Source organism: Aptenodytes patagonicus, chromosome 2 (genome assembly GCF_965638725.1).
Source record: "Aptenodytes patagonicus chromosome 2, bAptPat1.pri.cur, whole genome shotgun sequence".
Taxonomy (NCBI): domain Eukaryota; kingdom Metazoa; phylum Chordata; class Aves; order Sphenisciformes; family Spheniscidae; genus Aptenodytes; species Aptenodytes patagonicus.
This window is the reverse complement of record NC_134950.1, coordinates 35,316,414-35,388,502: the sequence shown is the minus strand read 5'-3', so window position 1 is coordinate 35,388,502 and position 72,089 is coordinate 35,316,414. Positions and strand designations below refer to the sequence as shown.

The window sequence follows — 72,089 nt, the reverse complement described above, 5'->3', positions numbered from 1 at the left end:
TGGGATTACTGGATGCAGAACAGCAGGGTATGGAAGACTGATGAAATGGGAGATTCCTAGGAAAAAGGGGTTCTCTAATAAACAACCCTTTATGTTTTTCAGCCACCTGTATACCCATGCCCATACCGCTGCCAAATGTAGGATTTTTTAATGCATAACCCACACTACACAAATAAAAAGGTGGTAAATAAATGGTATATCTACTTAGAAATATGTGCCCAGTTATTCTGAGAGGTGGGGTAGGAAGTTAGGGAATTGTAAAGAGATTGCTCCTGAGGAGGAGTCAGAGGTCCCGATATGAGGCAGGTAAGTACATGCAATAACAAAGTTGAAGAGGCAGAAAATAAAGGGCTGGTTCTTGCTGTGAGAGAGAGGGAGTATGGGGTCTGGTTGCTTGTTGGTGGAAGGACACAGCAGAAGTGCGGAGGAAGGCGGGGAAGCGTGGGACTGGGACAGAAGGAAGTAGAGAGGAGAATGGCTGATCTCATTCAATCAACATTTGACACCATTAAGTTTAAAGAAGAAATGAGGGAAGAACGGTTCTTCCCGCACCCCTGCACTGCAGGCCCAGGGCTGGAAGCTGCTGCTGCTGGTGAGGGTGGCAGCCCATCCGTATCACGGTGTCCTTGCGACGGTCTTACTCGTCTACGATCATATCCGTCTCTCGTTGATACAACCAAATGTGCCACATGGATGGATTTCCAAAGCCATCATTGCCTCAGAAAAAGATACTGCATCACAGACCTTTTCCTGATACTGGAAAATAATTTACCCAGTGTGAGGAATGAGTATTTAGAGGTGCTAACAGTCAAGGCTGTGCACTGAATTGTAAATGACTGGCAAATAAGCTATTAATTAAAATAGAAATTGATTCCATCTTGTGGGATTTAAGGAGAAATAAGATTCTCACAAGGTCTCTTCTGAGTGCTCTTTTAGTACAGCTAAAGGCAGTATTTTAATTTTCAAATAATCCAACCCTATAATTAAAGTTACATTTTTGCCACAAATTTTAAAATATTAATGAAACTTGAATAAGTCTGGCCAAAGTGCTCCCGGGCAAAATATAGAAATATGCTAATGAGCACCTTCTTCAAAGATCTACTTATGAAAGAGACATATTCCAACTGACAAAGTTCATTGCTTTCGTTGTCCTTTGTAATTCTAATTAAATCCTCCTTTATGAATCCATTTTTAAACCATTCCTTCCTTTCATGTGCTTGTGGAATCATATATTTAATTACATTTATCTGGAAATTTACAGGAAATATAATAATAATAAAAATTAATAATCTTAACATCTTCATTTTAAACATTGTGTTGATTTTTGCCATCTAGAACGAGTTGCTATTGAAAACTGAGGTTATATGTAGGATGACATAAATTAATTCTTAATAAGTGGATCATAACTGTCCATGCTGGTATAATTTATAAAGACCCTGTTTTGCACAGCAGGGTATGAGTAATTTATATAGAAGAAAAAAGAATTACTAACAACCTATAATAGAAGAATTAGCATGCTTAGTCATGCCAACATAAAATCAGAATTAAATACTCTTACTGATCCTTGAACAGTCCTGTTTCAGAGTGTTCCCATTGCACTATCAGGATGTGGATAAAGGTAATTTCACCAGACCTTTAGGCTGTGGTATCATGAGATACTAAAGGACTCCCAGCACCAACTCAGAATTGTAATAGCTAGATAATACAATTTTCCTGTCTGATCTATACACCTGTACTAGTTCAGATTTGTTCAGGAGAAAAGAAAAAAAAAAGTGGATTAACTGTGCAAGAAGTTATTCTGTGTTATCTAAAACTATCCTGTGCTCTAGATGTACTAGCTGTACCACAGGCATGATCTCCAGTACCTCCTTCGTTCCTTTGGCTTCTGGTGCTCCTGGGGGCTTCTGCCCCCCAAATCCTTTAAAAACTTCAATCCTTTCTCTAGGGAGATGCTACCTATGATCAGTGGAATTGTGATGCCTCTGTCTGGTTTTGTCCACATTAAAAAGACATGTGATTCAGCCCAAGCAAGACCCGAGAGTTGTACATCATTCTGTATTTCACTGCAGGATCTGATATTGAACATCTGTACCTAGGCAGAAGTGCTGGATGTACCAGATCTCTAGGAGAAAGGTTGCTGCCAAGGAGCCACTTACCAGGGTGGCACGGATGGTGTGCGATGTTACAGATACTGATGCAGATGGTTCTGTATCGGCACTCCCTGTTGTTGTTCTCTTCTGGTCATAAGAAGCTTAGCCTAAGTAAGTAGACCTGTTCTCCTCCACCTCTCATCCTCAGCATGGCACATAGCTTAAGACCCAGGATGATGTGGGAAGCTGTCCTGGTTTCGGCAGGGATAGAGTTAATTTCCTTCCTAGTAGCTGGTACAGTGCTGTGTTTTGGATTTAGGGTGAGAACAATGTCGATAACACACCGATGTTTTAGTTGTTGCTAGGTAGTGTTTACACTAGTCAAGGACTTTTCAGCTTCCCATGCTCTACTGACTGAGAAGGCTGGAGGTGCACAAGAAGCTGGGAGGGGGCACAGCCAGGACAGCTGACCCAAACTGGCCAAAGGGATATTCCATACCATGTGACGTCATGCTCAGCATATAAAGCTGGGGGAAGAAGAAGGAAGGGGGGGACGTTTGGAGTGATGGCGTTTGTCTTCCCAAGTAACCGTTACGCGTGATGGAGCCCTGCTTTCCTGGAGATGGCTGAACACCTGCCTGCCCATGGGAAGTAGTGAATGAATTCCTTGTTTTGCTTTGCTTGCGTGTGTGGCTTTTGCTTTACCTATTAAACTGCCTTTATCTCAACCCATGAGTTTTCTCACTTTTACCCTTCCGATTCTCTCCCCCATCCCACTGGGGGGGAGTGAGCGAGCGGCTGCGTGGTGCTTAGTTGCCGGCTGGGGTTAAACCACGACAGTCCTTTTTGGCGCCCAACGTGGGGCTCGAAGGGTTCGAGATAATGACAGGTTTGATTGGAATGTGCTAGATCGAATTTATTTATAGCTGTTTAGCTATTAATTGGCAGGCTCCTGTGCTTGCCATGGGGCTTGCTTGCCTTACTGTATATTAGAGTCCAATGCTCGTTAGTGGCTGTTTTTTGCTTTCACTGCTTGCTGTACTGCTGTACTGCTTATCATCGTATTCTGCTGTGCCTGGGAACATTTTGATAACGCAATGGTGATGTGCCTGGGCTGGCAGATGGCCAGGGCATCGCTGCTGTTTCTGTGCTGCTGTACTGGACAGGCTGGAACTCCAGTGTGAACTCGAGTCGAAGGGACTGTGACCTGTGGATGAGTCCATGCGGGAGCAGGACACCCCAAAGCGTCTGTGGCCGTGGATAAGCCCATGCCAGAGCAGGTACATCTCGAAGCGTCTGTGGCCGCGGTTACGTTTGTGCTACAGCAGGTTTACTTCTGAAGGGACTGTGGCTGCGAGTAAGGCCACGCTGGAGCAGGTATATCTCTGAAGACATTGTGGCCCATGGAGAAGGCCGTGCTGGAACAGGTGCATCTCAAAGTGACTGTGGATAAGTCTATGCCGCAGCAGGTGTACCCCTGGAGAGACTGTGGCTCATAGATAAGGCTCCACTTGGAGCAGGTACTACCCTAAGGGACTGCAGTCTGTGGATAAGTGCAAGCCGGAGCAGGGGCAAGGGGAGGAGTTCATTGCAATGTTAAACCCGATGGTTTGATCCGAAGGGACCAGGGGTGGAGATTGTAATGGAAACACCTTTAAATTGTTGTAACCCGGGATTTGAGTTGCATGTTATAGGAATTACTATAGCAGAAACCCCTTGTTGCTAGCCAGGCTAGGAACAAGGGGAGGAGTTCATTGCAATGTTAAACCCTATAACCTGGCCCAAAGGGACCAGGGGTGGAGATTGTAATGGAAATACCTTTAAATTGTTGTAACCCATGATTTGAGTTGCGTGTTATAGGAATTACTATAGCAGGAACCACCCGAACAAGTGGAGGACAAGCCTTACAAGAAGCAGTGTAAGTGCAGCAGTGACCCAACCTGAGCTGGCTTTGGTACCCAGTAACTCCACGCAACACACCACCTCTCCTGGCCTGAGTGACCACCATCACAGATGGAGCCCAAAGTCACGGACTAAATGAACTCAATGGATATTTCATGGACATTTCTGGACATTTTACAGACATTCCACAAGGGTGGTCCATAGACTAAGGGAATGATATCTGTGTGTTATATCAAAGGATGGAAAGTGGGGTGGTTGGTTAATGAGGTTGCACTGGAAAATATGGGACTTGAGCATGACGTAGATGGTATAGAATAAGGGGTGGATACTGTCCTGGTTTCGGCAGGGATAGAGTTAATTTCCTTCCTAGTAGCTGGTACAGTGCTGTGTTTTGGATTTAGGGTGAGAACAATGTCGATAACACACCGATGTTTTAGTTGTTGCTAGGTAGTGTTTACACTAGTCAAGGACTTTTCAGCTTCCCATGCTCTACTGACTGAGAAGGCTGGAGGTGCACAAGAAGCTGGGAGGGGGCACAGCCAGGACAGCTGACCCAAACTGGCCAAAGGGATATTCCATACCATGTGACGTCATGCTCAGCATATAAAGCTGGGGGAAGAAGAAGGAAGGGGGGGACGTTTGGAGTGATGGCGTTTGTCTTCCCAAGTAACCGTTACGCGTGATGGAGCCCTGCTTTCCTGGAGATGGCTGAACACCTGCCTGCCCATGGGAAGTAGTGAATGAATTCCTTGTTTTGCTTTGCTTGCGTGTGTGGCTTTTGCTTTACCTATTAAACTGCCTTTATCTCAACCCATGAGTTTTCTCACTTTTACCCTTCCGATTCTCTCCCCCATCCCACTGGGGGGGAGTGAGCGAGCGGCTGCGTGGTGCTTAGTTGCCGGCTGGGGTTAAACCACGACAGAAGCAGAGGCTGAGTCCAAGATAGGGGCACAATCATGGCAGAGGCTGTCCCAGGGTGAAAATGGGTTTCTTAGGGCTAGATTGCTCCAGGCCAGTCAAGACATTTGAAGACCTCTGATTATGCTGCAGGGAACTGTGAGTAAAGAAGAGCAGCCTGTGCAGAAGCAGTTCCATAGGTCCTTTTTCATATGTGTTTGATTTAAAAAACAAACAAATACGTATATAACAGGGACAAACCAGACCCAAGCATTTCTGTCAGCAGGAAAGTCAAACATTTATGCCTTGCACCATTTCTAGCTCTGGGGTCAGGGCAGTGCTACTTCCTATATTTCTCATCCCTGTAACCAGCCATGCATCTCTCCCAGCTCACTTACAAGAGCTCTGAACCTGCAGGATTTGGAGCACTGCATTGTTATTAGTTCAAGGTACCTCACAGCACTGGTCATACCAGTGCTATGTAACTCACAGCGGTTTGTCTGCTTTTCTCAGAGATGGGACCTTCTAGTTTTGCAGGATGATAGTGCTGCTGAAATCTGATGATTTCACTTGAAGCTACAGTCTGTCACCATCTGCCTTACTGCAACTGTGAAGGATGAAGCAGGCAAACATTAATAGTACATCAAGTCTGATAGAATCATAGAATCATAGAACCATTAAGGTTGGAAAAGACCTCTAAGTTCATCGAGTCCAACCGTCGACCCAACACCACCATGCCCACTAAACCATGTCCCTAAGCACCTCATCTACACATCTTTTAAATACGTCCAGGGATGGTGACTCAACCACTTCCCTGGGCAGCCTCTTCCAATGTTTCACCACTCTTTCAGTAAAGACATTTTTCCTCATGTCCAATCTAAACCTCCCCTGGCGCAACTTGAGGCCATTTCCTCTTGTCCTATCGCTAGTTACTTGGGAGAAGAGACCAACACCCACCTCGCTACAACCTCCTTTCAGGGAGTTGTAGAGAGCGATGAGGTCTCCCCTCAGCCTCCTCTTCTCCAGGCTAAACAGTCTCTCAGCCACTCCTCATAAGACTTATTCTCCAGACCCTTCACCAGCTTCGTCGTCCTTCTCTGGACATGCTCCAGCACCTCAACATCCTTCTTATAGTGAGGGGCCCAAAACTGAACACAGTAGTCGAGGTGCGGCCTCACCAGGGCCGAGTACAGGGGCACGATCACTTCCCTACTCCTGCTGGCCACACTATTGCTGATACAGGCCAGGATGCCATTGGCCTTCTTGGCCGCCTGGGCACACTGCCGGCTCATGTTCAGCCGGCTGTCGACCAGCACCCCCAGGTCCTTTTCCGCCAGGCAGCTTTCCAGCCACTCTTCCCCAAGCCTGTAGCGCTGCATGGGGTTGTTGTGGCTGAAGTGCAGGACCCGGCACTTGGCCTTGTTGAACCTCATACAGTTGGCCTGGGCCCATCGATCCAGCCTGTCCAGGTCCCTCTGCAGAGCCTTCCTACCCTCGAGCAGATCAACACTCCCGCCCAACTTGGTGTCATCTGCAAACTTACTGAGGGTGCACTCGATCCCCTCATCCAGATCATTGATAAAGATACCAAACAAGACCAGCCCCCAAACTGAGCCCTGGGGAACACCACTCGTGACCGGCTGCCAACTGCATTTAACTCCAGTTACTGATGGATCTCTGCCTTCCTTCCAGTAAGCAAAATGCACATTTCACATACTGTATCTGGAATTTAAAGTTGGTGCTTTCTAGGTACTCACAGTATGTTTTTCGCTGTCGGTGGGCCTCCTAGTTTGTTCAATGGCCAAAATATCTTAGTAGAGATGCCTGTATCATTTTCCCCACCCACTAATGATTTCTTCATCTTTGTAGAGTGATGTGCTGTTACTAGTCATTGCTCTTCCTATGTATCCAAATACTTTCAATAGGGATTAGAGATGAGGCCCTGCAGACATCATCACTGGTAAAACGTATGAGGCCAATACTTGCAGACTGCATGTGCCCCAAGTGTGCACACTTTAAGCTGCACAGGTCATGCCAGAAACCTACGAAGTCTACAAAACTCTCACCAGCAGATTAATGATTGATCCATCCCTGTGAGCCTGGTGGTATAGCAGGTGACCAGTATGGCCTGGGTAACCTGCAGCATGTAAGCATGTAGGTCTAGAGGGAACAGGATTGCGATCTGCCAGAGATGTCTTCAGGAGGCGGAAGTAGGCTGTGCTCCCCCACTGTGGCTAAGCTTGGCTGTAGATTAGGGGCATGGAAACCTTGGTACCTATGTTGCTAAAACAGCACAGGGGTTGGAGGATTAGGGATAGGGATGGTGGGGCCCCATGCTGGCATCACATCCAGGTACTGTCATGACATCGATGCTCTAGGTGAAGATGGGACAGTGCAAAGATAGAGGCCCACTGGAAAGAGTTGTCTTCCCCCTGTGTCTTTCACAAAGCCCCAGCCTCCCTAAAGAGGCCAAGTCCCTCCCTGTCAGAGAAGAGGAATGCCTGGTAGCTGGTGGGTCAATGCCTCAGTGGTGAGTGGAGGTGCTGATTACACAACAGTGAGGGAACCACCTCTGAGGTCTCCCCAGCTAAGAGCTCCACAACTGGAGGAACAGCAGAGAAGTTGCTCCCGGCAACAGGTCTCTCCGCCTCTGTAGCCAGCTCTACCTCCTGGGCCATCTCTGGGCCATAGCCACAGGCCCACAGGTTACCTTCTCAGGTGTTTCAAGACTTTTCCCACCTTAGTGAGGAATGTGCTAGGCCCATGATTTAAACGTGCTGGTTTTGTCCCTCTCCCCAAGATAACTCGCTAAGGGATCTGGACTGAGGGCCACGTGGCAATGTATAAAAAGAAAGGATCAGAAGGCAGGGGAAGGAAGGAAATGGTCTACCCCCTGGAAATGATCCTCTTCCATGCCAGACACATGGTTTCCTCTAGTTTGCTGTTCAAGGACCCTGTGTGGCTTTGTCATCTCCAGTCTGCTTTACTGGATGTAATGGGAAGGGTGTAGGGAAGGATGTAGGTGGTTGATTCTGCACCTGGGTGGGCTTTTTGGATAGTGTTACAAAGGAAGGGTGACATTCAGCTGAAGTGAGTAAACAGCAATGATGTAGTCAGTGCTATCCACTGTCTGGGGCACCGCAGCTCCTCCTTGCTGCACCAAAGGGCTGTCCCTCCTGAGGTACTCCCACAGGAGTGCTGCAGAAACAGCACCAAGTTGCTCTTGCAGAACAGTTCACTGGGTAGAGGGATCTCTCTTTGACAAAGAAGGGTGACAAAGAACATTTCTATTCCTCCCCATCACACTGCGTGCTGCCACTGGCATTTGGATGATGTTCTGCCAGCAAAAGGAGAGCGTGTGGTAGAAGACAAGGTATTTGCAGCCCAGTGGGAGAAGACTGGGGGAAAAACTGGCCTAGTGAGGCTAGAAAAGGGAAGGAGAAGGGCAGCACGGGCGAGAGAGAAGAGGAAAGGCAGAAGGAGGATGAAGACTACTTATAACCATAGAGACTCAAAGGGGATGGTAATACTGTACACTGAGATTTCCTTCTCCACTGCTGTCAGCTGAGAGCCCCATCCTCTCCACAATGTCTGTGTGGGTCTCAGGTTGGGGCAAGACAACATGATCAATGAGGGCAAAAATTTGCCTTAACCCCCCCCCTACAAACAAAAAAAATTTACCTAGATATTCAGGAGGAGCAAAGGAGAAAGGTAAAGCAAGGTGGGAACAGGACAGAAGCCAACAGGAAGGACTTTTCTCTGTCCCTTCCCTTTCAAGGGGGGATAAACTGAGGAGTCTAGGTGTAGCAGGAGATATCATTCCTTGCAATAGTGACAGTGGTTGCAGCAGTTCAGATGGTAAATGTTTGATTCTTCTCCTCAGCCTCCAGCAAGACAGTAAGGATTTCCATTTCTGTGCTGCTGTGACCAGCAGGCCCTGCCATGAACACAGGCAGCGGGGCAGGGCTTGTCCTTCTGTCCTGGCTGACCTCTGCTGGGCTGCAGCTCAGTCTGCAAGGGGAAAAGACAGCAGAAAGTGGCTGGTTCACCTATGCTCCCTGCGCAGCCTCCTCTATTGCTGGCATTGGAGGCAGGGCACTGGGCTAGATGGACCATTGGTCTGACCCAGCAGGGCGCTCCTTATGTCCTTCATTTATTCTTCCTATTCAAAGATTTCCTGTGCTTAGATTTAGATGTTCAGAAGAAAAAAAATGCTTCTAGCTGCCTAAACTTCATAGCATCTCTGTGATACTGTTTCTGTGCCAGCCAACTCAGATAAGCAATCAGGATGCTTGGGCAGATGGAATTTACTCTCTGGGGGAAAAAATAACCCCAAAACCAAACAAACCAAAAAATCTTGAGCATTTTCATTGGAAAGGTCTTGGTCCAGGGACATACTTCTCCACAGATTGTCATTTTCAAACATTTTTCTCCCTTTTTATTTTGACTCCTTGCTGTAATTGATATGTTGATAAAGATACTACTTTTAATAGTGATACTGAAAAAATACTGATATTCCCACCCAACTCTAGAAAGGTTGATATAGCTAAGTCAAACCATTTATTTTCCAGAGAGTAAACAAGGAATTAATGACTCACACAGGGTCAAAATGGACAGGACTGCACCATTACAATTAAACTGTTAAGCCACTGCAATGTTAAATGCTCTAACTGGCACAAAGGGATTCAAACTTTGGTTTGCTCCCTCATACATGCAGCTCAAGTGATTCATACATATAAGTTTATAAATAAATTGTCAGCCACATTTCATATAAAAAACATAAGAAAAATACATGCAGTTCAGTACTAGGTTTTGTTCAAAACTTATCACGACAAAATCGACCTATCTTGGCGTAAAAGTTGGTTTTGGGCAAAATGCTCCAATCCTGTCTCTACAGCAACACTGAGCACAAAAGCAACATTTAATTCAGTTAAATTATTTAAGGGGCAAATAGCTGGAGACAATAAAAACCACCAACAAAGTTCTCAGTCCTATTCCAAATCAATCAGCAGCAAAGGGACTTAGAACAAAGTGTTTCTGCGCTTAGGGCATGGATTTGTTGGAGCTGTCTGGGTATATCTGTTCAGGCAGAAACAAACAGCATGCTCGTAAGTCCCCTAGCCCCCCAAAACAAAAAAAATGAGACAAGCATATGGTTGTGAGCTTGAGAGAAAGCAGAAACAGGAGGCTAAATCAACAAGAATATATATGGTGCTATATACCTTTACCAATTAGTTCTTTATTTCAAATACATTAAATGTAAATACCAGTTTTCAGTGTGATTTCATCTTACTAGAAGTGCCCTCAACACTGGGTTATGAAAGCATTACTACAAATCTCCCTGGCTCAAAGTATACTTGACTATTTTGTGAAGTAGAAGTGACAGAGAGAATGCCATCCTGACTCACTGTAATGTACAAGTTGGGGGAATTAATCAAGGACAATTAGGCCCAAATCCTTTTAGAGAGGGGTGGAAATGGAAACCTACTCATTCAGATGCTAACTGATTATCTCTTGTGGAACTGTGTAAAAGAAAAGGGAGTAAGTATTTGTCTTTTGTTATATTTTATGAACAGCCATATTGAAACAATGAGTATATGTGCTAATATCTAAATGTCAGAGACTATTTCTGTGAGAGTCCAATTGTTCTTCATTTCAGGAGGTTTTTTGTTTGGTAAACAAAATACTTTTTGATGTTTATATGCTTAAGAGGCAAGGGGAGTGTCATGGTTTAACCCAGCCAGCAACTAAGCACCGCACAGCCGCTCGCTCACTCCCCCCCGGTGGGAGGGGGGAGAGAATCAGAAGGGTAAAAGTGAGAAAACTCGTGGGTTAAGATAAAGACAGTTTAACAGGTAAAGCAAAAGCTGCGCACAAGCAAAGCAAAACAAGGAATTCCTTCACTGCTTCCCATTGGCAGGCAGGTGTTCAGCCACCTCCAGGAAAGCAGGGCTCCATCACGCTGAACGGTTACTTGGGAAGACAAAATGCCATCACTCCGAACTTCTCCCCCTTCCTTCTTCTTCCCCCAGCTTTATACGCTGAGCATGACATCATATGGTATGGCATATCCCTTTGGTTAGCTGGGGTCAGCTGTCCCAGCCGTGTCCCCTCCCATCTTCTTGCGCACCCCCAGCCTACTCGCTGGTGCGGTGGTGTGAGAAGCAGAAAAGACCTTGACTGTGTGTAAGCACTGCTCAGCAATAACTAAAACATTGCCGTGTTATCAACACTCTTTTCAACACAAATCCAAAAAATAGCCCCATGCTAGCTACTGTGAAGACAATTAACTCTATCCCAGCCAAAACCAGCACAGGGAGCAAATTAACCAGTTTTATAGTAAATGACAGTTCAGAAATCAGAACAATTTCCTGTATCTTTCTTTTAAAATGTACCTTCAAAGTAATTTAAATCATGACATTTTTCTTTTTAATGACAACCTGCCTTCCATTCACCCCAGCTCCCCAGTGGCCTGCAGCTCTGACATTTCTCCATTGGTCAAAATCCTTCTTGGATTTCATATTAGTTGCAGAATGTTAACTGCTGATAACTTTTGTTCAGTGTTGGTCTTGGACAAAATTAAACTAAAAAATTAAACTTTTCTTAATCTCAATTAGAAGCAAAGTAGAAGCTCCCCTTAGTAGAAATAATTGCTGCCAATCACTGTAAATACACAAGAATTACTTTTTCAAAGTAATACAATGATAATAAAATTATAGTTCTATCCTCATGTAATCATTGTATTCAAATTTTAAAATGAAACTTTTTAAACTAGTAACATAAAAGTAAAATCTTCATGCCATCTATTCATAACTTACGTATAAAAAGTTATGTTCAAATAATTGTTCTAGAAATCATTGCATGACTTAATTTCATGTATTTCATGTATCTTTATAACCCAATTTATATTTGACTATTTATTTTTACAGACCTTTATGATTAATTTTTCAGTCACTTGTGTGAAATAGCTGGTGAAGATGGTGCAGAAAAACATTTCTGCCAATTTTGCTCTTCATCATAGTGATGGATAATACATGATAATAGGTATGGCTCCTTTTTCCAAAGGCCAGGAACTGTGGACTGTTACGAGTATCTTTGTTAAGTCCTGTTCTTTCAAATATTTTTCAAGCTTCCCGGAGAGACAATGGGAAACGATGATTTTTGTGAACTCTGCTGGTGAAATACCAAAAGCAACGGATATAAAATTTTCTCTGTGATGCTACAGTGTCTAAAGATGGCCAACTCTTGAATGAACAGCATGTTGCACAAACTGTGCTAGAGAATGCATAGTGATGCCTGTTGATAAAAGGAAATGCTAGAAATGCTACCTGGTACGTGCAAAGTGTCCGGGCACTTGAATGACTTCCGATGGATGATATGGGATCTTTATGCATCTTTTTACCCTGGTAAATCTGGCCATAGGAAGGCTATGTCCCATTGCTTTGTTTTGGTTGAGTTCTGTCTCCAAATTACCAATATAGCTGCGCTCTTTGAGAATAAACCAGTTCATGAGGTCCTCAACAATGGACGTGGCCAAGACATTTTCAGCTGAAGGAATCCATCTATCAAAAGATTTTGCAACATTGGAATAATTTTGTTTTGGATAAAGGTTTCCCACCGCACCCAGAATAGCACAAATACCAACACCCATCATCTCTTTACTTCATTTGTTGTCCTTGCCAGAAGCCTTTTGTGACAGTTTTTTAAACCTGACCAGGCAGAAAATTAAAAAACTGCAGAGGCAGTTTGGGTAAAAGCTTAAAGCAAGGCTCTGAGCACAGTTCCTACATTTTAGCCACAAACTTACAAATGAATTTATTTTTTTCTAGCGCTATGTATATTTAATTGTAGAAAGGAACAGATTAAACAAAAGCCACCAAAAGCAAAATCAAATCAGACTGCTCAGCAACATGGTGGGCAAATCAGGTTCCAGCAAAGGAGCATTCAAGACCTTGCTCCACATCAGGAAGAGATTAAATTTGAAAATTGGTCTCCCACCTTACAGACGTGTTTCCTGAAAAGTCTCCTGCTTGGCCATTTTTGTGGGAGTCTGGAGCAATTTGCCACATTGTTAGGACAGGTAGGCAGGGGAGTGCCTGATTTGGGAGAGTCACTGAAGCTTACGTGGCTGTCAGCAGGTTTGTCATATACGCAGTAACGTACACCTCCAGGGGTTGAACTTTAGGTGTACAGCAGGTTTTTCTGGCAAAAACTGTTCCCATGACTATTAGTTGCCTGCATGACCAGGCAACAACTAAACATTGGTTTTGTGCGTCTAATTTTTGGAAAAAAAAATGTGGCACCAAAGTCCTGTAATGGATCAGACTTTTTAATAGTTCTTTTTGGTCAATGCAGTGCTGTGATACTGTAATGTCAAGTAGCAAACCAGAAGGTATATTAACTAAGGATGTTTAAAATCAACAGAAAGATGGCCTGGACTCTTCTTCTTCCTTCTGTTTTCAATTAAAAGCCCAGCTCTTATCATTTAGCAGATTTGCTAAATATGTGTTTATATGTATTAGAGTCTTTCTCTCTGTCTTTCTTACTTGGTGGTGTCACTCTTTCTTAACCCAATTATCCACACTTGGGGGCCCTGTGTATTATTTCTATTAGGAAAACAAATTGATGATGAAGTAAAATATCTTTCATTCAGGCCCTTGTTTATTTACAATGACTGCTGGAATTCTGTCTCCTCGAACCCAGGAAGACTCAAACAGCAGAAGATACTCTTTCCCTCAAACTTTAAATAATTTTTCAGCCAAAGTTTAGGCTAAAAATCTTCCTTTCTAGGATTTTCGCAATGCCATATTCTCAGTGCTTGTCCAGCACGTACCTGGTGACCCCTTACTGATTTCTTTCAAGTGCATTTTTTTGTTGCAATTGGTGGTGGTGGTGGTGCTACAGCTATTCAGAAAAGTTACTGAATGTGTCTGTCTGCATATGCCCTGTCTGCACGTGCCTTTGGGAAGGCAGGATAGTTAGTTTTAGTTTCAGGAGATGTAATGGTGCTTAACAGTTTATTATAACAATTTTAAATTATGGATGGCAGTTATATCCTCAGTGTCAGAGGTTTAAACCAATCCAGAATAACAAAAAAGGAGAAAAGGGTCTCCCCCAAGCTGATTAGGACAACAGATCCAGGCAATTACATTTAATTATATACACAAAATTAGTGGATAGGTCAAAATATCATTTATCAAAGTCACAACGCTTTTACGTGGTCACAAATCATACAGCCATAAACCAATACAAAGGGCACAGGCACAGAGTGTAAAGGGTTTATTCACTTGCTGATAAATTAATTGATAAAAAAAATCAATTTCAATGAGGCCTATCTCTTTTTGTATTAGTATTTATTTTATTGAATCTAAAACCTGCATTACGATATAATAAGGTCTTCAGTCTGACAAAGACCGAATATGATCAAGTGCTTTCTAAAAAGTACGATGAATACTCAAAATGAAAGATGGAAGGTGATGTTTGATCTATATTCTATTTGAAGCCCAGCAGATGTCCAATGCTGACGGAAAGGGGCAGCTACTGTACTTTCCAATGATTGATGGGAACCTCATAAATATCTTCACGCCTTTAGAATTTTTCAGTTTCTTGTGTGCAACCATTAATGGCTATAACAGTAAACCGTTTCTGCTGCTTTACAATTAAATTGCACTTGTGCCTGTACACAGAATAAATGGCTTGGTATGACACATATTCTTTATTAGGTGATGATGGCGAAGCTGTGCCTTGATGATATAGTCTATGTCTTGGCCTCCAGAGGTCTAAAGAGGATGGAAGTCCATCTAGCAAGACAAATGGGATGTGAGTATTACAAAAATCCAGATTTGACATGTAGACTATCAAGTTCTAATTTTTTTTTCCTTCCCCTCTCTTCAAAGTCTTTTGAATGACCAGACTATAGGTGAGGCTCATTATTCCGTATCAAAAATGTCAGATGTTAAGGCATCCTGGTGCATAAACCCTGAAAAAACTCACATCTAGTCTGTGTATCCAGCTGCACAGTGGCATTTTACCTCACACAGTTTTGCTAGGAAAAAAGTCTAGTGCCTGATACTTGAGTGCAGAAGTCCACTTCCCAGCATTGCGAAGAAAAACTCATAAAGATCAACCAATATAGAGTTTTAACAATTTTTGCATATCACTGTGTGTAAGTAACAGAGTACCTATAGCATCCTGCAGGACAGGTTAGTTTCAAAGTCTTTAGGGAAACTGTAACTAAAACTGAGAGAGTACAATAAGAAGCAGTGTGTTACTTGCACGGCATTGTTTCTCTTGGGCCCATGAAGTTTGGAAGCATTTATATAGCTGGTCTGAAGCCAGCTGGATTCTGATGAATTTTAACCTCAGCCTCTCAGTTTCTGAAAATGAAAATACAGAAAACCTTTGCAAGCTGGTACAGCAGTCCTGTGAAGACTGGAAGCTGGTCAATCCTGCCGTTAGCTCAATGTACCAAATTATACTAAATAAATGAAACATTGTCCCGATCAGCTTGCATAAAAAATTCAGGCCAGAAGATTTTGATACAAATACAACGAAGAAGTATGTATTTGATGCCTAGTCTTGCCGGAAACAGAAATGAGTAGTTACAAGCTTTTGAATTCTACTTCATAACGAGAAGTCTCATGTGGCTGGTCTGAATCCACAATAAAATTCCCGTCCAATACCTCCAGCCATATTCACGCGTTCTGGACTTTTGCGGAGCTCATGTGTGAACACCCATCCTTTTCGCTTTCCTGTGTTTCAGCAGGAGCAGGCTGGCTTAGCATCCTCTCGCCAGCTACCAACGGGTGGAGGCGGCAGGGGACGGGGCCCCCCTCGACATTTTCTGGGCGGCAGCTTTTGCAGGACCGAGGCCAGCTTCTGGCAGGAGGCAGAGCTCCCAGCCAACCCTCGCCGCCCGCAGGACTCGAGGCACCGCCCGGGGAGCTGGTGCGGGCTCCGCCGACCCCGGCCGTTCCCGCGCCCGCCCGGGCGAGGACGGGCGGTGCGGGCGCGGGTGCCGGGGCCGGGGCCGGGGCCGGGGCCGGGGCCGGGGGCGGGCGCGGTGCCCGGAGCGCGGCGCGTCCCGCCCCGCGGGGTGCCGGGGAGGGGTGTCCGCCGCGCGTCACCGCCGCCCGCGATAAATGCCCGGCGGGGCGGCAGCCAGGAGGAGAAGCGCGGAGCTCCTCGGGGCGGCGGCGACCCGGAGGCCGGCGGGGGAGGCGGCGGCGGCGGCGGCGGCGGCGCGCTCAGCGGCAGCCCCTCGCCGCGGCTCCGCTGCTGGACACGTCCGCACCCGCCGCGCCGCTCCCACCGCTGCTGCCCGCCGCAGCGAGCGGGGCGAGGCCGTGCCTGCGCCCCCCGGCCCCGGCCCCGACCCCGACGCGGGCCTGGCGAGGAGGTGGGCGGTGGAGCGAAGCTGGCTGGGGAGAGAGGAGGCAGCCGCCGCCGGAGGGGTAAGGGCGTCGGTGGGGGGCGCCCGGCGGCTCCCCGCAGCATCCGCCCGGCGGCGGGGGGAGGACGGGGCCCGGCGGCATCCAGGCCCCGGGGACCGCGGGGCGCTCCGGTCGGGGAGCGGCTCCTCGGGGCTGGCTGCCCCACGGAGAGAGGGGCCGGGGCCGGGCCGCCGGCTGCGGGCGGCGGCGGCGCGCTGGGGAGAGCCCGGTTCTGCCCCCTTCGCCTCTTTTTGTTTCCCTCCCAGAGGCTGGGTCCAGCGCGGTCGGTGTGGCGGGATTCACGCTTTTTCACCCAGGGTGAGGGAGCGACCATGGCTTTCCTACCTAAAGCACTCAGTCATGTAATAGGCGGTGTAGGAATGTTGTATTCCTGGAAGTGGTACTACTTTTTCTGAGAGTTATCTGTGCTTTCCTTTGTTTGGTGAATAGAATATAACCCCATCTCCCCCCATTTTCTTGGCCGAGTTGAATACCTTTAGTTTTATTAGGTTTTTGGAAATCCTAAACCAGAAGCTTTAATCAAAGTCATATTTTGAAATGCACTGAGGGGATATTTCATATCAACTTTATTGTGTTTTTCAGTTAGCATTTTGGCAACGAATGCAAGCCTTTTAACTTTTTTTGTTCTTAAATTCCAATACTGGAAGACCTTATCTACAGTCTAATCTTCACTGATGCCTGTCTCCTTTTAAGCAGACCTGAAAAGCATGCTTTCTTGCATGCAGGCAGTGAAATGTGCGTGCCAGTGTACTATATAAAACCACTTGAACAAACCGAAGTTCGTAAGGTTGAAGATAAGCTATCTTCCCAAAGCAACAGTGTATACTTATTAGAGTAAAAAAAAGTAGCATCCTGGTTTCTCCCCCTAAAACAGCAGTGGCAAACTCTGTACAAACTACAGTTTGACTTTTGTTGCTTAGTAAGTTCATACAGGCCAGTACTTCAGCCTCCAAATTACATTACTCTCTCTTATGCATTTACAGCCAACAGACCTGGAAGAGAGACTTTGTCTTGGAGCTAACTCCGGTGCATTTTGAGATCATTCATCATGAAGTATGTAGTACAGGAATGGCTCAGAGTAACTACCTTGCTATTCATAGCTCAAGCAATTTCTGCAATGGTTCTTCCCAATGCCACGCTCTTAGAGGAACTTTTGGAAAAGTACATGGATGAAGATGGTGAGTGGTGGATCGCCAAGCAGAGAGGGAAAAGGGCTATCACAGACAGTGATATGCAAAGTATCTTGGATCTTCATAATAAATTACGGGGTCAGGTGTATCCACCAGCTTCCAATATGGAATATATGGTAAGGAAAAACTGATAGCGACATGCAGAAAGAAATGTTCTTAGAATAGTTACTGTCACTTTATAAAACAGCATACTTTCAGTCTTAGCTTGCTTGTTTTCTCATTTAAAGCACTTGTTACTTGTGTGTCGTTTTTTTTGTACAGGGGTGAACTGTGAGATAAAAATGCCTGTTTGTGGATCAAGTGTCATGTTCTACTGATATTAATGGGTTTAATCTCTCACAGCTCTCCTGAATTTAAGTGGCAATTCCTCAGTGTAAGGGGCCAATTTCCAAAATTGCATTACTCAAAATAGTTGATTGTGGCCTAAGAAGTTACCATTTAAGAAGAGTACTGAACTATGAAGTTTCAAAATAACATGGATTCTCTCCCATGCTTCTAGGTTGGATGGAATTTCTGAGCAAAATGAAGCTCCTATAACAAGAAAGTTGTCTATTTAAGTTGGCATGTGCTACTAGACTGGAGTCCTGTATGTTCCTATGTTTAACAGATTAATAATGTAATACATAATTTCTCTTTGTGTTTTTCCCTTAAGAAGCCTCTATGTTTGGTTTGTTATTAGTAGACTTAAATCTCGCATGTTTTTGAACTTTGATTTTATGCCATAGTTCAAAGCTAACTATATCTCTCCTTGCTAATTAGGTCAAATCAAGTCACTAGAGCTTTTAAGAAGTCCAGAGGTTTGACAAGAATGGGCAAATTTTCTTCTGTATTCTTATTTCTGCAGAAAAGCTCAAATCTTTTTCCTGTGTCCACACTGTGTATTATTTGTTTATCTGTTCAGGCACCAGAGAAATAGCATTACTATAGGTTGGGTTGTTTATACCAAATATTACACAGGTTTCCTGACCCTTTCCATTGAGCATATATGTGTCCTGGAGAAACCATGCTTCAAACTACCTCAAACCATCAATAAAGGTAGTTTAACTTAAGTTCACCTATATGAGTGTTACTATATTAGACTAAGAGCCATCAGAGAATTAGTTACCACATTCCGCCTCCAGACAAAGGGATTATAATATCTGAAACCCCTTTAACCCTTTCAGTTATAACTGTCTGCACATATCCTTAAACTTTGTTTTCTGCTGTGAATTTTTCAGACCTTGTTATAATATAGGTTACCTTTTTGTTCCCAGTAACTCAGGTTGATTTATTTCTGGAAAACTTAAGAAAAAGCTGTCCAGCCTTTTTGTAAAATGAGAATAGGGAAGACTGTATTGTTTTCCCATGTTAAAATACCGTAAAACTTTTTCCCGAGATTCTACAAAAGGGTAGCTTTGGTTTTTAGTTATGCACCTTTTTCCATTCCTGATGCCATTCTACATTTGCCTGTGTTATGTATCTTGGAAAGAAGAATTTGGATGTACTCATTGGAGTTAGATTTTTGACAGCTGTATTCTTCAAAGATTCCTCCTGCACTGCACACACTTTGACCTAGACTTTGTGTTAAGCCTACATCTGGAACAAGTTTTTTTAGTTTTGTTGTTGTTGTTTTTTTTTTCTGTGCTCCCCAATGACCCCGGACCCAGAGTACGAGTAGCATGGAAAAGAAATTATCCAATTTTAATGTTGAGGAGATATTCTTAACGTCCCGTTATTCAGAACAGGACAGCAGCTTTCAAGAGAGTGGGATTCAGTTTTGGCATAATATCCAAGGGAATCAGGGATTGGGATGGGCAAGAATTCAGGATTTGCGAATGCAAAGGGTCTGTGTAAAGGGCCTGGTCAAAGGGATGGATACATGTTCAGGGACAGGGACCCATGAGAAGGGATGGAGGGAAGCTGAGAGTCTGGTCAAGAAGGTGTTGACAAATCAGTGGTATGGAGGGAAAGAGCATTTGATGAATATATGTGGTTAGGGGAAGAACTGACTCTCTGGGCAGAGAAAAATTGGGAGCAGGAGTTTATGGAGGCAGGTTAAGAGCACAGAAATTTGCTAAGAGGCTATTTAAAAAGACTAAGCCCAGGAGTGAGTGGGAAGGGAGATTGCACCTGGAGGAAGCAGGTAGGAGTCAGTATTGGGAACTGAGAGAGAATGGTTTAGGAGACAGCGGGAGCCCTCCGAAGGAGGATATGACAGGATTTCTGATTGTTTGCACGTATATTTTTATGATACAGTTTGTGATTGTGTGATTGTCCACCTTCTTTTCTTTACAAGGTGTCATAAAGGAATCAGGGCTGTTTTATTGTTTAATAAGAGTGAAATTTGAGTACAAAATTGTAAACGTGCTGTGGAGCCACAGATTGAACAGCAAAAAAGGAGCAATAAGTGATAGCTCATTAAGAAAGCACAATTTGTTTTGTGCAAAGAGATTGCTTTGGAAAAAACTAATATCTGGTCATTAGCATGGTGCATATATGCAAGAAATAAATTAGAGACAAAGTCCATTCTATAATTTCATAACTTCTGACAGATATAGCTGTATAACTGTTACTGCTAGGTTTTTGTCCATAATTAAAACAAATGCCTGTTTTGACACTTAATAGTCACTTTATTTTTCTAGATGCATATTAGTAATAGGACAGACAAGTTCCACTTTTCCAGATAAAGAAATAAGCACTCTTAGATGGGGTTTTCCAAGCATCTGTGACCTCTGGATCAATTTTGTGAATGACAAAGTTCCAACACCCAAGTATTGATAGAATTAAAAATGTACTTGGCTATTTTTTGTAAAATAAAGGATGGGGATAAAGGGGGATGTTTAATTAAAAAAAAAAGTTTCAGCAGATAGACCCATACCACTAAAAAAAATCCTTGCAGTGTGATACATCGAGTCTTACCAAAGATGAGTTCCAGTGCTCCAGCATAGGGAAACAATCTCTCTAAATGTTTGCCTGATGTTTAGTGAGCTAGATTAAGTACAGATGAAATACTTTTGTCTATTTTTGGGGTGCCTTATTAGTATAGACATGCTGGCAAAAAAATCTCCTGCTATGGGCACAGTCATGTCACTGTAAGCTGCACCTTGTACTAGTAAAACCTTTCCTTGTAAATAGAGCTAGCTCTGCTTGTGGAAGTAAAGTTTTGTGTCTTACTGAACCCAAATGGAGGTGATCAAGGTCCAGGTGCCTCACTGGTACACCTGTCTCTCTAGAAGTCTGTCGTATAGTTGAGAAGTTTAAGATCTCCAAGTGTGCTTGGAGCTGGGAGAAGGTATGTCGGGGCTGCAGGTATGTTCTCATTGCACTGTTAGTGTGTAACAACTAAGCTAACCTAACAGGCGGCTCTAGCTGAAATGCCTCTGTCCTGCTCCTGCCACTGGCACGTATCTGAGTTGATGATGAGACTGATCCAAGTACTTAAAGAATCAGTTTGGGGTTTTTTTTTAAATTTAATTTTTTAAGTTTTTTTCCAGTCTGAGTCATGAAACTACCTCCCTACATGGCTGAATCAGATGAGTACCAGTGCTGATAAAAGAGGGTGAGAATGCATAGCTAAGGAATGGGAGGGATGAAGAAGAGAGAGAGAGAACCGCAGGGCTAATGCCACATTTTGGTTTAAGTTGTGCAGAGGAGAAAAGCTTTTGAGGATGGTCTCCAGCAGATAAGATCTTGGTTCTATTAAAAAAGAAAAGGAAAACAAAAAGGTTGAATTACTGATTTTCTGTACAGCTGTACACTTTCCCCTTATGCCTTGAAAAAGAAAAAGGGTACTGGGCTATCACAGTTCAGAGACCTAAAGTTACTAGCTGCAGTAAGATTCACGGCAGATATGTCTAATGAACAGAACGTTCTCGTGGTTGTCTGGCTGAACTTACCGGATGAAAAGTTCATCTTCCCAAGTACTGTGGCTCTGGTGGTGAGCAGTAATGGATTCCTAGGGTAAGAGGATAAGAACAGAGCATGTGAACAGAGAAACCCGCCAACTTCCAGCAAACAGCAGCTTAGGGACTTCCTAAATCCGCTGTTGTACTTTTTGTGTCCAGTAGTCTTAGATGGAATTTTCTTTTATGAATCTGAACACTTTTGAGTCCATGTGTATTCTTTGAATCCATGGCATCAGGTTGCAGAGCTCTATAAACTTAATTATGCACTGTGTGGAAAAAATACTTTTTTTGCTTTAAACCTGTTCTTTTATTTGATGCCTTGTTTTTCTTTATTGTGAGAAATAACAATTTCCTCAGTGGTTACATCTTTTTCAGCTGAAGAGTCCTACTCCTCTTACTTAAAAACTGTTCTGTCTGAAAAGCTATTCCATTTTGTTTTCCTTCTCCATCTGCTATGGTTCTACTGTTTTCCTTTTAATTCAAAGGGAACAAACCAAACTGTTGATAGTTATGGCATACTGCGAATTGATATAGTTGTATTTTTTTTTCTTTTTTTCGCTTCCTAATGATTTCTAACATTCTTTTACTTTTTGACTGTGGCTGAACTAAAGCCAACATTTTCATAGAGCTATTCACAATGGCTCCAAGATCTTTCCAATGTACTAAGAGGTCATTTACTACACTACAGTGTACCTATAGTTGGCTGTAATCTCCAGCAATGTCCTCATTATTTTGCATGTGTTCACATTGAATGCTATCTATCATTTTGTCTTCCAATGACTTAGTATTAGTGAGTCTCCTATCTCTCTCTTTTATTTTCCTATCTTGTTTTTAACTACCTTAAGTAGTTAACACCATCTTGCATTCCCTTTTCTTGGGCTGTTGTGAAGAAGGCATACAGCAGAGGACCATGGACACATCTTGCAGGGAATTTGAAAAATTATTTTGTATTCTTAAATTTGTTTTCTGTTTTTTATCACTTTTTTCTTTATCTCATGATAGCTTAATTTTATTCATTTATTAATTTTTAAATAACTTAGGAACATTGTAGAAAGCTTAACTGCACTTAACCCTTTTCCACATGTTGTTGATACTTTCAAAGTCTAATATATTTGGGAGGAATTAATATTATCCGTATATTAAATAATGCTTTTTAACTTGTCCTGTGAAATCATCCCAATGGAAGTCAGTTTTTAGTCTGCAGTTTCTCAGGATCTACTGGAAGCTTTTTAAAATAGTAACACCCATGTGCTGTTTTTTGTTACTGTGGTAATGAGGCTGTATTAAGAGAGGTTGTGTACCACACAGTAGTTCAGAAGTTTCATAATCAAGTTCTTCCAGATTTTTGAAGGATATTGTCTGGTCCTGGCAATTTGATACTGTTAATATTTTCAGTTTCATCTAATGTTCCTTAAGTCTGATATGGATCCTCCAACTCGCCTTCTGTCTCTTTCTCTGTATAGAAGGATTCTGGAGTGAGAACCTGTGTAAGTTCCTCTGTAGGCAACAGCAGTCCAACAAATTCAGTTAACTCCTTTGCAGTGGCCTTATATGACCTTATGACTGCATGTTCGACCATTCTTTCCTAGACCTCTTCCTTCAATGCTGAGAGAGTTTTTGAGGTTATGATGAACAGTTTGTTATGAAAATGTATGACAGATGCACGCTGTATATATGTTTATCCTGCCATATGCTGTGCACAATTGTTCCTAGTAAAGAAAGGAGTAAGGAACATTTTCTTTTTGGTGTGCACAAGAATTTAACAGCACTGGAAGAATAGCAAAGAGGGATGATGTTTCCCTGCTGCCCTTCCAAAACACCCAAACAACGCTTCTCAGAGCGTTGTATGAAATATCATGCTTTCAACATTTTCTGCCCTGGGCCATTGACATCAGTGTGGCCTTCACACCATGTACGCACTTGGGTTACATCTGTATGGAAGAGATATCTGAGCTAGTACTGAAAACCGAAGCCAACTGCTGCTGGCAGTAGTCAGTCTGACCAGAGCAGTGTGCTGTTGTGGCTCTGCTGCTCTGCTGGTGTCCCTGCCTATTTCTCTACTGTGCTGGAGCTCTCTGTGCCTGCCCAGCCTTCCTTGGCAAACACCTCGCCTTTAAGACAAAAATGGGAACCATTGTGCTTTGTCATATACTTGTTAATGTATGTAATAATTTTGGAATACATAAGGCAATACATTCTTTCTGTCGTTAAAATCGTTACTTGGCGGATTGACTTTAGAGAACCTTATGCACTCCACTGCCATCAATCCCACCCGTAAGTAAGTATCATACAAGAGACTGTGACCAAATCAGGAAATCAGTACATTGGTTTGTTGTTCAGATTGGATTCATGTGGAAGGCCTTATTCTATGTTATTCAGTTAGAAGGGGTTTTATTGCATTATTAATAAATTCTTACTAGATTGTAAAGTGTTAATAGAACTTTAAAACCTTGTTTTAGGCACCATAACCCTACAAAATCCTAACCTCTTGATCTTTTTTTGTAAGCATTATTTGTGTATCATGGACTGAATTTGCAAAAACATTTTTTCCCCCCAATAATTTCATTGGCAACGTTGCACCTTAATAAATCTGAACATATTAATGAAAACTGAGATTTTTTTCATGATTGTTGCAGTCAACACTTTAAAAATAGTCATTATTATTTGGATAGTGGAAGTTGTTAGTTCCTTTATATTCCAAACAGTTGTACTCTGCAAAATAAAAGGACCCACCAAGAATAAAATTTACAAAAGCAATTTTGATTAATGAATTTATAATGCGTTCTATTTTAAATCATTCTTTTAGTATTCATTCCTTGATTTCATACATATTTTCCCAAACAAATGAATAAGTCAAATAGCTCATGCGAGATCCTTATTCCATGCATGTGCCTTTGCTGTACTGAAAAGTGTTTAGGTTCCCAGCTTGATAGATAGCAATGCGTTTCAGCCTGGTATTTCTGGCACCTAGCCACACACTGCATTTTGTAATTACTGTAATTGGAGAACGTTAGTGTCCTTTAGGGCAAGGAAGTCTTTACTTTAATTATTTTTAGTCTTCTTTTGGCCAGATCCTGCTGATAAATGCTAGGGATGTCATTGCAAAGCCCGTGCCTTGCTTCTATAAAGTTTTACTTTGCAAACCTTGTGAAGAAAATACAATCTTCTAGAGGTACTTTTTAAAAAGTTCAGATTAGAATAATTTATTTGGTATAGCTGCATGGTTCTTAGGGACAATTATGGATGTGATCTGGCAGCAGTATCAGATCCATATTTTGTTCACAGGGGAGAAAAAAAGAGAAACATTTATATTTATTCTTACTTTGTGTTGCTATAATACCTCTGAAGGTTTTACTTTGAAAACCTTGATAGTGATGTGTTGAAAGTGCTGATACCATATAATTCCTTTCAAAACCATGACTGACTCGTGACTTCATTGGGGCCTTACATTTTGGGAGGCTTGAAGGTTTGCCTCTCCATTTCAGTAACTTCATGAAGACTTCAGAAGAAGAAAATTAAGAGTGACTGTAAATATTTCTCATTTAGATTTTTCTTAATTTTTCCTCAGGCAAATTCCTGTTGTATTTAAATACAGATCATTGGACTTTCAATCATATGAACCCACTAGTGGATAGAGCTCTTGCATGGATAATAGCAAAACATTGTTCATGTCATCATAGTGACTGAATAGGGATTGAAATAAACTTTTGGCTATTTTGTGATGCTTTTAGATCCTATGTTCTGCAAAAGTCTGGATGTAGCAGTTTCTCTTTCTGTGTGTGTCTGTCAGCTCCCAGCTGAGATATTTTTGTCTGTAGTATACTTAGGAGAATTGAAACAGCATTAGGAAACATAAAGGAAGGCCTTGTAGTGGACTTACACATTTTGGTGAATTTTTCTGTGCTGAATAGAAGTGCCCTGTTAAATTTCCTAGACCTTTCTGACACTAAACAGACACGTGAAAAAGTTTTGTATCTTGCCCGTTTTGCCAAAACTCTTCAGGGACACTTGGTTAAAAACAATTCCCATCCCTTTAGAGCAGAGGACTTTGGTTTGTGGAATTCCTTAAGTGGCTGGAGAGCACTTTGGGTGCCAAGAACAGAGCAGCTCTTTTCAGAGTGAATCTGCCTGCTTTCCCTCAGGTTTTCCACTTTTCTGCTCCACTTCAAAGGTTGGTGGAAGTGCTTCAGCTCCTTTGCCTGTGCTCAAAGGCTACTGACACTACATCAAAGAACACAGTGACGTTGACTTACCCTCTTATTCTCTCTGGCAGTTTTAGCAAAGGATTGTGCAATGTGGAGTGGCCAAGAAAGCAAGTGGATAAGTCCACGGTATGACTTTTATTGATGTAATGCCAACAACAACTAAGCAACTCCAAGTAAAGAAACTGAAAGTGGAAAGTAGCAGAAAGGCTCACTGTCTCAAAGTTTAAGGGAGCCTTCCCAAAATAAAATAATTAACAACACAGGACAGACACTGTTCATCTTTTACTTTTGCTGTCAGAGAACTTCTTCATCCCCCATATCAAAAAGATTATTAAAAATTCATCAGTAGTAGCAGAATAAGAGCTGAAATACAAAATACGAACTGAACACTGAAAGAATCAGTGAGATTTATAAAAGTAACTCCATGTAGCCTGTCATCTTCATGATATCTGCCTGGGAATCTTCTTTAACTTCAGATTTTTTTAATTGAGAAAAAAAATATTTATTTCTTAACATAATTTCATGGAAATGCTAGATATGAATTTATCCCGTTATCTATAAATATAGTCCTCAACCTTAGATTTGGCATAACTAGAGTGACTATCATAGTTAGAAAAGCGTGATTCATTAAGAAGACTATCTTCTGTCCATATAGAGAAGGACAATTTTTACATTATTATGAAAGAAGGTAACAGTTTCTTAAAATGAGTCTATTTCACTCGTTAAATCCAGAATTTTGGCTGCCTGATACATATCACAAAATATTTGTCCTGAATTTCCTGTTGGATCTCCAAATGGTCAGGAACTCCTTTAATACATTTTCCAACTCTCTTTTTCTAGATTTTATTTAAACATATTTTTAACAGTAGTGCCAAGTCACATATGATCAATGGGTGCTCTCTGGCAGTAAGTTCAATTCACTTATGTCAAATCACAGTGGTCATCTTTTAAAAGCAAACGTTCACTGTAAGACATATTTGAGATACTGCAGCTAATTCCTGTTCAAAGTCCAGGAAATTCTGTAGCATCTCTAAAACTGCTGTATGAAAGCAATCAGTTACAGCTAGGGTTTGAGGTAAGGACCTGTGCTCTGGTCAATTTGTAATTAGCTATAAATATTTATGAATACTATTTGTAATGAATGTGTGTAATTCATACTTTGACAATGGACAAAAATGCAGAAATCAAGATCAGCTTTCACACTGTTGCTTCTCTTCCATTCGTGTCAGAATATAGAAGTGAATAGATGATTTTTAGTCGTGTTCTAATAGAAAGTCTTTATGCGCTGCTTTTAAAAAGTAGCAAAGTAAATGTACTGTTTCAGAACACCTTGGAAAGCTGAATATTCCAGCAAGGTTTTTTTAACATGCTTAAGAGTACACACAGAATTAAATGTGATTAGTCATGTCTGCTGGTTCCTATTCCTGGTTTTACTTTTTGAACACAAAAAGCTCAAACACATGAAACTGTAATAGGGAGATACTTCTAAATATTGGTGCAATTTACTCAGTGTTGGGGAACAATATTTTTGGCCTCATACCGCTTTCCTGTTTCCAGGCAAAAGCCACAGTTTTCCTGCTTTTTACTCTTTTCCAAAAGAGTAGCTGAAACCTCAAGGTCTATTCGGGGATCTCTGCCCAGTTTAAAGCTCTTTAAACTCCAGTCTACCACATGGTAGCATGTAAGGTCCTTACCATTTCATTTCTAGACAGGCAGTAGTCCTCCCACGGGAAATGGATGCCTAACTTTCTTGGTAGTGGACAGTTGAACAATTTAAGCTATCCTCTTTCTTTGTGCTTAAAGGATATACCAGTACTAGTTAGTATGGTTGGGTTTGTATTTTCAAGGAGAGTTGTCTGGTGTTTCAGTACTCCTGAGTTTTTGTGGTCATTCTGCCGTATACTGTAAGGGACCGCGGGCTAGTATGGAGGACACATTTTTTTCAAACTCAGACGACTGAAGGTAAGCATCTGAGTCGTGTGCAAGTTATTGACTTTTCAGATGTGCCAATTATCACTAGTTTCCATGGACTTACTTCAGCAGTCTTGGTACGGGTGAAAATGCCTCACCTAAGCATAACTGAAAGCCAAGCCGATGAAAACTGCCAATGTCTGTTTGTCAAGAAGAGATCATGTCAAACCAATCTATTTTACTTTTTTTTTTGACCCAGTAATTAACCAGCATAGTGTATCAGAGGGAAGTAATAGGTGTCATATTTTTGACTCTGGAAAGTTTTTGACACTCTCCACCCCGACATTTTTGCAAGTGAAAATTGACAAAAGCTCCCTGTTAGCTGGCAGAAGGCTGAAGGTGTTGGCACTGTTGGAGCCCATCCCTTTTTGGTTAAGCACTTAGGTTATGACTTGTGTGAGCAAAGAATACATTTGAAAACTGCAGAATACATTAACATGGGCACAGGTTGGGGTTGTTATAGAGAGCACAATCAAAATTAGAAGAACTTGACAAGTGAAAGTAATGGCCTGGAATCAACATGATGAAATTTAACTGCAAGGTATGGAATAAGGAAGAAATCAAACAGGTGAAATACAAGGAATAAAATGTAGAGGTAACACTGCAATAAAAAGATGCAGGAGTTGCTCTGAGTTAAAAAATAATATGAGGCAGCAATCTTTGAACGGAGACTTCTCTGTGTGAAACTGGTGAGACCTTGTCTGAAATGCAATGTCCAGTTTTGGTCATTTTTTAAGAATGGTCTAGCCATTCTAGAGAGAATGAAAGAGATTAATTATTGATTGATTATAAACACACAATATGTGATTTATGAGAAAGACTGAAGGAATGAAGCAGCCGAATTTGTTTAATCTGGGAAATAAATAAAGATTGTTACAGGAAAGAGAGTGATTTCTTTTTTCTTGGCAATAAAACATTAGCTAGCATTGCCGGGCAGGAGGTTTAGGTCGCATACCAAGGAAATCCTCTTTACTCTTACAGTCATAAAACTCCACAAGAAAATTACAGTAAATATTATTCTGAAATGACTGTTACTAGTTTTAATTTAAAAAATGTGGATAATACACATATATATGATTCTGGCTCAGTGGAAGAGGCTAGATAGAATACAGTCAAGATCAGCCTCTTGAAGTCATTTTCAGCTGTACCTTGCTGTCATTCTGTGCTGGTGCCATGCAGCTGATTTGTAGTTCTTAACTGTATTTCTGGCTTATCTGCTCATGGCATTTCTCATTCTGTGTTTCATCTTTCCTTTTTTTCCTTCTCAGTGTCATTAGTCTTAAAGAATACAGTGGATTCTATTAAAAAGTAAATAAATACCCATACTGTACTGTGGTATTTATTTTACCACTCTCTCCCTATATTTAGAATGTATACAGCAATGAGGTATTTATACTATGCCATGGTAAATGTTTACTTTCAGTGGTGCCCACTGTACTTACTTTTCCATCTTTACTGAGCTTAAATTTTAGCTCTTTTTTTCTTTCCATATAGTCCCATTCCATATGATTTTTTCTGCCTTCCTACGTATATGAAAATCTCTCCAATTAAAATGTTATCACTATATTTTTTGTATTTTACTGGAAAACAGCTTTTGAGCTATTAGACTTGCCAGTTCTGTTGCAATATCAGTTGGTATAACTGGTGGACTCACTTATGCTGGTCTGCCTTGGATCAGAATGTACTCTTTTGATTTAACACTCACACAACACAAATGGTGGGATTCATCTCACCAAGCTTTTGATGTCTGTGGTGCAGATGTCTGCATTTGAGCCAGTCTCCTTTATAATTAGCAGAGAAAAATGAGAATTTCCAACACACAGTTTATCTCAATTAAAGGTGGGTAGCTAAAATTATCTCCCTCTATAGATGCTTATTTGTCTATGTAACTGCAAAGGTAATTTAGATAATTAGCTCAGATGTAGGTATCTGCTTTGAGGCTGTTTAAATTCAGGGGAGGTTAATCCCACCCCATGTGATTAGTTTGGCTGTTGATGAATTGTAATTTAAACTGCGGTATCCTCACTGAAACATCAGCTCCTCTATAAGCAGAACATTGGTTTCAGTCTACACGCTACTTGAACCCCATGTTGGCAGAGGTTAAATACCACAATTTGTAGTCCAGTCTGTAAAGTTAAACTGATGTTAGTTGTGGTTTATTTTAACGTGATATGTTGTAAACCAGAAGCATTCATAAGATTTATATTGCATGCAACATCCCTGCTGCAAAACTTGTAACCTTCTGGGGTAGAAGAAGAGTCGGCTGCTGGAGTCAGTAACTCCTACTACCATTCAGTTTAATCTGCCACCTGGGTTTTAGCCTCAGCTAGTCTAGTGTATGTGAAACATTTGTGAAACGCTGATAGTGCCATTCTGTGTGAATGTCTTTGATGGCACACTAGGTTTTAACAACATACTGATGAAGGCAATGCCTGTGTTGGCAAGTGTTGTGGTGCAATAGGAGCAGATTTGTAGAGCAGAAGAATTGGCGCTAAGGACCTGACATTCATGCTGTCTGTATTTCAGGGGTTTTTATTTTAAACTAGGTCTAATCTGTGTGGACTGAATATCCATGAACAACTGCAAAGTGTTAGATGCAGTCCTGGAGCACAGATCCTGGCATTTTATCCAGTTTGTACTCCGAGTGCTCTGTGATGCACAGTAAGTGGGAGTGATCAGGACTTTCATTTCAAAAGCACATTCCTGATCTAAATTAAAAAATAAACCCTGATCCACTTTGAGTTCAGTCATGGTGGTATTGCAACCCAGTCTAAAAGACCAGCATCATTTCCTGACTGCTGGCTTCATGAAAGGGAATGTTTTAGATAGTAGATCTGTGTGAACTCTACGAAATGCAGCAGAAATAGAATAAATAATCATGATACTCAGATGATATGCAAGTTGTTTTCCAAAGCTGAAACAGGAAGACACTAGATAAAGTATACAACCCCACTGAGACTGTAAGGCTGAAATATGTAGAGCTAAATGTTTTCTTTTACTGTAAAATAGATGCTTGCAGGGGCTGGAAGTTTAGCCAATGCTCCTGCTGTACATAGTGCCTATGTGAAATTGCTATAGTGAAATAGCAGTTTTACTGTGTGGCTGTACTGTTTTGGATAGCAGAAGCATCTGAGCTATAGACCATGCCATCTTGTCAGTGGTAGACTATTCAGAGTAGATGATGAAATCAAGTCTAGAGCAGCACTGAGCTTTGAACTAAGGGGTTTTGCGTGTGGATGACTTATACCATGGGAGGAACACGCTTCACAGCAATGGAACCTAAAAAGTTAATGTAGACCATTTCTGTCACACAGGAGGATACAAGAGAAAAAGGGAAGTGGTTATGGTGGTAACTTTCTACAGAGAAAGATATGTCCTCGTGGATGGCTAAGAAGCTGGTTTCCAGCATCTGGATCTTCTGTTCTGAATGTTCATGTTTCATTAGAAGAAAAGATTATCATAGAGAGGAGTGTTACTTGAGAACTTAGTCATGTCTGCATGACCTAGGGGTTTTAGGAAGAGTACATTTGGCAAGGTTAAAAGCTAAGAGAATATCTTGATTAGGTATTGGATAACACTTGCTTGAGGAAGTCTGCCTTGCAGGATGTTGATCTTGAATATCAGCAAACTCAATAATACCTATGCCTGTTTTGTTGTTTTTTGGTCCTCTCCTTCTGAATTTGGAAATTTTTATATCAAAAACTGAAGCACAATAAGCATCTCTAAAATTATGATCAGCATCACTACCCTAACACTCAGCAATCTCTGCCAAATAGTTCAGTTTTTCATTTTATTCAACAAAGCACAGACATGCTCTTGTGAATCCCACAAAAAAAAAAAAGATTATTAGAATAATAAAAACATGATTTGTTTCTATAGAGGAAGGTCTCGATTAATGAATCTGTCCACCACTTGGAACTAGACCAGTAGGCAATAATGGAGGAGAGAGGAACACCATCCTTTGTCTTCATAAGAACATAGATGTCTAAAGTCGCTTGTTGCTGCAGTCTTCAGGAATATGTGTGTATTCAATGCTCCAGCCATCAGCTCTCAGCATAACAGTACCCAAAACCCTTCGGCTGTTAGCACCATTTAATGTACCAGATGATTAGTTGTGTGAATCAGAAGAAACGTATACCTGTATGCTCACAGAGCAAATGTAGACTTGTGGCGATATCATTGTCTGTAGCTGAATTAAAATAGTATTTTTTTGTTTATAAAGTCCATCCTTAAAGCAGATGTGGACAAAAATTGAAGAAAAATTTCAGAGAGATGAAACATCAGATACAGACTGGAATATAAGAGATTAATGTCTTTGTAGTTGAAGCCAGGTCCATAAACTTGTAAAACTGGTACATGACTTGTAAAAGCCATGTACGTGACTTGTAAAAGTTGATGAAGTCAAAGTCTGCAGGACTGCAGTTATAAAGAAGTTAATTTGTTAGATACAAATAGTTATCTGTGAAAGCTGAAATTAGGAAAGATTCAATGCTTAAGTATAATATAGAAAAGAGGTAGGATAATGGTATCAAGTTTTCACAGGCTGAAATTTCGCATTTCAAAGGGTGATCACTCATTATTTCCTGGAGTTTTGGTGCACAATTATTTACATATGCAGAAGGTTAGAAAGCACTGAACCAAAGGCCATCTTGAAAATTTTACTCTGGGAAAATGTAGTTTATGAGCCAGAAAGCTGTATTTGTCATGATAACCCTGTATTCAATAGTATCAGGGAAGAAACTATGGCACTGAAGAGATTGTGGAGCACAAAATGGTACCATTTTCTTAGACTTGAGTATGTGTTGATTTGCACTTGTCTTACCCTCTTATGTTGGAAGCAGAAAAGTAGAACGTTGAGTTGCACCTCAAGCCAGGTGCAGATATGAACTTGATCTACATGAGAGGGAGGGAAAGAGAGGCACTAACTTGGTAGCTACAACCACTTTGACGTCGTGACTACTGATGGATGAGAGGGCATATAACCTCTAGTTTCTCCCAATCTCTGCAGTAGCACTGTGTCTTCCCATTGCTGGGTAACATCTTTTGGTCTTTATAATTAGCATCACTGAGTGATCTTCTCTTGGAAGTAAAAAATGCAGGAAGTATTTGGAAAGTAGAAGGACATTTTTCAATTTAAGACATGCTAGCAACTCCTTTTACATTTGTTGCTACTGTAACAGAGTTCTGTGAAGCAAAAGGAATAGCTTCAAGTAGGTTTGTGGTGCTGAGCAGTTGGTGATATGTTCAGTGTCTACCTGTCTCTCTGTCTCAAGGTAGAAAGCCAACCCTGATGATGATCCCTTATCCAGAAGGTAGACCACATGTAGTTTTCCGACAATGTGAACAATACTTTTTCTTGATAAACAGGTTGAATTACCTTGCACATAGTACCAAACAATTGCCGGTCAAAATGCTTGTCAGACCTGGGAATCAGCTTCCTAGTTGCAATTCCATCTTCTTGTGCTCCCAGCAGTACCCTGTATTTACCAAAGAAATCTGATATTGCAAATTAATTGAAACCTGGTCATGCCAGAGCATGAATGAGGGAACTAGCAGGTGAAGAATCAGGTGCTGCACACACCTACATTTCAAAAGATCATGGTCACCCTTTTTATGAAATGAAACAACTTCCTGTATTTTTTAAGTAATTGTGTTTGAAGGGTTTATTCATCCTTCATCAAGCAAAAGGATCCTTGCCTATAGTTATGCAGAGATTTCTTTTAAACTTTTTCTGTACCAATTGTTTCAAAGAGTTAAGTTGTTTTAGAAGTGTCCTTAGTTTAAACCTGTAAAATACCAGCTGATGATGATGAATGTTGTGGAAGAACTTTTTGAATTAAGTTTAAAGCATCAGAACTATGTCAGCTCAGTATATATTTCAGTAGCCAGATTTTAATATCACTAATGACATTGTGGTTAAAGCATGAGAAATGCCGGCTTCTGGTAGGATGTAAAATACCTATGATGCTGTGACTCTTCATATTCTTCCATTTTCATTCTGGCTTTTTTGAAAATGCCAAGCACCTTGGCATTTTAAAGATTCACTAATTAGTTCTATATTTGTTTGAAGTTCATGGTGTAACTTGCTCTGAATGGACCTTTCTATGTGTTTTTGGAAACCTTTCCTTACACATTTGCTTTCCTGCCTGTATCTTTTTTCTTCACTGTTTTAAGGAGGAAGGGAACACTAGGAAAACAAGAGCCTTTTGAATTTTATGAAATGAAACATGAAAACATATGTGTATATCTTTCTTTGTATATGGAGATGCTTTCATTGTTTGAAGCCAAAAGCTTGCCATCAGGTAAGTGAAACATGGGAATGCTATTAAGAGCACAAGAATAAAACTCCTATTCCAGTAAGAAGGTAGGTTTTATATACTTATATAGTATATTTTATGTGTTTGTTTCATTTAGCCTGCTATGTGAGCAAACACAGAACAAATATGATAAAATGCATTATATTTAGAGCTAATCTGGCTGGATTGATATGAAAATACTTTAAAATTAACAGTCTTCTAGTCCTTAGAATTAACATGCTCAGTTTTTCTTTGTGTAACTTCAATCAGAATAATTAATTTAGGAAGGAAATTTGGATCTCCTATCTTAACTACTGGAAGAAAAGGACAAAACTGAAGGTGGCATCACTGATCTAAGGCAGCTTCTTCCTGTTCTTGATCCAGTCTCTGAAGCAATGATTAGGCATGTTGGCAAAGCAGTAGAAAACCTTTTGAATTGTTTAAGTTCCAACTATACGTAACTGTAGAAATGACCTTTAAAAATACCTTTAAGCTAATTTACTCTGTGTTAGCTATGGTATGGGATTCCAGTCTGTCAGATTTCTTTTACAAGTTTTTACTTTGTTTTGAGAAGTTCCATACCTGTTCATAATCTTATTAACACCTGTGTAAAATTTTTGCATCACTGGAGTAGTCAGATATAAATTTAAGCTAAAGTCTTCTCAAGAATTGCATCAGAAATTAGGATATCGGTTTCCCCTTTTTTATTAAAAATCATTAGAGTGATCCTGGAGATTGAGAAAAACTTTTTCATTTCTACATTGTGATTTGGAGTTGTGTTGTATTACTTCTGTCTTGGTAGGGGTTGGAGACCCAAGTAACTGTGACTTCTAATCCCTTCTACCTTTTTTTACTGACTTTAGGAGGTTATTGGTGTTTTATCCCCTTTTAATTTTCTTTTGAAAGTGTCTGGCAATCAAGAAGGTGACTTGGATCTGTAGGAAATTCTTTGGAACCTGGGTCATTTCTTCCAGAATAGTTCATAGATTTGATGTAACTTAGGAGAGGTTTTATTTTAATTCTAACTTCCGTTACAGACACTTCAGGAAGCAGTGGCTTTGGTGAGAAAATGAGACTGTTGGATGACGAATACTGCAATTAAAGAGATTGTTTCCTATATGTGATTTAAACTTCACAGATTTTTTACATCTGAATATGTAATGGTTTTGAGATTTACTCCATCACACCCCAAAACAATACTTAAATGAAATTAAAATGAAGAATAAATTAAGCTATAGCTTGGTAATCTACTTGGTGTACCTCCATACTGTGGACTGCAATTTGGCACTGAGATACCTGAATTAGCTTTGAAATAACTGGCTCCATTAACAACAATAATCATGGTATATTTGAACTCAAACATAGTCTTGATGAAGAAGCAGCAATGTTAAGTTGTACCGTAGGTCGATACTTCTTCATGACCTCCTTCTCATCCAAAAAAACCCTGGATCAAACTAAACATTGGCTGGCAGGATAATAGGCAGCGTTTTCTGTCAATAAACTGTGCTAGCTATATCTGCATGATATCCATACAAGGTAGTTTTTGTATATGGCTTTAGAAATAAGGGATTTAGGTGTTAAAGGTTGAGAAACAAATGAGTGAGTCCTGTCTTCTATGGTACATACAGAGAATTTCCTGAATAGGTGACTCCTCTGGAGTGACTTTATTGTGTGGTACATGCATCGGGGAGAAAAGCAAGTCATGTGGCATCATTTGCTGCAGACTCAAAATACAGGTGCAGGTTTTTTGACATCTGATACATTCCAGATATGTCATAACATTTTGAAGTTGGGGGGTTATCTGTTGATTGATCAGCCTACTGTGCGTTTGGGTTAGGCAGTATAATTGGGTGAATTTAATCCTTAAACAACTATTTACTGTTAGATTTCTGATTATTTTTATCATAAAACTTCTTATTTGCTACTTTTAATCAATATTTTAGTGATTAAACTTAAAACAAAATTAATGAGTGTATGAAATGTATGCTGTGAAATTTTATAGCATATTTTTGATAAAAAGATACCTGCCTTTTTATGCTGGTATTTAAATTCTGATTTACGAGACAGTTCCCATGAGACAGTATCACGGACATTTTACAAAGGTACTGAAATATGAATTACTCAAGTTTTAAAAATCATATTCTTTCTCCAGTGTTACAAAGATTGGATTGCTAAAGGTGTTTTTAGAGAACAGTTGATAACTGAATAAATGATGCAAAGATATTTTTATATAAAAATTTACCATGCTAATTAAAACAGTATATCTCATTAGGCTAAATAATTACTTTCTTAATACATTTTAAAGATTTCTTATTTCTTTGACACACTAATAAATGACAATTGTCTAGCTTGTTAATGCTAGTTAGAATACTTCTTAATTTTTGATCAGAGAAAGGAAAATGGAAACATTTCAATTGAAACAAAATTTGGTTTTAATCCTCTAATTTTTTGTTTTCAGTGAAAACTGCCAAAAATTGTGATTAGCTCAGTTCTAACTTCCCTATTCCTTCATTCCCTTCCGTCATGTAAGTCATGAACTGATGACTGTGGAGTTTCTGTCATTAGACCTGTCATTATGATTGACATGGAAGGGCAGTGACCAAGGGAGGCTGATGTTATCACTGTCTTAGAGGACTCCAGAGCAGAATCATAAATGAAACTGCTTCAAGGAAAGTGCACTATGATGAGGCTCACTTCACCATAAACAGTAGTAAATAAAAACCCTGGAAGGCACTAATGGGACAGATTTAAACTCTAACATAAAAAGAAAGAGGATGATGCACCTTAAGCTATCACCTCTTGCCCTTAATTAATTGTGCAGAATCCTCTCTGAGATAATCTTGCACACACAAACCCATTCTTGGGAAGAGTGGAGTTAGCTGTCTAGCTCATATACCAACCTTTTCTGGAGTAAGGAATGACTGTGCAATGAGCAAAAATATCCAAGCACCCCAAGCTGATACTGTCTCCTGTGCTATGCTTCCTGCAACGAGCTTTGCTGCATCCCACCTGCTCAGTCATAAAGATTATTTCTTTGCTGCGGCTAAGGTTGTGGCCTAGAAGCGTGCCTATCTCTGGCTAGGCAAGCAGGGGGGAGTGAAGACAATATTTTATACTTGGATGAAGGCAGAGAAACAGTTAAAAAAGAAGGACCTTTTCTGAAGACAGTATCCAATCTCAACAATACCTTGGAGTGTGGGTGTTCATCTGTCAGGAGGATTAACGATGAATTTAAGTTTTTCATCAAAAGGCTATTCTTGCAGAGTTCTGGATGGCTCTGTCATCTGTAGCTATCATCAGTCTTTAAAAGAAAATTTTGTTAAAGATAACTACTTCACAAGCTTGAGGATTTGGTTCAAGCAGCTACTATTGACTGCCTAGCTCTGAGCTTCCAAAAAAATAACTATTTCAGTTAAAATAGCTGCATAAAATATTTTGAAACTTGTGTGGAGAAAAAAAAACCCACAACAACAGCACAATTCCTTTAACCGTGACTGCTGTTTTCAGAGTTGAAAATGTGGAGGGATGCTTTACAAGAGAATATATTGTGGCATTTGTTTTAAAATGTTACAGTCTCGTGATTCCATTGTAGAATGATGAAGCTACAATTATAAGAAAAAATTATGTATGTGGAAGAAGTGTGTTAATCTTTGTTTTTTACAGTGGGTACAATAGGAAGAAGAACTATTTATGACAGTGTGACAAGGAAAGGGAAGAGGAAAAGATTTATACAAACTATCATGTAAAACTTTCTTATTTAAGATAAGAATATTTTCTTATGAAGATTGAAGGATGTTATGGCTTATGACATTGAAATACAGACCCAGTAGGGTGAATAGAAAATTCCTACTGTTTCCTAAAGTCAGTGGGTTTTGTATCCATATGTGGGTTAAATGCTTTATTCTGTCATTATTATACTGTTAGAGTAATATTGTCAAAATAAATGTTGCATTTTGGGAGTCAAAATGTACCCTGTAAATTTCTTATTTGCTGATAATATTAATAATAACAGAGAAAATGGAATTCAATGCATTAGAGACTTCTGAAGAAGAGAACCAAGAACAGATATTCTAGTATTAAACTGGGTGATATTAAAGTCTTTACATAACTATGGTCTTGCATAACCAAGGACATATTTGTTTTTAATGAGTAATCTGATTAATAAGGTGAAAACTGCATGTCAAAATCAATAGAAAAATAAATTCCAGCACATGGAATTTGTTTGTTATATTTCTGTATTCTTTGGCTGTGTAAAGGAGTTTTTTACCTTTAATCTGTGCCAAAAATTTGTAGACATGATCTCCAGTGTCTGCATGGGAATTTGCATTTGGAAATACTGAATTACTGTTATTTAGATAACACAGTCTCACTCTAAGAAACTTAGTCTGAACTTATGAAGAAATAATTGAGCTCCTATCAAGAAATGTGTTTCCTTCCTGGAAATATTTCAGTTTCCTAACCTGAGCATTGGTATCAGAGAGTCAGATACCTGGAAATTACTTCTGCAACTATCAGGAGATTTAAAAAGTCAAGCAACGGTATGTGGATACTTTGTATAAGAGGGACCACTTTGAGCAAACCCCAGCTTAACGCAGTAAAAACTGTGCATACGCAGTATGGTACAATTTCTTTCAAGAAGAGTAGGTTTTAGTATGCTTTTGAAAGAAAGAAACTTGCATTTGCCTTTCAGCTACAAGCCTATTCTTCCATGTCCCTTAAAGAATAAGGATAAACAATTGTGATAAACAATAATTTGTAATCTTTTACTTTAACTTGTCCTAAGCATGCCTCTTACTCACAGGAATGCCTCCTTTTTTGCCAACCTAGCCATAAAACCAATGAATGACAACCTTACTCTAGTTTTCATATTTTGTGTTTGCACTGTGTATTATTTCAACAAAAGCTGATTGTAGAAAAGGGAGAGAAAAGCACTTTCATTTCAAATAAACTGTTGGTTTAGAGGAAATAAAGCCTTATGTTGAAAGTGTGTTGGATAATACCCTTTTGGCTAAGAAAAGTGCCTATTACTAAAAAGAAATCTCACAAGACAGAAAATGCACTTAAATTAGCTTGGAAAGTTGTACTAAGCCTTTCACTTTCATATTTTTCTTTTATTCACTGCAGCATGGCTGCACATGCTTTTAAAAAGAATGCTGTGCAGGGATTAAAACTTTTTTTTTTCTTTTGGTGAAAACATTTTCTTTTTCTTATGTAATGCAAATAGGGCATACAATTGTCAAGTCTTGCTTTTTTCTTCACTCTTCTGCCCCAGTAACAGAAGCTTTAAAAATGGCCTATCCTCTTTTTTTTTTTTTTTTTTTTTAATAAGAGATATCAACCAAGTATTTCTAAGATGTCCCTTTCTTTTCTTTCAAATTTCAGACGTGGGACACAGAACTGGAGAGATCTGCAGAGTCATGGGCTGAAACCTGTCTATGGGAGCATGGGCCTGCAAGCCTTCTTCCATCAATTGGGCAGAATTTGGGGGCACACTGGGGAAGGTAGTTTAAGATACTGTTTTATACTATATATGGTTTTGTTTTTTTAAATATAACAAAATTTGCTTAAAGGTAGAATGGTAGAAGCTACAACTTTTGAATGATCTAATGGACTGCTACTGGCTTTCATAGGTACAGACCTCCAACATTTCATGTCCAAGCATGGTACGACGAAGTGAGAGATTTCACGTATCCCCATCCTCATGAATGCAACCCATACTGTCCTTACAAATGCTCTGGTCCTGTTTGTACGCATTACACACAGGTATGTAGGTGGGTTTGTTTTTTGTCAGCTATGGAATAGAGCAGTCAAGACCTCCAGTTGGTTTGCTGTATGGCATGTAGAACATACTAATTTTGCAGTGTATACCATAGCACTAAAGCACAAAAGGGGCTTGTTATTAGACTCCCTAGTTACAAGCCTTGGGTATTGGTGACATAGAGTAGTGTTGTCATACAAATCTTTAGATTTCATCCTCATAATTGTCACTTCCTTGACAGGATTAAGGAAAAAGCTCACAAAACTCAGTACTGAGTGTTACTGCTCAGTGCACTTTGTATAATCTAGTCTCTGTGCTGTTATGCTGGTAGTCCTTTCTGTAATATGCTGAAGAAACAGCACATTTTAAAAAAAAAAGGTTTTCTTAGGTGAATTCCTCAGATCAACAAGAGTTTTTAACATGTTGCTTTAACTTCAGCAAGATTTTGAAATTGCATAAGAACTAATTTATTCGTACTTCTGAAATCTGTGTATCTAGCCTGAATTTTTCCAGAGGGGAACCAGTCATGTTTTCAGTGAATGGAAAATAAGTGATCCTCAGATTATACTAAATTCCATGTATAATATTCAATATAATATTAGAAAACTTAAAAAAGATTACTTTTTAAACATTTATTTTGTTTGTTTACTAGCACAATTTACAATTGTATCTAATTTTAAGACAGAATTACCTCAATATTTTTACTCACCATTTTTGTAAAAATACCTATAATTACACTTATCCATTACATGCGAGATCTACAATACATATATTTAGTTCTTGGTGGTACTAATTCTTCACAGTACCTAGCTCTTTCAACTCCTAAATCCTTTTGGAACTACGCAGTTGGCTTATCTTGAATTAATACAAGTTTAGCACCTGTCATATTTTTCTAATTTGAACGTTCCAGCCTTTGTCGTTCAGATTATTTTGAGATCTGCAATGGAAATGGTTTCAACAGATGAATAAAGGAGCACAGCCACCTTAGATTGCAATGACATGAAAGCATATTCATTTAAAATCCATGACTTGAGTCTTTTCGGTGTATGAGTTGTCTTGTGAATACTTTTACCATTTATGTTACCTCCTTTCACTGCTGACAAATATCTATTCTCTCAGCCTAACCAATCTAAACCCCTCTGGGTCCTTAGGTTGTGCTGAGAACTCCAGAGCACAGGAACCTAACTTCTTCTAACTCACGATTATCTATTAGTTGTAATTCCAAGAATCAGTTCTTCAGATCATGTTTTGTAAACATTTTGCTACACTTTCAAATACATGCTTAGACCATTTATATAAAATGAGAGCCATATCTTTTGTGTCAAGGTAAAGCTTTTGTTTCTACTATGGATATAACCAAATGGCCTTTTGACAGTTGTAATTAGGTCACTTCAACTCATTTATAACAGAGGGAATATAACATCACTTTTGTGATTTGGGTTTTATACGTTGAAGTTTGGAGACAGTTTTGATTTTATGTTAATCAGCTTTGGTTTTCACATGCCTTTCTCTTTCCTTTTCCATAGGTTGTTTGGGCTACAAGTAGCAGAATCGGTTGTGCAATTAATTTGTGTCATAACATGAACATCTGGGGACAGATTTGGCCAAAAGCAGTCTATCTTGTATGCAATTATTCTCCTAAGTAAGTAGGCTGACACACAATAATATCTTGAGTGGGCAAGATACTTTATAATAATCCAGGAAATAATCTGAAAGGAAATCAGTCTGGGTTTTCTATTTTTTGTACTATTACAAAGTAGAGCATTGTTCCCAAGGCAGCCTTTGGCTGCACAAATACTCTTGTGATTTTCTAGAGCTTCAGTTTTCTGGCCTGTGTTTTAGCATACAACATCAGAGATCTTTGTTGTAGTGTGGTATTTGTCTGAAAAATAAATGTATCTCCCCATTGTGACTTTAAGGAATGTGTAACATGAAGCCCATGGTTAAGATAAAATTCTATAGAATATTCCATTTAGGAGACCGGAGCCTGTTCTCATGTAATTGAGGAATTTAGTCTTACAGTGCCATGCCAATCTGAAAAGATCTTACAGCAGCTTACGGCAATACTTCATTTTTTTCTTCATGAACTTTTCAGTTACTTCCTGTGCATTTGGTATATCAAAACAATGTTATGGTCTAAGTGTTTGCTGGTTTTCATCATTTATTTGTCCACATATTAAATGCTGTTTAATGTTAAAATGTTCATTTATTAAGGCATGTTTTGCTAATTTTTTTTTTTTTTGGTGTAAAGGGGTAACTGGTGGGGTCATGCTCCTTATAAACCTGGCCGCCCTTGTTCCGCATGTCCCCCTAGTTTTGGAGGAGGTTGCAGAGAAAATCTTTGTTACAGAGGTATGTACTATTTCAATAGTATAAGCGGGCAGAGAAATGTAACCTTCCTTTTGCTTTCTTTCCTCATTATGCTTCAACATAGTGGAATAGAATATGTTATGCATGTGCCCAAAGACCTAGCAGGGGCCTACTTTACTATGATGAATGAGGTCATGTACTTATGATACGTGAGGCCGAGCCTCACCAGAGGCAGTGGAGTGTACTGAACTCCCGCTGATTTAAGTGCTGATTGAGGGCTTTTAGTACACAGAGTTGTAGACTGTCGCTGTGTGCTATTTTAATGCCTTTCTGTAATTATAGTGGAAGTCTATGCAGTTATTTGTTTATAGGGAAACATGTTATCTCAGTGACATAGCCATGTGCATTGCTATAAGAAAAATCAAGAACAAGACTAGAAGACATCAGTAATTAAACAAAATGTCAGCTAGGATGATTATTAACTTCTTACAATTTTCATAATGCTATTCATATTTTATAGTGTTTAAACAGCATATTATGAAGCTGCTATTTCTTTTCGTTTTACTCTGTGTACAAGTAATTTAGCAATATTTGTTAGTAACTTGTGAAAGTTATTCATCTATTCACATGGACCATAAAAGCTGCACCATTGTGCCCAAATACCTTCCTTATGAGTTCTTGCTTAAGTAAGAAATGTAGATTCAGTGATGAGTATTTCAAAATTATTTTCATTATGTATGAATAGAAGGGCCTCGTTTCAGGTGTACGTTTTTATGAAATTGTCTTCTTTAATTACAAGTTATCTATGAACTTGCTAAAACTCTTCCAATGTACAAGAGAAATATCACCTTTGTTCTATTGGTTTTCTGATGGCATAAAGAAGATGCTAAACCAGGAGTGTTAAGAGCACTTTCATACCTCAGTTGTGCTGCCTGTGCTAGAAAAATTCTACCTTTTCTCAGAATCAGAAAGATACTTGAGATGTATTATTAAGCTTGAGGTCTTCATCTTATGAAGCAGTGGAAAATTTTCCTTCCTTTCTTGCTTGTATTCATCCGCCATTTTGTGAGAACAAAGCCATGTTACCAAAACATGGTAAGGGATTTACATTCCACAAACGCTGAATTTTTTTGTCTGAGAGATTTTTTTTCCCTTGTTTTCTGAAACAGAGGATTCAGAAAGGCCTTATTCTCCCCACGAACCAGAAGAGGAAACCAATGAGATTGAACGGCAGCGATCCAAAGCCCAGGACGCAGCGGCGCAAAGCCGGCCAAGAAGTCATTCACCTTCAGGCTCCACAGGCAATGATGACAGTGAGAAAAATGAAGTAATAAGCACACAGCAAATGTGTAAGGAATTTACCTGATTTTCAAGTGGTCAACAAATTTGAATTATATAGTATCAAATTCATTGCAGTGAAATTGCTTTTTGCTTCTTTTAGCTCAGATGGTTTCATGTGAAGTAAGGCTAAGAGATCAGTGCAAAGGAACAACTTGCAATAGGTATGGTAAATTTTACATTTGTCATTCTGAGATTATTATAAAAGGCTATATTTGTATGTGAGCTGGAATATTCTCCCTTTTTGTAATCCCAGGATTTAAGACCAAGTTGTATTTTATTTTATTAGGTATGAATGTCCTGCTGGCTGTTTGGATAGCAAAGCCAAAGTTATTGGAAGTGTACATTATGAAATGGTAAACATTTTAAAATGAGATTTTGTACCAGTAGATTGTTTAATGAAATGTCTTTTCTGTTGGAATACTAGTTAAAATCATATTAAGAATGGATTTTTAAGAAATCAATATTCACCAAAAATAAAAGCCTACACCAAATGTTTAAGATAGCATCAGACGTTCTAAGTTTGCATCTGCTATTCTGCATGTACTGTCCAAATGTACTTCATATTTCTTATACATGCACAGAAATAGAATTTTTGTGTCCACATATTTGGGTGTAAATATGTGAAGGTGTGACTTAAGGAGAAATACAGAAATTTGTGGGTGTACTCATATGAATTGTTTCAGTAAGGCAGGCCTACTTGTGTAAACTTAATGCTAGCTGAAAATATGTAATTTACTCTGTAGAACTGAAAAACAGTATAGGAAATAACAGGTACTGTGAACAAGTATACTGTGAGTATAGTTTGTTTCTGAGTAAGGCAAAGTGGTGCTTTCTTCATTTGAAATAATACCTGCATAGAACACATCAAACTCAATAGATTACCTACCAAGTTTTTAATGACACATTGTAATTAAAACCTGATTTTTTCACAAATAAATTAAAATGTGAAATAGTGGCTTTGTCTGACACGGAACTGCTTTTCCTGCTCTGTTTTTCAGCAATCCAGTATTTGTAAAGCTGCCATACATTATGGCATCCTAGACAATGAAGGTGGTTGGGTTGATGTCACTAGGCAAGGAAGGAAAAATTACTTTATCAAGTCTTACAGAAATGGCATTCAGTCAATTGGGTAAGTTTTCTTAAAATTGAAATGTATGGAAAGTTTTCACCTGTTTCTTTTTATTTCATACAAAAATATATCACAATAATAACATTTTGTTCATAGTTTTTATCATAAAGAATATGAAAATGCTATAAAAGGCATGCGGATATACAGGTATTGTATCCATTCTGAAACTTTAGCCAGTGTCTAATGGTGCACAGAAAAGTGATACAATAATGATGTGAAAGAAGGTGAAATAATTTACAAAATCACATGGGCAGTAAGTTAGTATTTGTAGTTAAATAATCTCAATATTTGGAGTATTCAGTTAATTCGTTTGTAAGTGTATATATTTATTGTAGAAAACTAGTACATACTGGCACTGAACTAGATTGTTTTACATGTTTTGTACAAAGCTAGTAGTATTTCCAGGGTTGGCCCATGGACACAGTAATCTATGACAGCTAACAAGACTATAATCTTTCAAGTTTGTGTTTGGAAGTGACCCTCTTGTACTGTGCATATGAACAATATGAACCAAGAAGAAAATGCACCTCTTCCTATATGTTTGATAGTTTCATCACAGTTCCGCAAGTTACGTATGATATTTTGCGCCAATATTTTGCACAATTTCTGCATTGACCAGTGATGGAATAATATCGCATACTGTGGAAGTGTCATTTGGAGGTGTACTACACTGTTCAGGTGCTTGCCCTAAGACTGGTATGTGAAAACAGGTCCAAGTACTTGTTGACATGCTAAAAGAAAAACCAGAAAAACAGTGCATAAAAGTGGAGAATACTTGGCTGTTTCCATATGTAATTATCCAATGATAGGACATCATCGATATTAGTATGTTTGAATCTAAGATAGTATTTGCAAATTACTCTTCACTACATCTTAATGTGTTCTGCAGAGATGTACATTGCTGTCCTTATTTCTGTCTATAGTTAGTATATGTGTAATAGTAGTATGTGTGTAACAGTTAATGTGTAAGTAATATCAAACTGAAAGAAAACAGAATTTTGCTGAGTGATATATTTACCTCAGGTGTGAACCCGAGGGTAAGGAGATAGGTAATCGTTAGGGGCTGTGCTCTCACTCTGTGATGTGCAAACAAATGCCACATGCTATGACACCTTTCATAATTTCTCTTTTGAACAGATTTACCTAATCCAGGATAGAGAGAAACACTGACCAGGTAGACTAAATTCAGTGGCCTGTAATTTGGGCTACCTGGGTGGCACTTAAGGCATCGATAGCAATGTGTTTCTTTGGGTCATCCGATGATCTAACTTTTTGGTTTAAGTTACCCCCCGTAAAAATGAAGATACAGACAAATAACTCTTTTTTAAATGCTTTGAGACAGAGAGAAATAAATCTTGATTATATCAATACTAACATATTAGGAGCCAGCTTTCTTACAAATTTAGGAGTAGTTAAACTGTAGAAAATCTTCAAACTGGAAAGAATTGATTGCCCATCACTTGAAATCTCTGTGTTTCTATGCCATCTGAGACTAAACTGTGTGAGTGTCCAGTCTACAGAGTGTGTTTAGCACCTGTCCTCTGAGAATCAGAACTCAGAGCGAGGTATTAACAGTTGGTTTTGTTTGCTGTGAGCATGGATAATCGTATCATTGCTGAACAGTAATGGCCATTTTGGTTTTGGTTTTGTGATTCAGATGTTGTAAAAAAAATTTAGATGCCTTATAGATAAAAGACTGTTAAAGGACCAAATCTATACCTTCCTATCTACAAGTATATTTTAGGAAACTCCTGCCGCTATGTGTGCGTGCAGATGACATAATTCTTCATTAATGTCCTATAGTATTTAGGACATCACCTTTTAGAGTGAATTTACAAAATATTGTGATCAGGCATCAGCTTTATAAGTCAGTCTATAAATCAAAGTCTTTGGGATAAATAAAGAAGATTTACCAAAGTTTCAACCTTCAAAAGGCCCATCAATAAGGCTGGGGATACCTTGCAGCTACCTGACTCTCACCAGTGTCTCTAGATGGAGCCTTGCATAAACTACATTTCATCTGTTCAGTGAATAGATGAAATGAGGTGGATCTCACCTCTAGTGCATATTGCAAAACAGAAAGGCAGAAAAGGGAATGTCAGTGCAACACACAGCAAATTTCCTAATCTTCAGCTCCTTTGATTTATAATCAGGATTGCTAATACAGATTTTTTTTCAACTGTTCCATTTTCTTAGTATAGAATACCATTTTTAACAATATCTCAGCAAGTTAATCAACAATAGAATACAGTGAACTATTCCCACATAAGTGTTTGACAATGCCAGGGCAACAGAAGTATGAGCTAACTCCGTGAAAGCAAATTGGAATCCAATAAATGAGCAAATGTGAAATTCGTGGGCCATACAACTAAATAAACCAATGCAAGCAAACAGTTTCTGAATACAAATCGCAGTGCTATGGAGCACACAGGAGTAATTTGCTCCAAAGGTGAATAGGGAATAATTTCCTTTTTTTTTTTTAAATAATAACTAACTTTATGGGTGCCAAAAGCATCATCAGCTTCTTTGTTACAGATGAAAAATGTTAGAATCAGAGGCATATCCAATGACTTAAAAGAGGAGTAACAGAGGAGTAAAATAGGATATAAAGAGAAGTAAAATAGAAGTGTTTATCAATTGTGATGTAAGAACAGAATGTATATACCTGACTTTATATAACAACAGGAAACAGATACATCTGAGTACCATAAGATTACTGAGAAAAACAGACTGTTACGTTATACTGGGTTTATAGTGATACTGGTGATAATTTAACATAGGCACAAGATCCAAAAGTAAAATTTAATGAAATTTTTCAAAAAGGCTGCCAGGAGAAACTCTTTTCAGTGTTGGAGCTGTTTGTAGGAATGAACCTTTGGGGAGAAGTGGATGATCTCTTCTGGTAGATGGATGCTTCTGGGCAATTCTCAGTCACAGATTTTGGTTGCTACATTTTGAGGGACAAATAAATTGCATAATTTGTTCCTAGCACACTTATTCTCTTAGCAAATTAAAATATTGAAAGAATTTAACATGTATTCCTGGTTTTCAAACAGATTCACTGGGAGTATCAACTAAATGTGTCATTGCAATAAATAGATTCACAACTGGGGAGGGGGGGTGCAGTGAGTAAAAATTGATTGGCGACAATGTCTTGAGTTTTTTTCTAGATTCTCTAATAACAATTCTAGCTAGAAGAAATCACTGAGAGATATTATTTATTGACTATTTCTATTATTTCTTTTTCAGAAAATACCAGTCTGCTAACTCCTTCACTGTCTCTAAAGTAACAGGTTAGCATTTATTTCTTATAAACTCAGTACTACTTTGAGTTATGTTTTTTTCTAAATAGCACACATTTATTCATTTCTGTTTTACTTTCTTCAGTTCAAGCTATCACCTGTGAAACAACAGTGGAACAATTGTGCCCATTTCAAAAACCAGCCTCACACTGCCCAAGGTAAAATTCTTTGAGTCTTATTAATTCAAAGTGCTGCCATATTTTCTGTCAGTTACTAATTATCTATAGTTGTCATTGATAAAGGTGACAACAGTAGCTGTAAAAGTGAAGCCAGAAACGATTTACCGGTATTTTAGTCTTTGGTCTAAGGTAGGTAAAGATGATCTACAGGCTTTTACATTAGGAGAATCTCACTTTCTTTTGCCCATAAAGATCTTTCTTTGGTCCTTTGGCAAATCTTAGTGAAATCATTGTTGGTTAGACCAAAGAGTGCGAAGTAAAATGCATTTTTCTTTTTCATTGTCCACTATTAAATCTATGCACCTTGGGCAAAATACACTTTATTTCAGTTTATTTGCCTGTAAAACAGATACAATAAAAGGATACGATACAGATATTTATCACAGAAGTTACCAACTTGTTTGGGAGTTTCGGAGGATAGAGTGAGCAAATATGTTTGCAAAAAAATTGAAATATGTGTTGTTAAGGTAAGGTGTGGTCTGCAGGTCAGTTAACAGCTTTAAATGTATGTGCCATTTCTTTGAAGCCTACATTTTAACTCTTCGAAAGGAGCCTGTGCCACATTATCTTGAGGAAGGAAATCGGTAACAGTTCTTAAAACCATAGATGAGTCAAAGGTAAATACACTGTAGCATGATTTACCACAAGCTAAGCTGGAGATATCCACAGGATTACTTTCATAGCAATCCTACAGCCAATACAGGAAGCAAGTACAAAGCCAGAACTGCTAGGAAAACATCCCTTCATGTAGCACTTGGGTCTGTGGACTTGTTTGGTGTTTGGCTATGACTCCTGGCTTTCTAGCTGGAAGATGTGGAGCAGTAAGCGAAGGAGTGGAATGCAGGAATGGATGGGTACAATCTTATACTTCTATCTTTTTTCTTTTTTTCTTCATTATTAAAAACTAAAACTAGCTTCATTAAGAGAAAAATAGGGTCTGTTTTTAAGAAAATTTAAAAATAAAAATAAGGTTAAAAATGACTGATTAATTCTGATGCATCAACTTAAGGAACTTCACAACAGCAGTGATTCAGTCAAGATTCTCTGCATGCTCTTAATTCTGAAAATGTAGTCTCAGGAGTTACAAGCAATAATCAGCTAAGGCATTGATTGCACAACCTCATTTTTCCCTCTAATGCCCTAATCATAAATCAGCAGGTCTTCAAACGGCCTCTTTGACATCTTGCTCTCTTCAGACAAAAATCTCTTTCCTAGCTGCACCAGCCTGTTTTAATTACCCATCTGATAAGACTGTAGCATGCTGAAGTGGTGTGACATTCCGAATATCAATTAGAGCATGGATAGCATTGAGGAGAAGAATGCTTGCCCAGGGCTGCCCCATGTAGGGTGGCTCCAAAGCCATTAGGGCATGACCCATTTTTTAAATGCAACAGCTCAGAGTAGACATGGAGCTGACTGGCACTTCTTCCTTGTAGCGTATTGCAGTTACCAAACAATGTGCTTGACACCTTCTGTACTGCTGTTAGCTTCCCGCATGGTTTTCCTGTGCGTTTTGGAGCTATAGCAGGCATGAATCACAGAGAGAGTTCTTCTCAAATGTTAACAAAATGCAGTTGAATACAGTCTTTGTTTCAGTAGCTTTCTGATCTCCTGGAATCAGCTAGGAATCTCATTATCTTCCAAAGTTTTTCATTTTAGCCACAGATGCCAAGTGCTCACCCTCATTATAAGTTGCTAAATCATAAATCATCAGCGTCATAGCAGGTCCTCATTCAGATATGCCTCTCCTGTGAAGGTATTCAACTGTACAGTTTGTATAGGATGCTATAGAAACAGATAATAATGTAAGAGTGAACAGTCTCTCTTCTCACTGGCTTTTCTACTGGCCTCACGTATGTCGAACAAGAACACCATCTGCTTATCCAAAGGGAAGACGACCAGACCAGTTGAAGTATGTTTTCAAGCACTTTGTTAAGAACCACAACTTACATCAGCAGTGCTTTCACCCGTATTGTCGAAGCCTCAAAAACTGACAGCCTTTTAGTATCAGTATGGACCCATATGTTTGCATCATCAAATTGATTTATACTCAACAATGCTGATGTTGAATGTGATATAGTAATACTCTGATATCATTCTTCCTAACTGTGTGTGGTTTATTTTTGATATTTCAGGGTGTATTGTCCTCGCAACTGTATGCAGGCAAATCCACACTACGCTCGTGTAATTGGAACACAAATTTATTCTGATGTAAGTATAATTTGCATTGCATTATATAATGAAATATAAAATCCTATGAAAAGCTATAATGTAAAGATAATAAGATATAATATAGATATCCAGTTTTCCTCCATATGCTGTTTTTTTGCACAGTTCTTTTTCAGAGGCTCCCATTTAAATTAGTAGTACTCAGCTGCTGAAGATACAGAAAGTTATTTGAAAACTCAGTGTAGACTTCAGTAGTCTCTGGACCCATATTTTCAATTTTTATCAAAATTCCCACCAATTTGTTCAGTATTGGCAGTGTATACTCATTTAAACCCTCGCTCTTTAGACCCTGATGCAACCATAACTTCTGTCAGATTAAACTAACCAAAAAAAATTATTCTGAAAATAAATGTCCACAGTCTCATTATTTTGGGTATTTCTTATCTGTGTAGATAGCTAAATATTTGCAGCAGGATTTTCATATATTTGTGTAAAGTATCCACATTGTGATATTATTTTAACATACTGATATTGTTTCTTTTTTTGTCGTTCTGTTTCCTAGTCAACTTTTTTTTCCTGTCTTTTCTGCATCATGTTTAGTTCTGAAGTGGGTGGAAATAATGAAAAGAAAATTCTTTTTTATGCCTCTCCTTTGTCATCTCTCTATGGAGGAGCCAGGATGTAGTGGCAGAGAAAGCAGTTCACATTTTTGCCAGTAAACTGTGTGTTTTAACTGTCTTTTAGCTGTGTAAGGAATAGTATGGCAACCAGCTGGGTCAGATGATGATTTTCACTACTTGCCAGCACTTTGAAATGTGTGAAAATAATATGCAAATATTTATTCACTGTTATTTTGAAACTGATGAATGTCCATTAGATTACCTGAGTAACTTGTCCTGAAAACACTCTTGTCCTTGACTAGCGTTACATATGTGAGAAGTACTTCCAATTCAGGAAGTAAATTGATTTGTGCATGTGGAACTGGGTCCTTAATGTGTATAAGAGGGGCAGTGAAAATAGATTCAGTGAAAGTCCATTTTGTGGAAGACGATTTTCTTTCAGTCCTGTGGTTGCAATCAAAGGTTACAGCCAAAGTTTCCCAGTGAGTTAGAAAAGACTTTGTTGTAGGAGAAAGAAGGCCTGTTTCTATTTAACTTACACAGCAGAACATCTCAGAATATGTATTTACTTTGGTTGGAGAAGTCCCAGATTACTTTAATTAGTATTATAGAGTTATGCTTTAAAATTATTTTAGATGTACTATCTCATTATTCATCTCCATTGTATAGAAATGTGTGCAGCCATACTGCTTTTAGGAAAAAATGGACATAAATACAGGTAAGAAACCAGGGCTGGGAGTCTTCTTATCAACTTCAGATGCTGTCAGGGAAGATATCTACACTGAAGGTGCTCTTCTAGGTTATGTTTATAGTAGTTTGTAGTACATACAGTATAGTGGTAAAGGAGATAAATAGGCATCTGTAGAACAGAATTCATTTGACCTTTTTGGAGTGTCTACCTCAGTATGAGATGAATTGCCTAATAGAGATGTTTATTCCTCTCCATTTCCTACAGAAGTGTCCTAGGGCACCTAGCGCAGATATAGACAGATGTGTCTTACCTATATTTGTATAGATGTTCCCATCGATGGTATCAGCATTATGCAATTTTCTACAATGTTCTTTTGTTGCTAACATTTAAATTATTTTAAAGCTAAGATACTTTTAATTGAAATTTTCACTAAATAATATGATTGGCTATTTTGTGCATTATAATTTATTACTGAACTAGTTTCAGGCAAAGTATTTATAGAGAATAATCTATTTAATAAGTGTGTCCTCTTTGCAGTTTTTCATGTATTCACAGACAGATTTGTTCATAGATATAGAGAATTCATTTGCCCACTTGTCATAGCAAATGTATTTGAAATTGCAGTCCATGATCTACTTGGTTGATTCCACAAAACAGATGGTTTTTTGTGACATTCCTGGGAATTCTTTTGTTTCAAAAATGCATATATATGTATGTGGATGTATGCATATATGCACATGACTATTTATTTACATTAGTGCTTAGGCCACTTGCATTCAGTAAATGAAGAAGATTTTGCAAAGTTATTAAGAGAAAAAGCAAATAACATTAATAGAAGTCACTAATGCAAAAAGATATGTTTAAAAGACCATTTTTGTAGTATTCATGAGAATCTAGTTAAACTTTTCCTTTTCTGGCTTTGGTCTGATCAGACGTTCATTCTTAAACTCATTTCATATTTTACGGCGACTTCTTTTCTTCCCTGTTCCTGAGAAAGGTTGTTCTCTGGTTTATCAGTAGTGTCCCACAGAATTTTTACCCTTTTTTTTCTCCCATTCTTTTTTTCCTTTGACATTGCAATGACTGTCCCTAACTCGACTGAAACAAAACCCCCCATTATTTCATCCTCCATTCTTCCAGTCTGCTAGCTATTGTCTCTTTGTCTGTGGCAGATAAATCACAGCCATGGTTCGTATAGCCAGCATCTATAAACTTATGTGTGTGGGGAGTTTTCATGTAATACCCATCCCCCTGTGCTCTATACCTTCTATTTATTTAGTTGATCTCCCTTTGTTTCACTTGTCTTGAGGTAGATTGCAAGCTCTTTAAAACAAAAGTATCTCTTATTCTGCGTTTGTGGTACAATTAGTTTCTTTTCTGAATAGAGCTATTATGGTATGAGTAAGAACTGTAGTATTTGTTGTTTTCAGCAGACAGAAGTACAAATTACTCATTCTGCATATGGCCAGAACACATTGCCACCTTTGTGCTTGGTGTCTCTGCTGGCCCCACTGCTAAGAGTTTCCACATGGCAATGCTTTGTCTTTTTGGGAGACCAGGAAAAAAAGAAAGTTTCCTCCTATCTTGTGCTGAAGAGTTGGTTCCACCTTTCAACTTTGGTTAATCCATTTTGTCTAAAACTTTTTGAGTCTTAGTTCTGGAATTTCAGAATCGTGTCATGTTGACAAGCATTTTAACAATATCTGTATTTTTAAAGCACTTTTCAATATAACCTCACTTGTGAAATAAAATAAAAACCTTCCCAAGAACTGAATCATGTCAGGCCCAATGTGATTGTCTGAACTCTGTTGGAGATGATCTTGCAGCACCTGCCTGTACAGAGATTGTCCTTTGCTGTTGCTGTTAGTCCCTGGATTATCAAGGTACCAAAATAACAAACATTTTCATAGAGAGAAGGAGAGGCTACAATAGTTCAGCTGAAAATTCTTTCACTTGCAGATTTTTTTGGTAAAATTTTATTTTAATGGACACACCTTAGATGTGTATATGGTAGAAGTTCTTAACCACATTGCAGTTGCCTTATAAGAATTTCTAAAGAGATTAAGCTTTATATTTATCCTGTTCTTTTCACAGTAGGCAACATTTTCCCCAAGACAATCTTTTACCAGTAGTGACTCTACATTATGGGTGTTGATTGAGCAATTCTACAAAAAAATTGAGCCTCCTTTTGGGGCCTAGAGATCAACAAAGGTCTTTTATCTAAAAAAATTGATGGAGTTGTATAATTTCATACCATCTGAGGACTTTGGCTGTATTAATTTTTGTTTCATTAACCATATAGGAAATGTTTCCCTAATACTTGTGCAAAAGTATTCATAATTCTCTGCTGTGGTGAAACATAAATAATATAACGTAAAAAAGCTATCAAATAGTTCTGTAGTCCTGTGATGGTGAGGGAGAGACGCCTGTGGTTAAAATGCCTTTGCAGATTACTGCTATGCTGTGGTAGATATTTGGTATTTTGCTGAGTAGCTGAAGAAGGAAAATAATTAAGCGGCTTGGTATTGAGATTCTATGACCTGTTAAATACTAACAAATTTCAGAGGGTTCACAGCACAGCAATAAAGCAGGGTCATATAATGCTGTATGAAATGTTTATGTTAACTTAAAAATACTGCTTTATATATCCTTTGGAGTGAGTTCATCACAATTAAAGAAACAAACCCAGATCTGTGATGAAGACTTCCAGAAAGTGGCATAAGGCTACTAATGTAAAATACCAATAATATGCTGAAATTTGTGATAGACCAAAGTGTGAAATTATGTTCTGCTTAAATTAACAGGAGGTTCACCTTAACAGTTCAAGGAAGTGTGATCAGGATGACATAATATTATGAAGTATAGGAAATATTATGGCATCAGTACTGGAATCTGATTCCATTTAGATGAAGATTGCCAAGCCAATGAGAAGTTCTTGAAAGCTGAAAGCAGATAATACTTTCTAAAAAAAAATTACATTCTGTATATATTGATAAAACTATATGCATTTATTCATCTGTATTCTTATGAGCTAATTCATAATTATAAATTTATACTCATTTAATTGTTCATATATTCAAAAAGTATGCACATTTGTTCTCCAATCTCATCTGGAAAGCAGCATCAGAATAGCAGTTCATTTTTCATCTGAAAATAGCCTCTGAGTTGGCTTCATCAGCCCCATTCTTCTGACCTCTCCTTTTTCAGATATCCCATATAAGTGTCTGGCCTTTAGCTTTAAAATGTTGTGCATTAGCCTAGCCGTACTTCATTGATCCAGTAACTAATTGTGGTACCAACCCTAACAATGACCCCATCCATTACTGGAAATAGTTTCCAACAAGTAGTCAGCTGCTTCTGTCAAAATCTCCATCCCTTGACTTTTCCTTTCTTTTTCACTTGACTAGAAACTTCCAAACAACATTGGAACAGCCAGGAGCTTAGCTACCCTCAAATGTAATTATGAAGGTATCTACCTATGTAATGACATACACAAAGTGTAGCCTTTTGGTTACTATTACAGAGGTGACAAACATTGATCTTTCTTTTCCCAAATTGTACCTCTAGCTTTTTTTATGTCTCCAATATGAACTGAAAACAACGTTGCTACTATATTATAGTACTAGTAATTAATAGTGTTTTAGTTCTTCACTGTAGTTAATTGCTTGTAAATCTCATCTTTTGTTTCTTAGATTGTAATCCTGTATTGCAGAGGCCATTTTCCTCCCTGTATATTTGAAATTGCACATGATCAATCTGATCTTAAGTGACTGTCATAGTATGAGTACATAAAGGATGCTATAATCCTAAAAATAAGGCGACTACTGGTGTTCAGGTTATAACAGAAGTCTTGTAGCCCTGGGAGGAGGAGAAAAAGGTAAAGAGGAGCATAAATGGCATCCCTTCTGGCATTTTCAAAAACTGCAGCCAGCAGTGTGAAGAGAAAAACTCTAAAGCGTCTTTGCAAAAGATTCTTTGCATAAACAATTTCAAATCTTTGCTCCTAGAAATATTGTACCATTAAAAGACAAACTATGTAACAGTGAAACTGGAAAGTTCTGTGCTTGGAATGAGAGTAGGAAAATCATTGCTCTTTTAAATTCCTGATTTTATATAGCATTGAGATTACAAAACGGCTATGGTAACAGATATAAATTATGCCAATTATAACTGAAAGAAATGCATTTCTTGTTTAAATAGTGGTCTGTGTAACCAGCTATTGATATTTGTATTGGCTAAGTTTTTAAGGTTGGTTGCAGAGAGACCTATTGCAGTGAACACTTTTTCCACAAAACAACTTGGCTTCAAGTAAAGATTCACTGTAGCTGGAGCTACACTTTGCTATGCTGTGTATTGAAGATTGGGACCTACATTCTGCAGTATCAAGGAAGTTTCATTCTTCTGGCAATTAATTTTTAAAATGCTGAAAGAGTAGTAGAGGACTGCAAGTGTAAATCAATTATTTAAATGAACATTATCAAGATTGTCACTGAGCAATCCTTCTGTGGATATTATTTATGCTACATAGGTTCATGAGAGGAATTAATGGCCAGAGAATGTAGGTTTCACTCAGATGAAACTGCTGTTAACTTCGCAGAGAATTTTGCCTGCGTAAAGTTTGTGGAATTAGACCCTGATTTAAAAATTCTTCTTTTGAAGCAATACCTCCTGACTCTATTTCCTCACTCAGAGTTAAGGAGCTAAAGCCATTAGTCTGCCATTAATCAACTGTCATAGCTAAGGGGTGATTTTAGACCTCTGTCTTCTGTTTGATGCTCAGATTATACCTTTAATCTAATTAGCTTTTAATATTTGCCTGTATCTGGATAGGAAATTGTGGTGTTCCCTTCGAATATGGATCATTTCACTGCTGTTTGACTTTTTGCACCTAGAGATGGAATTATTGCAGTCTATCCCTCACCTTTGGGATAGGACATCCTAGAAACATATGACTGCAGCGTGCCTTTGCTGTTCTACGGTTCCCCTGATTGGCTCTGGCTGGAAATTAAACTGAATCTCGTGATCTATAATAATTAACGGGACTAAGGTTTAAGTTTTACTACCTCTCTGCTGTTGAAGTGAAGACTGATAGAGCCTTTCATTTTGAAAGGCTCAAGAATTCAAACATGTATCCTGATCCTTGAACTGAAATAGCCTGAAATAACTGATTTTGGGATCATGCTGCAGGAGATCTTTGAAGAGGCAGTGTCTGTACTCCTATAAATTGGCCTAATTCCTATGAAACTGATTTAAACACTGTAAGATTAATAAACTTAGTCATGCAATAAATATAATTATTTTATGTTTCCTAGAACTTGGTTTAAATGTCTTTATTAGTTTTGTTCTAAACAATAGAAGGATGTTGTTGAAATAAAAGGATGACTGAAAACTAATCTTCTCCTCATTCTTTCTTAGATATCCAGTATCTGCCGGGCAGCAGTACATGCTGGTGTAGTCCGCAACCAGGGCGGTTATGTTGATGTTATGCCAGTAGACAAAAGAAAGGTGTACGTTGCTTCCTTTCAAAATGGGATATATTCAGAAAGGTACAGAGCCCAGTTTCAAAGATTACACTTTACCCTTCACCTCAATAAGATTTACAAAGTCTTGCATTGTGTCTGTACCTGGGGCAGTGCTAGAAACCAAACAAATAGGCCAACATGGGTGATTTACAGAGCTTGTGTAACAGCTGTGGTGACTTTGGAGAAGCTGTGGTACCAGAGCTGCCTGCCTCCTCTAAGCTCATAAATCATTACTCTAAAAAGCTGCTTATGAAATAAAATAACCCTCTTGTTTACTTTGCTGATTCTGTTGCACCTAACACAATATTTGATAAGAAAATTGCCTTTGCTTTCTTTGGGATTTTTTTTAAAATTAACATTAGTGATTTATTCTGTCCAAGTTAGAGGATCTGCAACAGACGGGTACTAGTAGCTGATGCAAGTTCATTGGTTCATGATGAAATGTTCATTACTGATTTACATGGTATTGAACCCGTGAGCCTGGATCATAAATAATATACACAAACATTAAAATTCGCAATCAGTAAAACATATTTTTAATTTCTTTTTTTTTTAATGGTTTGACTTTTTTTAACTGTTTCTCTGAAAGACATGGAGATGCTGTGAAAGTTCATTTAGTTGTATTCAGTGTATTTGTGCGTTCTGTGATGACAATGCATGGCTGCATGTTGCAGATTAAATTTAATCCCAGAAGGAGTTCTTCAGGTTCTAAAGGAAGAAAGAGAAATTACCTTAAAAAAAAAATCTTGTACCACTCTTTTAGTCCTGTAAAGCTATGAAAGATTGTTACCTCTAAAACTATAGGCTTTCCAAGAAATTTGTGGGGGAAAAAAACTCCAAAAATTTCTGTAGAGAACTTTGAAGTAGGAAAAGATAGAGTATTTTTTTCTTATTTTTAATTGGGGGTGGGGGGATGTCTTGCCTCCTTCCCTCAAACCTTTCAACAAACCTGGAAACTTGTAAAATACAGATTTCCTTTGCTTAGTGGATGACTTCATTTACATATTCTTTGGCCTTTCCACATGACCATCCAGTTCTCTCAGAAAGAGTGCTTCCTCACTGACACTTCTATTCTCCATCTAAATCCCCTCATTGAATAGAGATGTAGCCGGGAAAAGTGTTGCAAATTTAATCATTATTTGTACTTTACTGTCTTGGTAAAGTTTGGAAGGTCAGTGGTTTGGAGAACAGTCCCATGCAAGTTTTCTGTGAAGCAGGAGATGGATTGTAACGCCGTTGCAGGCAACCTGTTTCATTGTGCCCTTCCTTACTTTCACCTCCATTTCCCTTTCCTTCCCAGATATGCCTCAGAAAGGGTTTGCAAAAGAGAAAACAATGGGACCATTAAATATGACATGCTAGTTCAGTTTATAAGACAAAAATATTTATTCTAACAAAATTTCATTTGCAGTTGGGTATTTTTGTTTCATTTCTTTTGAAGCCAGGTATTTATCCATTCAGAAGGCATTTCCTTTATTTTTGTAAAATATTAATTATCTTTAGAAATCTGTTCTTCAGCATATAAGCAACTAATAAACAAGTGATCTCCTAGGTCTGCAAGTTCTATCCGAATATGGTTATTAGAATAGTGAGCATAAGATGCATGCTTTCTCTTTTTCCTAAAAACTTTTTTTAGTATTTTGCTTCAATAGAGATTTATTCTTTAAACCAGAATCCCTCATCGCAAAGGATTACTTGAATTTTTTTATGTTATGATTTGTTCCTAATAAGCTGCTTGGAAGAAACATTAATCTGAAATTTATGTAATTTTTATTTGTAACAGCTTTAAAAAAAAATCTTAGTTAAAGTTATGAGTAGTCACAGGAAGAGTTGCAGGATCCTAGAATTGTATTTAACAATTCAAAAAAGTTGTCATTGGAGTGTTGCAGTCTTAAAAATAACATCAGGAATGTTTTTATGTTTCAGTTTACAGAATCCTCCAGGAAGCAAGGCATTCAGACTATTTGCTGTTGTTTGAGTCTAGCAAGTAAGATGTAAAACAAGCAAGTGAAACCAGAGCACTTGGAAGAGAATAATAAAGGCCATTTCTTATAATTCCTAAAATCTGTATAAAGCTGTAACATTATTGTACAGAAGATGTATACTGCTTTCCACCAAAAAGTTTAAATTACATATATATCTTAATGAAAAAAATCTGTAAAAGTAAACATGGGAGAAAAATTCATTTGAAAATCTATAATGATATATATCAATATTTTGAATCCTGTGTTAAATATTGCTATATTTTCTTAGCAGTTACTCCTATACAGTTAATTCAAAGCTCATAAATGTTCTTTGTTTTCTTCATCTGAATATATTATTGTATGGTGCTTTATATATGCCACTAACAGTAACCTTAAAACTATACCATAGGGAGGCCTGAGTTTTTATTTCCAATGTACATAAAAGAAGCCATCCCAATAATTCAATATAATAAATCATGCCTTAAAGTAAAATAAAAAAATATATAACTTTTTGATGATTTACAGTAGCATTAGCCATGCAAGCATAAATGAAGAGCTAGACTGTTTTCAGTTTCACACTAATCATAAGTACAAATACCTATTTTGAAGTAAAATGGAAAGTGTAAAATATAGGGAAGTCCTGGGTCACATTAGCATGTTTTCCTCTAAAGAAATATTTTTAAGAGACTGGGCCATTCATGTTTATTTTTTCTTAAATATGTTAATAAATAAAATGTTTATTGGATGCTGCTAAGCTCTTTAGTTCGAATAACCAATTCATTATGGCCCAGTCCTTCACAGATGTGCAGCTATCTTGGGATGGGTGAGTGAGAGATAGACATACATAACTTGAACGATCTGAGAAAATTTTCATATTGAGAAGTGGAGTTACCTGAAATTAAGGAATAAGCCATCAGTTCTGCAATGCAGCTCTGCACACATACATGCTTTATTTTTGCCATGTGACTCCTTCAATTTACCTGAATTGGGTTTCAGCAAAAATGTAGAATTGTACACATACATAAAAATTCGCAAGCTTGAGGCCTTAAGCTGTGCATGGTATCCGTATACTATACATTAATATGAGGGTAAATGTTCAAGAAAATCTTAAAGAAAATGGTAACAAAGGCTAACCTTGCTCCTCATGACCTGGCAAATACTCCTGCAGGCCAGGAAGTATAGTGGTACGGAGCCCAGTGACGACTATGTCATTTGTTGCTTCACCATTTTTAAAAATTCATTTATGGTGAATAGCCTTGTGCATTAATTTTACCATATTATGGTATATGAAGAACATGTAGTGGTGGTACTATGTTTCTTTCTATGAAAAGTGTATTGGTGCTTTAAGACTGAAAAGCTGTTAAACTTTATTTTTGGTATTTTTTGTTTCTGTTGTTGAATTTATTTCCTTCAAACTTGTAAACTTATTCATATTCTTCATATTTCAGAATACTATATTCTGCCTTCTGTTTTGCTACATGTACTACCTCATGTAGTTAGGCAAGCTTTGTTAGTTTTTTTAATCTGTTTTGAATAAAATTAATTTACATAGTAAGAGTACCTTTGACAGCCTTTATTTTTGGATTGTTTGACCTGCCTCTAGAAGAAAAAAATAACAGCCACCCAAAATTTACTTTTTTTTTTTCCTGACCTAAACATTGCAAGTGTAGGACCAAGCAGTAGACATAGTCTGAGGTTCTAAAAGCTGTAAAGGCAATTTAGGCACACAACTTCCATTAATTGCATTGGGAGTTTTATGGCTAAATCTTCTGGTCATTTTTTCAAGTTTTCACCAGGGTCTTTGGGAACAGATTGCTTTCTCATTTTAATGGGGAACTCTCAGGAAGTAATTATAAAAAAGCCACCACCTTTTATTCAGTCCAGCTCTTTGCTGTTGTGGTAAATGTTTCTAGTGCAAATGTTCCTAGCTACATTTGTTGGGAACAAGCAGGTTTTTATATTACGCATTCTTTTTTTGCATCATAGGACTAATGGTCAACTTGGGCGTTCCAGTTGGGAAATCTATTTAATTGATGAGGGAGACAAAGAGTCTTTGATGTATAACCCTTTTTTTTTTGCAGGTGGTGGCAGGGGGGCATTGAAAGAAGCTTTATATAGATTTTGCAATACTGGCATTAACCGTTTTTCAGAATTGAAACCAAAGTGCAAGTAGACTTTGACTATGATGGGACTCCAAGTCACTTAAAGGCTTGAGATAGACTTGCACCGCCTTTCCTTAAAAGCAACAAAGCAGTAACACAGAAAGGCCTTGCAATACCTACAGTTGGGGTTATCAGAGCATAAAATGGAGTAAGGCCACTTCTGAAATGAAGGACATGCAGAACTGCTGAGGGAGACATTTGAAACAAAACGGTGTGAATGCAACCATAGTGTCCCTTTCCACACAGGTGGGACGCTTTCTTGCAGACTGGCCTTGCCATCCAGCAGCTCTCCGTGTCCCCTGCCTGGCCCATGGTCCCCAGCAGTTGCCTCGGGAGCCCATGGGAAGCCTGTTGGGTGCTGCAGAGCCGGGGCAGTGAGTTAGCTCTCTGCTCTGCTGACCAGGCAGTAGGGTGCACCCCTTTCTTTAGGCAGAGCAGAGCCTGAGGTGAGGAAGAAAACAAGACAGTCACACCTTCAGTCATAACCACAACTTCCTCACTTTGGGTAGATGGTTGATTGGAGTACCATGTGGAAACACAGTTGCCACACCAAATTTCTGCCTTTTTCCTTCAATTTTTTCCTGACATCTTTTTTGTTCTGCTGCGTACCTTTGCTTCCTCTCCTCTCTCTCATCTGTAAAGTCCCACCTACATTTTCTGGGAGTTCCTGTGCAAGGGGGCAGGGGTGGACCCTTGGTGCCATAACAACAAAGTTAGTGCTTGGTGGGAGGAGAAGTGAGGGCTACCTTCAACGTGTGTGAATGGTTGCTGTGAGCAGCTCTACTAACCAACACAGTGACAAGAAGAAAGGGAGGTAACTCTTTCTCCTCACATCTTCTGTTGCACAAATTTGAGAGTCCTGTTGCTTTTCCACATGCAATGATTCTATCCTATTATAAATATTCCAGCTAACGTCGGCTTTTTGAGAAAATCTCTTCTACATTTACAGTAAGTAATGAGTCAATGAGTAGACATTTCCAAGCAGTTACAGAGTGAGAGCTACACATTGGTATTTTTATCTGCACCAGCAGCAACTGTATGCCAGATGATCACAACTAATTCACAGAAAGCCCAAGTGAGTAACTAGCAGTATCAGAAAATTTGTTGTAGCCTAATGAAAAAATATAGAAGTCAAATTTTAAATTCTGAAGAATTGTTTGATTAACCAAACAGTTACAAAATTACATTCTAGACTTGAAATTAAAAAAAAAAAAGGGCTAATCAATAAGAAAGTAAAGCTTAATTCATGCTATTCATAATATTTAGCTTGCCTCCCAGGAAAGACCTATAAGTAGCCAACAAGAATTATTACAACTGATACATAACAATCCTCTGCCAAAAAACCCCCAAAAAACCAAGCCGGTTTAGTACGTTGATATCTGCCATTTGTAACTTTGAAAGGGCTAAAATATCAAGAAATGTAAGCCCACTAAGTGAAGTAGGCCCTTGAAAATGTATGTGAAGCAGTGAAGAATACATATGAACCTTTTCCCATGATCCTGTGGTATTTCCCATTATGACTTGCTCCATAAGGAATCTTTTCAAAAGAAAAGCATAGGAATCATTTGGAGAGGAGTCAAGTATTTGTCAAGCATAGTTCACTTGCCTGGTGAGCTTTTCAGTAAGGATCAATTGAGGCGTTTCTCTGCGATGCTGCATCCCTTCTAGCTGGAGTAAGTAATTTCATAACTAAACAAAAGTTAGTATGAAAGAAAGTGGTCAGACCCAAACAGATAATTCTTTAACAGTCTCTCACCATCTAGATAGCTATATGAGAATATGTTTGTTTTAGGGAACATGGGACCCATACTTGTGCCAGCAGGCAGCTCATAGTACTAGCTGGACATAAACTAAGGAAACTAAGAAACTTTTCCTAAACTTTGTGGATACTGAGGAATTTTAGAGAGTTTACAGACTTCCTTGTGTCTGATTTCTGCACAGGGGACAGTCTGATCTAGAAATTATACATAAAGTATTTTTGGAACCAAGCCTGAAACACAAGTTGGGATAACGTGTGTAAGTTTGCAGGTTTTTAACTGATGAAGTACTCTGTTTCAAGTTTTATGTAAATGTCAGACTATCAGCTGTCTATGGATTCTCAGCGGATTTAAAAGAAGAAAAGTAACATCAGCTTTTTTGTGTGTATTGATACGTATATTCAGGAAAATGCATGACACTTTACTTCATATGGCAGAGATGTAACCAAGTTACTCACATAAACAGTGTCTTCTGTGCGGCAATTGCTTTTGAAGTATGTTTTGAATTTGGCTTAAAACTCAGATAACCCAGCTTCCTGTGAATACACAAGGGAAGGTTTATTTCCTGCAATTTCTGTAGTCATACAAAGGGTCAGATTTAGAAATGCAAATATTTGGAAGTTACAAAGATTATTCATACCGTGCAATATTCTGTTTGGAAATTTATATAAATACTGTATGAAATACTGTACTGTCACACTTCTATGTCTTAAGGCTTTTTATAGCGTCTGTGGAACTCCAGGGAATTACACAAGGAATGAAAAGCCTGAAGAGTTTTGTTTCATTCAGTGTATAATATGCATCTTACAGGGCTTTAGATATACAAATGATAGCATACATTAGTATTCAGAAAATTGCATATGATTTTATAAAGACATACACTGTGCGTATGGGAAAAGAAGCCATGCTGTCAGCCTTAGCTTTAGCCTGTCTTTGCTGTCAGGAATAAATGATGGAAACAGTATTTTAAATATGGTCACTATTGATATTATTGATACGATTGTTATTAAAAGAGAAGTCCTTGTCATGTACTAGGGGGCTGTTAAAATACAATAAAATGTGGTTCCTGCTCCATGTTAACATATGATGATGATGTGACACCTGAAATTTGCCATCAGCTGTTCAATGATCTGTGTTAAATGTCTTGTTCATCTTAGCCTGCTTGCCAGGAGACAGATGCCTACATCATTAAACCATCATAGCACTTTGCAAAAAGTACTAATAATGAGTCTTAAATTTTCAGAAGCTAGCAAAAGCCCCCCAGTCAGACCAGCTCAATATGATAAGGCACAGGAAAATACAAGAAACCGAAGGAGGCAAGTAAAGAACATGCAACCAAAACAGCCAGTCATGATGCTTCGTGTCTTACTATCCACATTGATTTCTGCAATAATTACCCTGGTTATTCAATTCAGTATCTGCCCCCAGTGCTGTATCCAATATCGGTTTTGTCTTTACTAACAATGGGGTGAGAGTCTGAAGGCTAGCAGCAAAGTTGTTGGTTAAGAACTGAGATACACTGGCCAAACAACATGAATAAGTTTGCAATACTGTATCTTTTAATAGGCACACAAAAGACTTCAGTTACCAGTGGCAATAACTCTTGGGCTTTTAAATTAGCTAATTTTATTTAAAGCATAAGCATTATAATAAAATAAAAATGTCAGCACATGCTAACTGTTTAGTAAGAAATTCAGTTGTTCAAAGAATTGCCATTTATTTCAGCTGAACAGAAATTGCTGTATCTAACACCAGCAATGTTATCAATAATCTCCTTGAAATTTTATTTAATATAAAGACTGCTTATGCAGTTTAACAAACTTTATTTGGTGTGTTTGCAGTTATTTCTGAATGAATGTTGTTTATGAAGACAATATCCTTATTAGGGGTATCATCTTAGAATAAATACAAGAACTTGCATCAGATTTGCTTGCATATATCTTTGGAATTGCTTCCAAAGGCTGAGAGACCCCTAAGAATTTGTAGTAATACTAATTATTTTTAGGATACTCAAAAAACAAAAAGTGCTAGGAGGTGGTAAGACTTCCAAACTTAACCTACAGTTTGAAAAACAAGTACTTCAGTTGCTTAATTATTCACTTAGGCTTGTTTATATGCAATGTAAATAGCAAGCTGGCTTTGACTTCTCATAAATTGCTGCTACTGTACATCCCAAGGATAAATTGGAAACAGTTGCTAAATAAATCTCCCTGTAGTCAGTTCAATCTTCATTCCTTATTTATCTGTTGAAATCCATCTGTTTCTTGTTGGTGTTGGGTGGGTTTTTTTCCTACTGAAAGATCGTGTCTTCTGAATAAACATTTCTTTTATTGTGTCAGAACGACTCCAAGACCTTTGGGCCTGCAGGCTGCACTAAGCACAGAAACAGAGCAATCGTTTTATGGAAAAGGACTTAGTCTCAGATTTTGGATTTAGCCCAGTTCAGTAAACGAAGTACATCGTATGAATTGATTTAGTGCTTGCTGTACTGGAGGTGATAGTCCTACTCTGGCACAGCTATAACTGAGCCAAGGAATAGTTTGTATTCTGTACAAACTGTAGTTTGACTGGTAGGTGGATAAGAGCTTGCTGAGGTATACTGATGCATGAAAATCTGATGCAAATTTAGAATCATAGAATCATAGAATCATAGAATCATTGAGGTTGGAAAAGACCTCTAAGATCATCGAGTCCAACCGTCAACCCAACACCACCATGCCCACTAAACCATGTCCCTAAGCGCCTCATCTACACGTCTTTTAAAAACCTCCAGGGATGGGGACTCCACCACTTCCCTGGGCAGCCTGTTCCAATGTTTCACCACTCTTTCAGTAAAGAAATTTTTCCTTACATCCAATCTAAACCTCCCCTGCCGCAACTTGAGGCCATTTCCTCTCGTCCTATCACTTGTTACTTCGGAGAAAAGACCAACACCCACCTCGCTACAACCTCCTTTCAGGTAGTTGTAGAGAGCGATGAGGTCTCCCCTCAGCCTCCTTTTCTCCAGGCTGAACAGTCCCAGTTCCCTCAGCCGCTCCTCATAAGACTTGTTCTCCAGACCCTTCACCAGCCTCGTTGCCCTTCTCTGGACACGCTCCAGCACCTCAACGTCCTTCTTATAGTGAGGGGCCCAAAACTGAACACAGTATTCGAGGTGCGGCCTCACCAGGGCCGAGTACAGGGGGATGATCACTTCCCTACTCCTACTGGCCACACTATTTCTGATACAGGCCAGGATGCCATTGGCCTTCTTGGCCGCCTGGGCACACTGCCGGCTCATGTTCAGCCGGCTGTCGACCAACACCCCCAGGTCCTTCTCTGCTGGGCAGCTTTCCAGCCACTCTTCCCCAAGCCTGTAGCGCTGCATGGGGTTGTTGTGGCCGAAGTGCAGGACCCGGCACTTGGCCTTGTTGAACCTCATACAGTTGGCCTGGGCCCATCGATCCAGCCTGTCCAGGTCCCTCTGCAGAGCCTTCCTACCCTCGAGCAGATCAACACTCCCACCCAACTTGGTGTCGTCTGCAAACTTACTGAGGGTGCACTCAATCCCCTCATCCAGATCATCAATAAAGATATTAAACAAGACCGGCCCCAGTACTGAGCCCTGGGGAACACCGCTCGTGACCGGCCGCCAACTGGAGGTAACTCCATTCACCACAACTCTCTGGGCCCGGCCATCCAGCCAGTTTTTGACCCAGCGCAGAGTCCACCTGTCTAAGCCGTGAGCCACCAGCTTCTCTAGGAGAATGCTGTGGGAGACAGTGTCAAAGGCCTTGCTGAAGTCCAGGTAGACCACATCCACAGCCTTTCCCTCATCCACTAGGCGGGTCACCTGGTCATAGAAGGAGATCAGGTTGGTCAAGCAGGACCTGCCTCTCATGAACCCGTGCTGGCTAGGCCGGATCCCCTGGTTGTCCCGCTCATGCCTTGTGAGCGCCCTCAAGATGAGCCGCTCCATAATCTTCCCCGGCACCGAGGTCAGGCTGACAGGCCTGTAGTTCCCCGGATCCTCCTTCCGGCCCTTCTTGTGGATGGGCGTCACATTGGCAAGCCTCCAGTCTTCCGGGACCTCCCCCGTTAACCAGGACTGCTGATAAATGATGGAGAGCGGCTTGGCGAGCACCTCCGCCAGCTCCCTCAGCACTCTCGGGTGGATCCCATCCGGCCCCATAGACTTGTGAGTGTCCAGGTGGCATAGCAGGTCATTGACTGCTTCCTCCTGGATTACGGGGGGTTCATCCTGCTCGCCGTCCCCGTCTTCCAGCTCGGGGGGCCGAGTACCCTGAGGATAACTGGTCTGCCTGTTAAAGACTGAGGCAAAGAAGGCATTGAGTACCTCAGCCTTTTCCTCATCCTCGGTGACAATGTTCCCCCTTGCATCCAATAAAGGATGGAGATTCTCCCTGGCTCTCTTCTTGTCATTAATATATTTGTAAAAACTTTTTTTGTTGTCTTTAACGACAGCGGCCAGATTGCATTCTAGCTGGGCTTTTGCCTTTCTCATTTCTTCTCTGCACGACCTAACAAGATCCCTGTACTCTTCTTGAGTCGCCTGCCCCTTCTTCCACAAGCGGTAAACTCTCCTTTTTTTCCTGAGTCCCAGCAAGAGCTCCCCGTTCAGCCAGGCCGGTCGTCTTCCCCGCCCATTCTTCTTACGGCGTACAGGGACAGCCTGCTCCTGCGCCTTTAAGACTTCCTTCTTGAAGATCGTCCAGCCTTCCTGGACCCCTTTGCCCTTCAGGACCGTCTCCCACGGGACTCTCTCAACCAGCGTCCTGAACAGGCCAAAGTCCGCCCTCCGGAAGTCCATGGTTGTGGTTTTGCTGCCCCCCCTCCTTACTTCACCAAGAAGTGAGAATTCTATCATTTCATGGTCGCTAAGCCCAAGACGGCCTCCGACCACCACATCTCCCACCAGTCCTTCTCTGTTTGTAAACAGCAGGTCGAGCGAGGCACCTCCCCTGGTAGGCTCACTTACCAGCTGTGTCAGGAAGTTGTCTTCCACACACTCCAGGAACCTCCTAGACTGCTTCCTCTCTGCCGTGTTGTATTTCCAGCAGACATCCGGGAAGTTGAAATCCCCCACGAGAACAAGGGCTAGCGATTGAGAAACTTCTGCCAGCCGCTTATAGAACGCTTCATCCGCCCCTTCATCCTGGTTGGGTGGTCTATAACAGACTCCCAGCAGGATATCTGCCTCGTTGGCCTTCCCCCTCATTCTTACCCATAGACACTCAACCGTACCATCATCACAATCGTTGAGCTCTATACAATCAAAACACTCCCTAACATACAGGGCCACCCCACCGCCTCTCCTTCCTCGCCTGTCCCTTCTGAAGAGTCTGTAGCCATCCATTACAGCACTCCAGTCGTGAGAGTCACCCCACCATGTTTCTGTGAGGGCGACTAAGTCATATCTCTCCCGCTGCACAATGGCTTCCAGCTCCTCCTGCTTGCCGCCCATGCTGCGTGCATTGGTGTATATGCACTTGAGCTGGGCTATCGATTTCGCCCCCGGCATCGGCACGCCACCCCTCGGCTCATCTCTAGCGAGCCTGGTTTTATCCCCTTCCCCCTTCGAACCTAGTTTAAAGCCCTCTCAATGAGCCCTGCCAATTCATGAGCCATGATCCTTTTTCCCTTGTGAGACAGCTGGACTCCGTCTGTCACCAGCAGGCCCGGTGCCATGTAAACCTCACCATGATCAAAAAAGCCAAAATTCCTCCGATGGCACCAGCCCCTGAGCCACGCGTTGATCAGGTGTGTTTTCCTGCTCCTTTCAGTATCCTTCCCTGCCACTGTAGGGATAGAGGAAAACACTACCTGTGCTCCCGATCCTTGAACCAGTCGCCCCAGTGCCCTGAAGTCCCTTTTGATCGCTGCAGGACTTCTCTCCGCAACCTCATTTTAAGGTTCATTCACAAACACCCACTCTCTGTAGACAGTTTTCCAGTAAGCTTTGTTCTTTGTGCAAACAAATCACTTAAATGAGTGTCCATTTGAGTTACATTCACCTGTTTTGTAGGACTGGCAGAGGAAACTGATTTGCAATGAGTTTTTGCAAATACGGCTCTAAAGTTATTTAGTGATAACTGTAAGGTAAAATAAGAAATATTCCTCATTGTATTTCAGAAATACAATTTTATGCCTTGAAACTGCTTATAATACAGAGCTACACCTCTCAGTATCCTTTAATGAAATAAAACTATTGGGGAACTGGTACTTTTTAGAACTGCTCTAAGAGTCTGGAGGTGATGGATCATGAAGGTCAAATTCTTCAGAAAACAGGACAAAGTATCCACTAAGCTGAAGACAGGATGGAGGGTGGTTTGTTTTATAATTTTGCCCTAGAAGGTTTCCCAAATTGCTTAGATTAGTTAGCAAGTACATCTTATGATGTCTTCTAAACTGAACAATCATCAAGTTTCTCTTAATTTCTTGAGCTATTTAATTATTTAAATTTGTAGATATAAAGTTGCCAACCCATAATTTTATTTTTTTACTTACCAAGAACTTAAAAATGAACTTAAATTCCTGTAGTCTGTTCAACTCAAAACTCTTCCCTTTGCTTGTTCCTTCCAATCTTTAGTTCACTGTGTGTCTCTACCAGTTCATTGATCAGCAGTACTTTCCAGACATACAAATTCCTAGACAGCAATGTGTTAGGAGTGAAAATCCAGAGAATATGCATTGGTAAAAAGTTATAAAAGATGCAATGATATGTGGGTTATCCTCACAGTGCAAGGAAGATAATCTGCTCATGAGGAATGCAGTCTGTGTCTCCAAAAAGCCAGTGTAAAGGAAATAGCTTCTTTCAACCTACTTACTAAATAGTATGTGTTAACTGAAAGACTTGTTATTCAGTACAACTTCTGGGTTTGACCCTGGAGTTACTAAAAGTGTCTGCACAGTTAAGTTGCTACCCAACTCTCACTCTCATAACTCATACCAAGTGACAGAAGTGATTGTGAAATAGAGGTAGTGTCTCTCCTCCCACCTAACCCAGCTGCTTTGAGTCTCAGCAAGAGCATAAATGCCTCTTTTCCTTCCTAGTCAAAGGTGGGAGTTACAAAGAAAGAGAAAATCTTGAGAAGATGTCTGTGGTGATACTGCACTGCACAGCGGGGCTAGAGAGATGGCAGACTCCTTGCAGGGCTCTGTCACTGGAAACGTTCATGTGAAATCACAGAGAGGAGAGGGAGGGAGGGAGTCCTGCCATACCATGAGCACATAGAAGGAAGGGTGATAACAAAGGCATCTTCAGCACAGTAACAATACTGACAACAGACAGTTTTTGTGCACTAGGAAATTTAACAAACTGTATTATGAAGCAGTCAAGTTAGATACAATGCTGCAAATTTGATAAATGAAAGGTTGGGTTGTCTTTTCAGTTAAACTGGTGTAAATCATTTAACAGAATAATCCCACCAATATCTGTGATGCTCCTCAAAAACTGGGGTAAGGATAGCTTTGCTTTTCCTAATTATAAGAATACTTCTGAAAGAAGCAAGTTGTTCACCAAATTATGACATCATCATAAAATTTTAGCTATGTCAGTGTTTCAAATGTTTTTAGTGGAAGAAGGATCAGCATTGCCTGTTCTGAATAATGTCTTATCTTGGTACTAGGTGCTTTAATAAGAAGAGACCTGTATAAAAAGGTAGCTAATCCATTTCACTGGGACATTCAAGTCTAGGGTGATCACAGAATCACAGAATGGCTGAGGTTGGATGGGATCTCTGGAGGTCATCTGGTCCAAACCCCCTGCTCAAGCAGGGCCACCTAGAGCAGGCTGCTCAGGACCATGTCCAGACAGTTTTTTCATATCTCCAAGGATGGAGACTCCACAACCTCTCTGGGCAACCTGTGCCAGTGCTTGGTCACCCTCAGAGTAAAACAGTGTTTTCCGATGTTCAGACAGATCATCCTGTGTTTCAGTTTGTGCCCATTGCCTCTGGTCCTGTCACTGGGCACCACTGAAAAGAGCCTCGCCCCGTCCTCTCTGCACCCTCCCTTCAGGTATTTATAGACATTGATAAGATCCCCCTGAGCCTTTTATTCTCCAGGCTGAACAGTTCCAGCTCTCTCAGCCTTTCCTCATAGGAGAGATGCTCCGGTGCCTTAATCATCTTTGTGGCCCTTCGTTGGACTCTCTTCAGTATGTCCATGTTTCTCCTATACTGGGGAGCCCAGAACTGGACCCAGAACTCGAGGTGTGGCCTCACCAGTGCTGAGTAGAGGGGAATCATACAATCGTAGAATCATGGAATACTTCGGGTTGGAAGGGTCCTTTAAAGGTCATCTAGTCCAATCTCCCTGCCGTGGGCAGGGACATCTTCAACTAGATCAGGTTGCTCAGAGCCCCGTCCAACCTGACCTTGAATGTTTCCAGGGATGGGGCATCCACCACCTCTCTGAGCAACCTGTTCCAGTGTTTCATCACCCTCAGCCTCCCTCCACCTGCTGGCAATACTTTGTCTAATGCAGCCCAGGATACCATTAGCCGCCTTTGCCACAAGGGCACATTACTGGCTCATGTTCAACTTGATGTCCACCAGGACCCCCAGGTCCTTTTTTTCAAAGCTGCTTTCCAGCTGGGTGGCCCCCAGCATATACTGGTGCATGGAGTTGTTCCTCTTCAGTTGCAGGACTTTGCGCTTCTCCTTGTTGAACTTCTTGGGGTTCCTGTTGGCCCATTTCTTCAGCCTGTCGAGGTCCCTCTGGATGGAGGCATGACCCTCTGGCGTATAAGCCACTCCTCCCAGTTTTGTATCATTAGCAATCTTGCTGAGGGTACACTCTCCCCCTTCATCCAGATCATTAATGAAGATGTTAAGCAGGCTTGGTCCCAGTATAGACCCCTGAGGTACACCGCTAGTTACTGGCCTCCAATTAGACTTTGTGCCACTGATCATCACTCTCTGGCTGTGGCCATTTGGCCAGTTTTTAATCTACCTCACCGTCTGCTCATCAAGGTCGTAATTCATTAGCTTCTCTGTGAGGATCTTAAGGGAGACAGTGTTGATCTATTGACAGAAAGTGTTCTCTTTATGCCTTGCCTCTAGTGCTTCCTACTAGTCTGCAAATAATCTGCTCAAACAGTGGCTGCAGGATCAGGAAGTTTAATGCAGGGATTAGTAGGGATTAGTTGATGTTTCTCATTCTTTAGGTGGGGGCAGTCTACAGACACTGACAAACACTATTCTTGATGTTATACTACAGTCATATTTTCATATTATTATCCATAAAAAAAAGTTCAGTCTCATCACATGATTCTTCAAGCTGGGTATATGCCTG

At 39.5% G+C, this 72,089-nt stretch overlaps 1 protein-coding gene across 5 annotated transcripts; it reads left to right on the top strand.

The window, feature by feature from the left end:
* The first annotated feature begins 16,286 nt into the window (after positions 1-16,286).
* Positions 16,287-60,426, top strand: CRISPLD1 (cysteine rich secretory protein LCCL domain containing 1). Of its 5 annotated transcripts, none has more exons than XM_076329526.1 (15): positions 16,287-16,342; positions 17,326-17,648; positions 39,271-39,389; positions 39,519-39,651; positions 41,173-41,288; positions 41,898-41,998; positions 43,126-43,305; positions 43,398-43,458; positions 43,584-43,650; positions 44,296-44,426; positions 47,676-47,719; positions 47,814-47,886; positions 50,043-50,118; positions 56,803-56,933; positions 58,836-60,426. In XM_076329526.1, exons 2-15 carry the CDS (start codon positions 17,391-17,393, stop codon positions 58,885-58,887), a joined length of 1,542 nt encoding a protein of 513 aa, XP_076185641.1. In that variant the 5' UTR covers positions 16,287-16,342; positions 17,326-17,390; the 3' UTR covers positions 58,888-60,426. The 5 variants fall into 5 exon arrangements, with proteins under 5 accessions (XP_076185641.1, XP_076185642.1, XP_076185643.1 ...); XM_076329527.1 differs by lacking the exon at positions 58,836-60,426 and adding an exon at positions 54,795-54,855 and having other exon boundaries at positions 56,803-56,916; XM_076329528.1 differs by lacking the exon at positions 58,836-60,426 and having other exon boundaries at positions 56,280-56,870.
* Positions 60,427-72,089: the final 11,663 nt, after the last annotated feature.

Coding starts and splice junctions, on each gene's coding strand:
- CRISPLD1 (XM_076329526.1), top strand. CDS start 17,391: ATGAAGTATGTAGTACAGGAATGGCTCAGAGTAACTACCTTGCTATTC. Junction 17,649..39,270: donor CTTCCAATATGGAATATATG/GTAAGGAAAAAC, acceptor TTCAAATTTCAG/ACGTGGGACACAGAACTGGA. Junction 47,887..50,042: donor CCAGCCTCACACTGCCCAAG/GTAAAATTCTTT, acceptor TTGATATTTCAG/GGTGTATTGTCCTCGCAACT.